General features: G+C 34.6%; 2 protein-coding genes and 1 pseudogene across 2 annotated transcripts; all 3 read left to right on the forward strand.

Annotated features, from left to right (window-relative positions):
• Nucleotides 1–800: 800 nt before the first annotated feature.
• Nucleotides 801–4,246, forward strand: LOC121230671 (transmembrane 9 superfamily member 8). The gene is made up of 7 exons (XM_041115843.1): nucleotides 801–1,145; nucleotides 1,689–1,853; nucleotides 1,947–2,056; nucleotides 2,155–2,263; nucleotides 2,354–2,466; nucleotides 2,577–2,727; nucleotides 2,937–4,246. Exons 1-7 carry the CDS (start codon nucleotides 816–818, stop codon nucleotides 4,092–4,094), a joined length of 2,136 nt encoding a protein of 711 aa, XP_040971777.1. The 5' UTR covers nucleotides 801–815; the 3' UTR covers nucleotides 4,095–4,246.
• Nucleotides 4,247–5,712: 1,466 nt separating this feature from the next.
• On the forward strand, nucleotides 5,713–6,237 carry LOC107900074 (early nodulin-like protein 1; annotated as a pseudogene).
• Nucleotides 6,238–63,565: 57,328 nt separating this feature from the next.
• LOC107942455 (uncharacterized) lies at nucleotides 63,566–63,973 on the forward strand. Its single transcript, XM_016876120.1, has one exon. The coding sequence runs from the start codon at nucleotides 63,566–63,568 to the stop codon at nucleotides 63,971–63,973; it is 408 nt and encodes a 135-aa protein (XP_016731609.1).
• Nucleotides 63,974–72,089: the final 8,116 nt, after the last annotated feature.

Below are 72,089 nucleotides of genomic sequence, written 5' to 3' on the forward strand. Positions count from 1 at the left end.
TATTAATTATACTTTCAAATAAGTTCTTAAGTTTAATTTATTAAATATTAAATATAATAAAAAATTATTAAAAAATTTATAGATACAAATTTTACAAAAAAAAAGTTTGTATTAATTTTTTCCATATTTTACTATTAAATTTCTATAAATTTATAATAATACAAATAAAATATAATTTATTTTGTTAAAGGATATTAATTTCATTTTATACTTATTCATTATAAATTTCTATACACAAATTTATTCAACCAAATAAAATAATACTATTACATATATTTTTATTAAGTGAAGAAACTATGTAATACTTATTATGTCTCTATTCTATCCTCACAACATAGCTATTCGATTCTTACTCTATTCCATTCTTGCGAATGAAATGTTTGTAAAGTTTTAAGACTAATTTAAGATTAAATTGTGTCATAAGTCTCCATACTCATTGTAAATTTGAAATTTAGTCTTTATATTTTTATTTCCAAGAGTTTAGTCTCTTTACTTTCTAGATTTCAAAATTCAAGAGTTTAGTCTCTTTATTTTCTAGATTTCAAAATTCAAGTTCAATTGTTAACAGTATGAAATTCTTTTTTATTAAAATTTTTGGTGTACTATTTTAAAATAAAAAAAATCTCAATTGTTTTAATTAAAAATAACTTTGTAATGAAACTGAATTAATAAACGTAATAAAATAATTTTAATAGTATTAATAATTTAATTTAAAATTTAAAATTTAAAAAGTAAAAAAAATAAATTGGTAAAGTACAACAACTAAATTTAAAATTTACTAATAGTATGACACATTTTAACCCTAATTTAAATCTATGAGGACACATGTCACAAGAAGAATAAATCACCACAAGCGCACTGTATCAGAACAAAGGGGAACAGAAATCAGGTTCCCGCCAGCTTCTCTTGGTTTTTGGTGGTCGTCTTCTTCTCCTTATAACACTCCCCCAAAACGCTCTCTTTCTGTTTCCAAGTTAAAAATAATAATCAAAGATAGTTTCTCCACCATCATAATGGAATCTCAATCGAGATCTATCCACAATAAACGCTCGACGGCAATGATTCCGGCGCTTCTCTTCCTGTCTCTGATCCACGGCGTTCACTGCTTCTACCTTCCCGGCGTCGCCCCCGAGGACTTCCAAAAGGTCTCCTCTCCTCTCGTTTCGCTTTACATTTTTTTTGTTTATGTCTCTTGCTTGATCTGCTTTGTTCCGTTTGATCTAGCTTTGAATTCGTATCCTCACTTTAATTGTTTGGTTCTTATAGAATTATAATAGGAATCGTATCACTATCAGTATGAGGAGGCAATAAATGAAAATTTTAAAAAATTCTGTTTGTAACTGGAAATGAGGCTTTGTTAGTTCTCATTTAAATATATTTGATTCCATTTCTTATTTTATCCAACGCATCTGACTTTCGTAAGCTGGCTGCTCGTGTTTTATAATGCAACCGAGGATGGTTATTGCTTAAAATTAGGAATTGTAGTACCGAAAAAGATTTTAATACATACATTGCTCTGATGCAAACATGCTTGATGTTGACTAGCACCTTACGTAGTGCTTATCTTGTTTACCTAATCGATAATGACTTTTTGTTAAGTCACTTTAGTATCTCTCTAGTGCTGCTATATTTGGGAGTGTTTATTGTGTTTTTGTTTAGTTATTGATTCCTTTTGTTGTGGATTGCAGGGAGATCCTTTGAAAGTGAAAGTGAACAAATTGACGTCTATAAAGACACAACTTCCTTACTCCTATTATTCGCTTCCTTTTTGTACACCAGAAAAGATAGTGGACAGTGCGGAGAATCTTGGGGAAGTGCTTCGTGGTGACCGTATTGAAAACTCTCCTTATGCAGTTAGTTTTAGTATCTCTGATGATAATGATGCAGATTGTTAAAATGTTAGTGTTTGGTTGTTAAAATGTTCTCTTTCACTTGAATTAATGCAGTTTACAATGCAAGAGCCACAATTGTGTACTGTTCTTTGCCGGATTATGATTGATGCCAAAACTGCAAAGCAGTTTAAAGTGAAGATTGACGATGAATATCGAGTCAATATGTATGCTAGTTGTGTTTTCGAACATGGAATTCATCTATTAATCTCATAGTGGTTGTTCTGAAGTTCTTTCTCTGATTAATTAGTGATTCATTTGACAGGATCCTGGATAACCTTCCCCTTGTTGTCCCTATTAAAAGATTAGATCAGGCTTCTAATACTGTTTATCAGCTTGGCTACCATATTGGGCTTAAAGGCCAATATGCCGGGGTAAATATAATAACTTATCAGAATCATAAGTTCCTTTGTTTGCGGATGTATTAGCTACCATGTATGCTTACTTTCTCCGGTTGCATGCAGAACAAGGAGGAAAAATATTTCATTCACAACCATTTGGCATTTACAGTCAAGTATCATAGGGATCTGCGAACTGGCTCCTCTAGAATTGTGGGATTTGAGGTTAAACCATACAGGTTAGCAGCTCCTCTAAGTTTTAGCATCATGTAAAATTGTTGATTCTAGGAGTCCGTGGCTGAGATTATAACATCAAGTTTTGATGGCATTTTATGTAATAAAAATGCAGTATTAAACATGAATACGAGGGGAAATGGAGTGAGAAAACTCGTTTAACAACTTGCGACCCCCATGCGAAACGCACAGTAGTTAATTCTAACACTCCTCTAGAAGTTGAAGTAAACAAGGAAATTATATTCAGCTATGATGTTGAGTACCAGGTTAGCTCTTCAACTATAGATGATTTTTTTTTCCAATGTCAAGTGTGGGCGGAGGCACTTTTAGGGACAGTTACTTGTGTTCAAGTAAATTCTGCTGGAAGTTATTTCTTGGAAAAAGTTCTCTATTGAACCACTTCTATTGAAATAAAGCTATGACCTCAGTCGGCTATAAGGTGCTAAATCTTGTATTGAATTGTGATGATTTTCAGGAGAGTGATGTGAAGTGGGCATCTAGATGGGGTTCGTATCTTTTAATGAGTGATGACCAAATACACTGGTTCTCAATTGTCAACTCTTTGATGATTGTCCTTTTCCTTACGGGCATGGTAGCTATGATTATGCTAAGAACACTTTACCGTGACATTTCTAAGTACAATGAGCTTGAGACCCAGGAAGAAGCCTTAGAAGAGACAGGCTGGAAGCTCGTACATGGTGATGTTTTCAGGCCTCCGTCTAATTCTGATCTACTCTGTGTTTATGTTGGCACTGGTGTTCAATTTTTGGGCATGGTACTTGTTACCATGATCTTTGCCGTTCTTGGATTTCTTTCCCCTTCAAACAGAGGTGGTCTCATGACAGCTATGCTCTTACTTTGGGTTTCCATGGGCATTTTTGCTGGCTATGCCTCTACCAATCTATACAAAATGTTTAAAGGAGCAGAGTGGAAGAAAATAGCTGCCAAGACTGCATTCATGTTCCCAGCCATTGTCTTCGTTATCTTTTTTGTTCTAAATGCTCTCATATGGGGCCAGAAGTCTTCTGGGGCTGTACCATTTGGAACTATGTTTGCTTTGGTCTTCCTATGGTTTGGAATTTCAGTTCCACTTGTTATTGTGGGCGGTTATGTTGGCTTCAAGAAGCCAGCAATGGAGGATCCTGTGAAGACGAATAAAATCCCAAGGCAAATACCTGAGCAGGCTTGGTACATGAACCCAATTTTCTCCATTCTGATTGGAGGAATACTTCCATTTGGAGCTGTTTTCATCGAACTATTCTTCATTCTTACCTCAATCTGGCTGAATCAGTTTTACTACATGTTTGGTTTCCTGTTATTGGTCTTCATTATCCTCCTTATCACTTGCGCTGAAATAACCATCGTGCTTTGCTACTTCCAGTTATGCAGTGAAGATTACAAGTGGTGGTGGAGGTCATATCTCACATCCGGCTCCTCGGCCTTGTACCTATTCCTCTATGCTGCATTCTACTTTTTCACCAAGCTGGAGATCACTAAGCTTGTTTCAGGCATCCTAGACTTTGGATACATGTTAATTGCTTCATATGCATTTTTTGTGCTAACTGGCACCATTGGATTTTATGCGTGCTTTTGCTTCACTAGGCTTATCTACTCATCTCTCAAGATCGATTAATGTGTATAAAACAGGTCATATGCTTTATGCTGTTGTTGCCTCCAACCAACATTGTCTTATAGGTAAGATTCAAAGATTAAGATATCTTCATGCTTTCAGTTTCAGATGTAAAACTTTATTCGCAGTTTTGAAATCTGAGTTCATTTTTAAAACTGATTATAGAATACCTTTTTTTCCCTCCTCATGTATGTTGAGAGGAGCTAGTGATTCTTTTATCAATGACAGTTTCTTGTCATAATGCAATGAGGGCTATATGCAGATTAAGGCACCAGTACCACATTATTCGCTGATTTAGGTAGGGAAACGACTATTCAACAACAATTGTAAAATGTCATTTATTCTTTAACGAATAGCAATGTTATGTTATCTAATGAATCCGTAGGTTTACCAGATTAATTTGGGTAAGATGAATTTGAGTCTTAAAATTTTAAAAAATGTTGAGTTCAGGTTAATTTTGGGTTATAGACAATTTTTGGTTAAGGTTATTTTGGGTTGTTCGGGTTATTCGGGTTTACTAATCAATTTCTTTTTAGGTTTGATCATCTTGAGGTTCAAATCATTTCGAGTTAGTTGGATATTTTTGGTTCTAAGTCATTTCCAGATTCGATTTGGACAAATTTAAATTATTATTATTTTATAATCAAATCCGATTGAGTCAATTTGAAGATAGGTCTATAATATAGGCATGTAGAACAAATGTGCACATTATAGAAACAATTAAAAGGAATAAGGCAATATTTAATCCTCGAATTAGACAAATTTTCTTGACAACTTTTTTTAATTTTAATCTATTTAATAATATGTTGCTTTCGAAATGTGTCAAGTTTTAAGACTGAGTAAAAAAATCGGAGATTAAATAGACTGTTTTGCTTTATCCAACATTAAAAGACCGAAAGGGATTTTTTGGTTTTTAAATATTTGAACAACGTTAAGAAGCAGATAGTTTCCCCAGTTCATGCTATTCAACCGTTACAACGGCCGAGGGACAATGGGTGAGAGATTTAGGCCCAAGGAAGGCACATGGCCAACAGTAACATTTACACACCGTCATGGTAACGGCTAGTTTCCCTCCTTTCTCCACTTTCTCGCATATAAAATGCAATAAGACCCAGTCTCAGTCTCAACTTTACCCCACTTTTCTCTGAAATTCTTTCTCCCCTGGCTGCTGTTTTCTCTTGGGTGGTACTTTTGTTTCTAATTTTAAGCTTTTCAGAAGCTAACCCTTATTTGAATTTGACTAAAAAAAATCGAATATGATTTATTAATTATTGAATTGAACTGGAGTTATTGGTCAAATCAAATTTGAGTATATAATAGTTCATTCAAACGACTCACGAGTTTAATTAAACTTTTCATATAAATTAATATTTGGTATATTGATAGTCATAAACAATCTTAAAAATTATCATATGTTTTTTTAATAATTATTTTTTAATATTCTACTATATTCTTATAAAACATTTATCAACATTATTCCTATTTATATATTATGAAGTTACATTTTTTTACCCTTATAAGATGGAAAATTGATAAACGGCCTTGATAAATAGATGCCTCATATTTTAAGCTTGCCATTATTCAAGTTCAAGTCAACTCTTAACACCCTTGCGTCAAAGTCATGACTGTGATTCGATCACGTAGTTAGGGCTATATAATAATCTGTATATTATAAATTTGATCATATAATTAGAAGACGAAATTAGAGGATTTAAATATAAAATAGTATTATTACGGAAGGACTCAAAATCAAATTAGACCCCTTTTTCCTAAGTCAATTTTTGTTTTTCATATCGCATTATGGAATTATGATGGTGGCAAAGATTCGGTGCTGCAAGTGACTAAGAACCTTATGTAAGCTGCAATACCTCAAAACCCATTGCAGGGTACAAGGATGGAAGCACCAAGGTGATGCTCCAACAATCAGGCCCATTTTACTTCGCTAGTGAAGCTAAGGGTCATTGTGAGCAAGGCCAGAAGTTGGTGGTTGTCGCGTGTTGTCTCCACGGCATAGGTACACCGGAATCTCTCCAGCACCTTCTCCGGCAGATTTGAAGGACCTGCCATTGCTCCGACCAGCATTGCTTCTGGTTTGAAGGCTGGATTGTTAGTGACACTGTTGCCTTTGGTCTTGGTGGTGCTATGAGAAGTGAATGACTAACTTATTTTGGGATTATTTCATTTTTGGGTAAAATGCAAAAATGGTCACTAAAGTATTGCCTCTGTTTTATTTTGGTCACTAAACTTTAATATTTTTTTTTGTCATCGATCATTAACAACCATTTGAAATTTGACAAAAGTGCTGACGTGAGTTTTTTTTATTTGTCTAATAATAAATGCACCCCTATAATGTTTATACATTTTATCAATTTGATCATACATATAAAATATTCAATAAATTTAGCGCTAAATGTTTACAAAATTTGTTATTTTAATTTAAATTCTAAAAAATTCAATAAATTTAACCTTCAATATTTATAAAAGGACAAATTTTCATTCTCTTTTAGCCTTTGAACTAATCCTCATTTGTTGAAACACACCAAAGTAGATAGAAAAGTTATGTTAACTTTGCAACTTTGCTGATGTGGCAATCCACATGCATATCATGTCATCAATTATTTTTAAAAATATAAAAATTATAAAAAAATATAAAAAATTTTAGAAATTATTTAAAAATTCAAAATTTTTTTTACAAGTATTTACAATTCAAATATATACATATAGATATAAATTATCAAAATTTCAAAAAGAAAATATAAAATAAAAATGGTAAAAAAGTAAAAATATTATAAAGCTGGTTTCTACCGGTAAAAAACTCTTTCTAAGTTTTTTTTTTGAAATAAATGCTCTTTTTTCTTCTATCCTTACTAGGGGTGTGCATAATTCGGGTAAAACCGAAAAAATTCGGTTAACCGACCGAATTCGGTTAATCGGTCGGTTAACCGAATTTTTTCGGTCGGGGGTCGGTTAATTTTTTTATGATTTTTCGGTTAACGGTTAATTCGGTTCGAAACCGGTCGGTTAACCGAAAATTTTTGGTTAACCGAAAAAATTAATAAATAAAATTATCCAACCCAACCCAAACTCAATTACCCAACCCAATAAAACTAAAACTAAAGTTTACCCAATTACCCAATCCAATAAAACTAAAACTAAAAGACAACCCAATTTACTAAAGTCTAAAACCCAATTTACTTTAATAATTTATAAATTTTTTAAATTTTAAAAATAAAAAATAAAAAAAATTCGGGTATTTTTTGGTAATTCGGTTAATTCGGTTAATTCGGGTAATTCGGGTAATTCGGGTAATTCGGGTAATTCGGGTAATTTTTAACCAAAAATAAAAAATACATAATTTTCGGTTAATTCGGTTAACCGACCTTATTAACCGAAAAAATTTCGGTTCGGTTAAATTTTTTTTAAAAAAAATCGGTTCGGTTAACGGTTAAAATTTTTGGAAGGTCGGTTAATTCGGTTATAGTAATTTCGGGTCGGTTAACCGGTCGGTTAACCGAATGAACACCCCTAATCCTTACGAGCCACCGATACTAGTGTTGGCACTATTGACTTCTTTCAATAACGTTGTCAATAACGTTTTGAATTTAAAATTTTAAAATACCTACATCGACACCAATGATTTCAATAAAACAACATTGAGACGAGTTTTTCAAATATAAAAAATCCAGAAATACCAATCGGCGATGCTTCGAACCAACATGCCACTATGTCCTTTTATTTCTTCTTCTGTCGGTGCTCAATGGGTTATTATAAAGGGCTTGTTGATCGACAAAAGATTAATGAGTTTTGTTGGAATTATTGATTAGAGGTTTCTTTTTATTTTAGTTGAATCAAGTAGTTTGAAAATTTTGAAGTGCTTGCTCTATTTTCAGTGTTTTGATATAGGGTTGTGAGTTTTTCATATTGACGAGCAAAAACTGAAATTGAGGTTAATTGTGTTCATAAATTTTGGGAATAGATATTTCTGGTTTTTGTTCATTTTTTTCTACTTTTAATTGAGATTAAAACTGAACCAAATTTTTAATTTTTGTTCATAAATTTGTTGACAAAGAATGTTCTTTGTTTGAAATTTCCAATGCGTGGTAAAATCAAGTAGTTTAAATAAAACTTTCAAACAAATTTTTTTGGTTCATTTTTAGTTTCAGTTTCAATTTTCATTCATCAATTTAATGCTTGATTTTTGCTTTATTTTTATTTTTATTGTTCATCAATGAAGATTTTTGAAGGTGATAGGTATGTTAAAGAAAAACAAAGAAAATTGTATTATTAATAGAGAAATAAAAAGCTTCAAAAAAAAAAAAAGAAAAAGAAAAAACAAAGAGAACTTAAATAAAAATAGCATGTTCCAGAAAAATTTAGTGAAATATTGGCTCATTCAAATACTTTATACTTTTTAGTGAAATGTATTTTTTTATATTTTGTATAAATTTTTAGAATCAAAATTGATAGAATGTGTAAATATTAGAAGACTAAATTTTTTATTAGACCAATAAAAAAGTCCACATAATTATTTTCGTTAAATTTCAAATTAGAAGCAAAACCAAAAAAAAAAAAAATTTCAGGGGGCCAAAATTAAATTGTAATTTTTACGATAGTAAAAATGTCATTTCACTATTTAATAATCTATATATTTATCATTTTTAAAGGATTAAATCAAATTTTTATCATTTTTAGGGGGCCAAAGTGTAATTTTACCATTACTAATTTAAAATTTTAAAGGGCCTAAATGGAAAATATTCCATTTTAGGGGGAGTCAGGCCTCTACTAGCCCCCTAGTTACACCCCTGTTTTAAACGACAGTTAATGTTCGGTGACCAAAAAAATTGATTTCGAATAATTTAGTGACCAAAATAGAAATAAAAAGTTCAGTAACTAAAATAGAATGCAACAATCCTTTAGTGACCATTTTTATACTTTACCCTTATTTATTAAATATGTAGTATTGCAATTTCTTCTATCTTTTTCCTCTTACAATGTTGGAACTCGAAAATTCAATTCAACTCCATAGAATTTTGAATCCAATATTTTCGATTTCATCACAAATAAAAAAAAAAAACTAATAGTTAAGGGTGCTCTCTCTTAGTATCCTAAAGAAACAGGTGTGGCTATAGTTGGGGTGGAGTAGGGCGGTGACTTCTATCTAGACCTGATCATGGGCTGGGGGCCCGCCTAAAATTTGGGAGGATTTGGGCAAAAATATAGGCCCGAAAAATGGGCTTGGGCAAAACAATAAGACCTGTTTAAAAAATGGGCAGGGCCTCGAGTAAGGTATTTTTGGCTCGAGCCCGGCCCGGCTCGAATACACAAAGAAAAAAATCTGCTTTTTTTAAATATTATTTTATTGTTGTTTTCTCCCTATTTTGCTACCATTTTACTATTATGTTGCTACTATTTTGTTGTTATTGTTTGGATATTGTATAAAATTTATTTTATTGTTAATTTTGTTATTATTTTAAAAACATTTGTTAATTTTGTTATTATTTTAGAGACATTTGATTGTTAAGTTGCATCTATCTTAGTGTTATTTAAGTATATATATTTTAAAATTTATTTTCAATTTGTTGGAAAATATTTATTTTGATATTTTTAGTAATTTTGATGCATTATATATATTTTAAATTATATAAAAATAATATAAAAATTAATATGGGTGGGCCTGGTCAGGCCCGAATTTTAGTATTTTTACCTGGGTCGGGCTTGGGCAAAATTTTAGGCCCATTTTTTGGGCCGGGCTGGGCCTGGGCCTAGCAAACGGGCCTAAAATTTTAGTTGAACCCGGCCCGGCCCATGCTCGCCTCTACTTCTATCCTATATGGCAAGGGAGGAGATCTCTCTCTTAGCAGATGAATTAATTCAGTTGACGGTCAAGAGTTCTCTGGTTACACCGAAGAGTAGTTTTTTATTATTAAGTTCTGTGTGGACGAGGAAGTCTTACAGTCCTGATAGTTTTCGTGCGCAACTCAGAAGTATATGGAAAACGAAAAGAAAATTTGAAATCCAAGTGGTTGGGCAAAATCTGTTTCAGATCTCATTCGAGGATGAAGATGATTTAGAGACGATCATGGATGGCAAACTTTGGCTATTTAGAAGACAGTTGATAATTTTTGATAGAATGAAAGAGGTGATAGAGAGAAGCAAAATAAAATTGATTTTCTCGCCGTTTTGGCTAAGAATTGGCTCTTGCCCACCAGGATGTGAGAAGAAAGATTTGATGTATGCATTAGGCTCTACTTTTGGAGGAATATTAAGGTCAGAGATAAAGAATGAAGTTTGTAGGCTGAAAGTCCAATTGGATGCTTGGAAACCTCTTAGGAGAGGAATATTTATTATAGTTGGGGATCAAAGAAGAGTCTAGCTCCCTTTTAAATACGAATCCTTACCCAATTTTTGCTTTGGCTGTCGAATAATGAGATATGTAATGAAAGAATGCACGGAGATATCAAAATTGGGGAAAGAATTAGGGGAAGATAACCTTCCTTATTCATTAGTGCTGAAAGCTGAATCCAATCTAGTCGGTAGAGAGAGTTTGCAATTGAGTGTTTCAGGAAGAAAATTTGCGGAACAATGCTTATATACTAGGGAAACGGATGAAAGGGACAAATCAAAATTTAAATTGGCAGAAGATATCATCACCAGTAAAGAACAAATGGCGACACAACAAAGGAAGGACAAATTACAAGAAGTAGTAACTCCGATAGATCTGGGCTATGCGAGGATATCCAAGACTGTGAATAGAGAGGCAAATAAGCAGGAAAGTTTCGAAATATCTTAATCTGGTAGCACAGATATTGGAACTTTATTTGAGGAAATTGAACAACCTTGGGAAATAGGAAAAGCCAGGATGAATACTATTGCAAACGAGCTGGGTTTGTCGGAAAACCCTAAAAAGATGAGGTGGAAACGAAAGGAAAGAACAGGAAAATTTACTGAAGTCTAGATGGAAACTGTTACATGTAAGAGAAAAGGCTTTTCAGCAGGAGAAGAACGTCCCAAAACCTGGTTTGAAAGTGATAATAATCACAAAAAGGTGAGATTGGAAATTAATGTAGTTAATTCCCATGTCCTGGAGAAAATAGAGGATCAATTAACAGTGTCTTCACAATTAGGATTGGCGTCTGCCAATAGGTAAGCCGACCGGCGGTAATGGAAACAATAAGCTAGAATGTTCAAGGATTGGAGAGTCCTCGAGCAATTAGGCAGCTTCGGTTTGCACTGAAGTAGCATAATCCCTAAATTGTCTTCATTATAGAGACGAAAGTGAATGGAATTCGAATGGGAAGGATCAGAAGAAGTTGTGGATTCATGAATGGCTTTGATGTTGACGCAGATGGTTCTCTAGGTGGGCTTTCATTGGCTTGGAAACAAGATATTCAAGTTACAATCATCAGTTGATCCAAAATCCATATAGACGCTCTTATTAAAGAAAATCAAGGTGACAAAGATTGGCGTTTCACGGGATTCTATGGAACTCCTTTCACTAACGAGAGGGGCAATACTTGGCATTTATTAAGACAATTGGGAAGGATTTGGATTCATCCTTAGATTATTTGTGGAGAGTTTAACGAAATTTTATACTCATTTGAGAATAGAGGAGGGATGCCAAGAGACGAAAAGAGAATGGATCCTTTTCGCACAGTTCTAGATGAGTGCCAACTAATGGATGTAGGGTTTTCTGGTTTATGGTTTACATGAGAATGGGAAATTTATCAGAAACAAACATACAGGAAAGGTTAAATAGAGGGGTGGCAAATGTAGAGTGGTTTTAAGCTTTTCCACACGTTCACATTCAGCATTTACCCCACTCACATTCAGATTATTGTCCTCTCCTCATTCTTATGGAGAAGGAAAATAGAAAGATACGCAGGGTGTCCTTTCGGTTCGAAGCATGGTGGCTATTAGAAAGCTTTTTTGAGAAGATGGTGGCTGATTCTTGGGAAAATCTTACAGGGTCACTACAAGAAAAACTTGAGAATTTAAAACAGAGAATACTTTAATGGGAAATACAAATAAAAAAAGAAAGAATGGGAATCAAGCAGAAATTAAGAAAACATTTAGAGAGCTTGCTGGAGGAGGACAGGAATAATGAGAACTTGGCTGAAATCATAGAAACAAAAATACATCTTAATCTAGAAATTGATAAAGATGAATGTTACTAGGAGCAAAGAGCACGTGTCAATTGGCTAAAATCAAGGGATAGAAACACGACATTTTTTCGTAAATGGGCCACTCAACGGAATAGGGCTAATGTTATTAGTAGCTTGTGAAATAAAAATGGGGAAAACTTCGATGATGAGGACGAAATGGCAATGATCACAAAAAATTATTTTCAAGAATTGTTCATGTCGAGAGGAATGAGCAATATTGATCTAGTTTTACAAGGAGTTGAGAGATGCATAACTGAAGATATAAATTTACAACTCACAGTAGAATACACTGCTAAAGAAATTTGGACAGCTTTGTAGGGAATGGGTCCTACAGAGGCTCCTAGAGACAACGGCTTCCCAACAATTTTCTTCCAAAAATGCTGGCACATAATTAGGACTGAGGTAACCTCTTTTTGTTTAGAAATTTTAAATCAAGGACGTGAGGTAGAAAGTCTTAATGTCACGAACATTGTATTGATTCCCAAAACTTCCCAACCCACAGATATGAAAAATTTTATGCTTATTAGCCTATGTAATGTCCTATACAAAATAATAGCTAAGGTAGTAGCTAATAGATTTCAACATGTTTTGGAAGTATGTATTGATAAAGCACAAAGCACCTTTATTCCAGGTTGACTAATTACTGATAATGTACTAGTGGCCTATGAGATTATGCATACTCTTAAGAATAAAAGGGTGCGAAAAAAAAAGGGCATATGACACTCAAACTTGATATGAGTAAAGCTTATAACAAGGTAGAATTGGAATTCCTTAGGGTTATGATGGAGCGAATGGGTTTTGCACAATCTTGAGTGGCTTTTATATTGAAATGTATTTCGAAGGTCTGTTACTCAGTTATCCTAAATGGAAATAAATGAGATAGATTTAGGCCAATGAGAGGACTCCGTCAAGGGGACCCTCTTAGCCTCTATTTGTTCTTAATTTGCAGCGAGGGTCTATCGTCCCTTATGCGTTCAACTTTAAAAAAGGGGAGATTAAATGTTTAAAGGCAAATAGGCGGGCCCATAGATTTCACACCTACTCTTCACGAATGATTGCATTATATTCAGTGAGGCAACGTCTTTAGGAGATTGACAGATTAGAGGAATATTGAAAGAGTATGAATTATGTTCTGGGCAGTGTGTGAATTTTGAAAAGTCTATGATATTCTTTAGCGCTAATACCACAGAAACCGATAGACTAATGGTCATAAGCTTGCTAGGAATGAGAAGGTCGAAAACATTAAAAAATACCTTGGTCTTCCTAACTTAATCGGTAAGAAAAAGAAAACCTCTTTTCAAAATTTAAAGGACAGAATCAAAAAGCAAATTGATGGCTGGAGCTTAAGATTTCTGTCTCAAGGAGGGAAGGAAGTCTTTATCATATCAGTCTTACAAGCGATTCCCACCTATTCTATGATGTGTTTTTTACTACCAAGAACTCTGCGTGAAGAAATGGAATCAATTATAGCTAAGTATTGGTGGCAGAAAGGGCACAAACAAAAAGGAATACATTGGTGTAATTGGAAGAAAATTTGCAAATTAAAACTAAGAGGAGGGTTAGGTTTTAGGAATCTGGCCAAATTTAATGTGGCCCTCATCATAAAGCAAGGTTGGCATCTAATTGATCAACCAGAATCTATGTTACCACATGTTTTAAAAGCAAAATATTATCCGTCAACTAATTTTTTACAAGCCGAGCTAGGTCGTTTACTGTCATACACATTGAAAAGTATTTGGGTAGCAAAAGGTCTCCTTCGAGAAGGACTAGGATAGAGAGTTGGTATAGGCAAAAGTATTCTAATTAATGAGGATGCGTGGCTGCCTAGGGTAGATAACTATAGAGTCCATCATCAAATTTCTACCGCAGGTATTACTACTATTGCATCTTTAATTGATGGTACTAATAGAAAATAGAGGGAAGAGCTTATCCGTAATACCTTCGAGGCAAGAGACAGGCATGCTAATATGGTCATCTGGCGTGGTGAGCCCTCGGGTAAATTCATAGTCCGCAGTGCCTATAAACTGTTACAGACCCAGAATAATACAACAAGATCTACTGCTATACAAGATATAACTACACAATTTTACAAACAATTATGGGAACTCTAAATCGCTAACAAAATAAAAATCATGATTTGGAGGGTGTCGTGGAACTACATTCCCACAATGGTAAATCTGAATAACAGGAGAGTGGCCCATAGCAAGAAATGCCCCAGGTGCAAAGTGAGTTTTGAGAATTTTTGGCACGTCCTCATTGAATGCCCTGTAGCAGCAGAATTATGGAAGAATTTAAACTTCGAATGGATAGGTCAAAATGAATCAATAGATTGTCTTGAATGGTTTACATGGATTTTTAGCAGATGTTTGGAATCCTAGCGTCACTTGTTTGTCCGTGGAATATGGATGCTTTGGCTGGACAAAAACAAAAATTTACATGAAAAGAAATCTCATTCTGGAAAAGAAGCAGCGAATTATGTCAATTGGTGAAATTGACAGTTTGATCAAAAGAAAACCTAACAAAATTAGGGAAAACAAAAAGTGGAAAGCACTTGAGAACCAAACCATCAAAATCAACTTTGATGCCTCTTTCAATGGTATGAGTTACAAATTAGTATCAATGATAGTGGCAAGAAATTGCAATGGTGAAATCAAGATTTCTAAATCTTAATTCCATACAGCGGTAGGCACGACCTTTGATGCAGAAGCCATTGCCTGTTACGATGTTGTCCTCACAGGAATAGATATGGGGTTCATAGATGTTATTGTGGAAAGAGACTCCAAATCCATCATCAATAAATGCATGGTAAAATCGGTGGATAAATCACGAATCAGTGCACATATTAGAAACATCCAAAAGGAAAAAGAAAGATTTTAGTCAATTGCTTTTCATTATGTTCTGAGATCGGCTAATCAGGTAGCCCACATCATTGCTATAACCAGTTTCAAATAGAAGGAAATGATTTACCTTCTTGGAGAGGTCCCCTTCTACGCTAAAAGGCAAGAGGAAATAGAATGAACACAAGAACCAGGCTGAAGTAGAGAGGAGGGAAGAAGAGGAGAAGGGAGTTGAGAGGCCCTTCATCTAATCAAATCAAATCTTTTAGATTTTCAAATCCAAAAAAAATTGGAAAGTTACTATTGCAGCGGGGTAAAGTTGAAGACATGTCATTAAAGGCATACGGGGATTTCGAAGCTATTATTATTTTATTTATTTCTTTTTAATATATTTGGTTCTAGAGTATTCTGTTGATTTCTTGACGTTTTGATTTCAATTTATTTTTAGAACATTTTCCCATTTGGTTATTGTAAGAATCCTCATTTATTTGGTTTATTTTGTTTAATAAAAAATATCCCCAATTTGTTTTCAAAAAAAAAAAGAAGAAAAGAAACTAATAGTTATAATTTACCTACTTTAAAACTCCAAAATTATACTGTTATATCTCTATCCCTTAGAGTCAATTTCTTGAATTTGTGCCTTACAAGGGTCTACTTATTAACTATTACTTTTGGTTTCAACTATCATGTCCCATCTGAAGTGGCAGAAAGCATATTCAATCGCCACCCTACCTAGACCTATGATGACAGATCATTTGGCCATTTGCCATTGACTCACCAATAGGGAAATGACATGTGGTGTCTCGAGATTGTAGCCAATGGTATATAAGCCCTCAACTTCGAGTAGAAAAGGGATCATCTCTTCTCCCTCTCTCTACCAAATTTGTTTGAACACCCCTCATGGTGACTCTCCGCCTTGTATACAATGAGGTGAATTGCCCAACTACATTGTCACCTTCGCCTTACCTGGTTCCAACATCAACAATTGGTGCAGTAAGTATATACTCACTCTCGTCGTGATATTCATTTAATGGCTACCTAGAGACAAATATCCCCACCAATCAAGCTCAAAACCAAACCCAAATTGTTAACCAAACATAAGCAAATCAAAACTTTGGCAACTACTTCTATGAACCTTACAACTATTATGCATAACAATATCTGTATCAACAAATATGTTATGAATCCCTACCTAAACTAACAAAACCAAACAGAACTCAAAACTAGAATGCTAGCTCTCAACAATTTTCAAAACTACAACAATAGTTTAGGAGCCTATAAGAGCAATTCAGGTAGTCTCAAAAATTCCAATAACAATAGTAACAAACATACTAGCAATTGCAACGTAGATGCAGGAGTTGCAAGTTGTGAAAAGGCAAGACATAAGAAGGAAAATAATAAGGAAGAAGAGGCCTTTTCTACTCACCAAGAACAGAGCTGCAACATACACCGTAGAGTACCTCAATAAGATGGTATACCTATAAACCTAGAGACTAATAGGAATGTGCTACAATGAGAGGCTAAGAGTATGTTCCTAAAATATCCTAGACATGGGGGAATGAAGTAGAGTTCTTCCAAATACAAATGACACACCTAGGCTATACTGAGTGGATGCCTATGGCTAAGGATCTTTTAGCCTCCCGTATCACCTTTACATTATATCAAGCAATTTTAAATTTCCTAAGGAGAGGTTCAATGGGAGAAAGAACCCCATTGATCACTTCATCTAGTTCAGAAGTGACATGGAGATCTAAAGTGCCTCGATGAACTAAAATGTAAGGTATTTCCATTAATACTACAGGGAAACACCCAAAATTGGTGCAATTCCCTAGAATCAATGTAACACCCCAAATTCGGCCTAGAAGTCTAGACCGAATCCGGGATGCTACATTGATCACCAAAGTGATCATGAGAAAGTTTTACCAAAATAAACCCCTTTATTACTTAAGAACTTTTATTTCATAGCAAACCAAAAACTAATAATCATTTTAAAATTCTGTCCGAAAAGTTAGCAGTCTAAAATATATGAATATAACATATAACGAAAATTGTACCACAGTCTTATAAAGCTTTATAGTTTAAACTAAAACCAAATGGCAATTAAAATTGTAGTTCATTCCTCCAAGACTGTCTAAGACCTCCGCTTACTGAGTCCAGCATCCAAAAATCTGAAACGTACCTGAAAGGGGAAAACAGAAGAGGGGGTGAGCTACTCGAGCTTAGTGTGAGATCAAAACTATCTAACTACAGAATCAAATATAGAAAACCAGAAGTAGTTCAGAAGCGAAACACAGTTACAGAATCAGACGGTAACCTCGAGATAGAAGTCTCAAACAAGTAATCAAAGTTCACAACAGTCCCCGGTTCTATTCAGTCAGTCAGATACAATCAGAGTATACAAAGTACGTAGAACCAAAAAAATTCTTTTCAGTCAAACAGAACAGTCAGACACAATCTCACGTACCATTCAGACAAAGTAGCAACAATTCTCAATCAGTCACACTGTCACAATAACTATTCAGTCAGATGTTACAATCAGAGTCTACAAAAATCACACAGTCATAAGTGCTTTTAAGCCAATCAATGTAGTCAGAAAAATGCATATTAACGCCGTTCATTTAAAAAAAAATCACCCATCCAGCCAACGCACCTCTTCGTCCGCTATCACTCCTCAATAGAGATATTAAGCTCATCCAACCAATCACTCCATAGAAGATCTCGAAAAGCCCATCCAACCCTACACTCTATATAATGGCATCCCGGGTTGCCCGACAACGATGGCTATTAGCATTGTCCACGAACCTTAGGGCATTGGGACTGCTCACGACCCTTTGGGTATTAGGGCTAATAGTATGCAGATAAACTGCCAGTCATGTATATTACACAGCCAAGCTAGCATATAAGCTGTACTGTACAATGTGGTAAACTACGGTACAGACATGCAGTATTAACTGCTAGATCAGATAGTGGTACGTAACGTAGCTAACGTACAAGCGGTATAGTGTAATGCGGTAATCTGCTATACCGTCATCAGTAAAGTCCACGACCTTCAGGTTATTGGGACTACCCTCATCCCTCTAAGTATTAAGGGCTATCAGTAACCAGCAGATTAGCTGCCAGTTTAGTCAATCTTCCTTCTCTTCAAAATCCCATCCAAAATAGTTTATGCATATGTATGTATGTATGCAGTCAGATGTACACAATCAGAATACCAGCCTCAGATAATTGTTCAGAAGTAGACAATCAGAATACCAGCCTCAGATAATTATTCAGAATACCAGCCACATGATTATATGCTTCAGCTGTGTGGAGCAATCAAGGCCATGTGGGGGTCCAAATGCCCATGTGAAGGGTAGCACATAGTCGTGTGACAGAGGTACATGCCCGTGTGAAGCATAAACACAGCCGTGTGAACAGGCCGTGTAACTCACTGTTCAATTTTGCTAAAATTAGGTACAGGGCAGACATGGCTGTATGAGGGTCTCACACGGCTGTGTGCCACCAGTCACGACCGTGTGTTTTGAAGCACATGTTCGTGCGGGATCCTTAATCCCCAAATCAGCTACGCGGCCGTGTGACTCCCAAGACTCAAAATCCCTAATTCCCAAATCCACACACCTGTGTGCCTAAAGGACACGACCTTGTGAATTCTGACAAAATCCCCAAATAGGCCACACGGTCGTGTGGCATCCAATTTGGCATAGAAACCCTAGTTCCCAAATCCAGACGGTCGTATGTCTCGGTACACGCCTGTGTGGCCATCGGGGTAGTCACAAAACCACCCTAAAACAACCCTAAATCTGCCATTTCAGCCACCAGAACCGTCCCCAACCTAAGCAATATCAAAAGTACAAAAAAAAGGGAGTAATCCCCTCGTTACTAGCATCTAGAACCCAAAATCAATGGGTTAACGCGTCCTTACGAAAGCCGAATTAGTTACATTACAAAAAAATAATAGTAGATTAGACAGGGTTGAATCCTACACCTGATTCAACGGCGAGGAAGACGATAGAGAAGCGAAAATCCCTGACGCTAAAAAGCCAAAACTAATTTTGCAAAAAAAAGAAGAAGAAAAAGAACAAAGAAAAGAAAAGCCAAAAAGAGGGGGAGAAAGAAAGGAACGTATAATCTTAAAATAAAAAAAAATCTAAAAATATCAAATAAAATAAAAATCATCACTAAATAACATAAATAAAAAGTAATAATCATATCTTAACACAGAAATAAAAGTAAAAATCTTTCTAAAATTTTCACACTAGGACTCGATCCCAGAACCCAGAGGTAAACTAACACTCATCAAACCACTGGACCAGCAGGCCTATTCTGTCACTAAAATGAGCAATTAACCCCAATAGTCCCACCGGCTCACTGACCCTACCCACTTAACTCAAACTTCTAAGCCTCAAAATTTGGAGCGTTACAATTCACCACTGCTTAAAGAAATTTCGTCCTCGAAATTTCCAACGATCAGAATAGTTATAAATTATGAACTATACCATTACGCTATCGCTGTGCACTCTAATCCCCAAAACACTATCACACTTTAACCTGTACTTAAGACCTCTCACACACACCGAGAACACCTAATCACTAAAGTAGACAGATAATTGTTACACACACTTGCTAGAATCAAATCAAAACATCAAAGCATACTTGACTCAGAAACATAGAGGACATTCTCGGATCTGGTTGCATCTAAGACACATTCCCAGCTTCCTCCAACAATCGCCTAGATGGTGCCTTTTGCAATGCTCGTAAGACAATACATTCGTACCACTATTAAAACTACCTCGAATGCATCCTAGCACACTTCACAGAATAAGGCTCCAACATCGGAGAATTGCGATCTTTCTTCTTCTCACAATCCTCACACCCACCTTGAACCAATTCTTTATTTTGCTCCAAGCCAGCCTTAAAGGCTTTTTCTAGAACCTCTCTCACTACTCGAGTCAATGCCTTAGTACCAAGCTCCGGGTTATCACTATCCAAAGTCGGTGGACTCACATTAGCTCCTAACTCCTGAACAATCTCACGCTCCAGAGGAGCAGACGACTCCTCGCGATCATGCTCACCTTCGGAAGTCATATCTGGCATATGGCTAACTTAGAGGGCGTACATTATCAAAACATAGATACAGTTGTAATAACAGAATCTACAATTTCTATTTGTACATTTTTGGATTTTACCTAGACCAGCATCGGAGTCTTAGACATTTTGTTTTTTTAAACCATTTTCAAAACACAAACCATTTTGACTTTTTGTGGTACAATTCTTTAAATATTTTTGTGAAAACATTTACTTGTGCAGATGTTTACATAGAGACACAGGCCGAGTTTTTGCAAACTTGGCTTTGATGCCACTAAATGTAACACTCGAAACCCGGCCTAGAAGTCTAGACCGAATCTAGGATACTACATTGATCACCGAAGTGATCGTGAGAAAAGTTTTCAAAAATAAACCCTTTATTACTTAAGAACATTTATTTCATAGCAAACCAAAAACTAATAATCGTTTTAAAATTCTGTTCGAAAAGAGCAGTCTAAAATATACGATTATAACATAGAATGAAAATTATACCACAGTCTTATAAAGCTTTACAGTTGAAACTAAAACCAAATGGCAATTAAACTTATAGTTCATTCCTCCAAAACTGTCCGAGACCTCTGCTCACTGAGTCTGGATTCCAAAAATCTGAAACGTACCTGAAAGGGGAAAACAGAAGAGGGGGTGAGCTACTCGAGCTTTGTGTGGGATCAAAACTATCTAACTACAAAATCAAATATAGAAAACCAAAAGCAGTTAGAAACGGAACACACTTACAGAATCAGATGGTAACCTTGAGACATAAGTCTCAAATAGGTAATCATAGTTCACAACAGTCATCAGTTCTATTCAGTTAGTCAGATACAATCGGAATATACAAAGTACATAGAACCACAAAAATGCTTTTCAATCAAACAGAATAGTCAGACACAATCTCAAGTACCATTCAAAAATAGTAGCAACAAATCTCAATTAGTCAGATAGTTGCAGTCAGAGTCTACAAAATTCACACAGTCATAAGTGCTTTTCAGCCAATCAGTGCAGTTAGAAAAATGCATATGAATGCTGTTCATTTTCAAAAAAACCCACCCATCCAGCCAACACACCTCTTCATCCCCCATCACTCCTCAATAGATCTATTAAGCTCATCCAACAAATCACTCCATAGAGGACCTCGAAAAGCCCATCCAACCCTACACTCCATATGATGGCATTCCGGGTTGCCCGACAACGATGGCCATTAGCATTGTCCACGACCCTTAGGGTATTGGGACTACCCATGACCCTCCGAATATTAGGGCTAACAGTATGCAGATAAATTGCTAGTCATGTATATTATGCAACCAAGCTAGCGTATAAGCTGTATTGTGTAATGCGGTAAACCACGGTATAGACATGCAATATGAACTGCCGATCAGATAGTGGTACATAGCAAGCTAACATAAAACCGGTACAGTAACCAGCATATCGTATTGGGACCGCTCTCGTCCACGACCTTTAGGGTATTGGGACCGCTCTCGTCCCTCTAGGTATTAGGGGCTATCAGTAACCAGCATATCAACTGCCAGTTCAGTCAATCTTCCTTCTCTTCAAAATCCCACCAGAATGGTTTATGCATATATATGTATGTATGCAATCAGATGTACAAAATCAGAATACCAGTCTCAGATAATTAATTAGAGGTAGACACTGACATCCAATCAGTCAGTTTCAGAATCATACATGTGCACACTCATAACTCGAATTCAATATCAAGATTATCACACAACCAATAACAAATAACACACATATCAAGCCCAGATTAGAGTCATAATTACCCTCAGTAAAGCTTAGCCAAGGGTTAAAACACATAGAGTTACGATTACACTTAAATTTGATCTAAAATCAAATTTTGGCGAGATAGGGCCACATGCCCGTGTGCTCTGGCTGTGTGGAGCAATCTAGGCCGTGTGGGGGTCCAAACGCCCGTGCGAAGGGTAGCACACAGCTATGTGATAGAGGCACACGCCTGTGTGAAGCAGAGACACGGTCGTGTGAACAGGCCGTGTGATCCAAAGTACATGCCGTGTGCCACTAGTCATGGCCGTGTGACTCCCAAGACTCAAAATCCCTAATTCCTAAATTCACACGCCTGTATGCCAAAGGGACACGTTCGTGTGAATTCCGACAAAATCGCCAAATCAGCCACACAGCAAAATGGCACCCAATTTGGCCTTGAAACCCTAGTTCCCAAATCCACACGGCCGTGTGCCTTGGTAAACGCCTGTGTGGCTACTGTGGTAGTTATGAAACCACCCTAAAATAGCCCTATATCTGCCATTTTAGCCACCAGAACTGTCTCCAACTGAAGCAATATCAAAAGTACATCCAAAAAGTGGGTAATCCCCTCGTTACCACCGTCTAGAACCCAAAATCAATGGCTTAATGCGTTCTTATGAAAAGCTGAATCAATTACATTGCAATAAAAGTAAAAGTAGATTAGACAGGGTTGAATCCCACACCTGATTCGATGCAAAGGAAGACAACAGAGGTGCAGAAATCCCCAATGCCAAATAGCCAAAACCGATTTTTCAAAAAAAAAAAATAAGCAAAGAAAAGGAAAGCCAAAAAGAGGGGGAGGAAGAAAGGTACGTTTAATCCCAAAATCAATTAAAATCCAAAAATACCAAATAAAATAAAAATCATCACTAAATAACATAAATAAAAAGTAATAATCATATCTTAACATAGAAAAAAAAATGTCTTTCCAAAATGTTCACACTAGGACTCGATCCTAGAACCCAAAGGTAAACTAACACTCATCAAACCACTGGACCAGCAGGCCTATTTTGTCACTAAAATGTGCAATTAACCCCCATAGTCCCATCGGCTCACTGACCCTAACCACTTAACTCAAACTTCTAGGCCCCAAAATTTGGGGCGTTACAATCAGGGTCCATAAACAACTTTGATGAGCTGGCCAAAATCTTTGCGGGTCATAGCCAACAAAACGACCTTGAAATCAAAATAGAGTTTATTAGTATTGAGACAATGGCTAGAAGAATCCCTCGCGATGTTCGTTAAAAGGTTAAACCAATCAACATTGGAGATAAAAGACCTCACGGATGATTGGGCCATTTGAAAATTTATATCTCCTAAAGTATGCTTTCACAATGAATAGGCTAGAAAAGTTGTTCCAGTTGGATGACGTGGTTAAAAAATATGCTGAGTCAGAAGAGCTAGACAGAGTACCTAGCTTATGATATAGCTCCAACCCTTCATTCAGAGAGTATGACCAAGGTTGGAGCAAGAAGCACTACAACACCCCAAACTCAGCTTAGAAATACAGTCAGATCCGAAGCACCATCGTGGTCGCTAGAGCAACCAACTCAATCAATCATTAGAAATTAAAATGTAAATTTTAAAAATTTAAGACACAAATAATAAATCATGTAATAATGCTTAATTAAATAATCAATGAGTTCCAAAATAAAAATAAATAAAACTAAAGTAATTGAATCGACCAATTTAAAAAATCCTAAGTACATGTCAAACTATACAATTTCAAGGGTCTTTATGAATAAGGGTTGCAAAGAATCTTTGGTAATGCTACTCGATTACGAACCCACAAACTACCTATTACCTATGTATTGAATTGAAAACTCGGGAGTTGAGCTTTTTACAATTCAGTGATGATCCAATACATTTAAAACTACCAATGCTTATAGTTAAAATGAAAGCATTCTAGTCAGATACAAACATATATATATTTAACAATTAATTCAATGAGTGAAAGTCAAATTTAATAGAAATTTTCAAAGACACAATATAATCATAAATTAGGCATTAAAGAATTTAAAATAACAATGAAACATTAGCAAGGAATACAATAAATAATGATAGTGTTTAGATTCAATGTTCAAGTTCATTTAATCATTTTGCCCAAGTAACATAAAAAGGAAAATTGCTCAAACACACGAGTGTTCAATCGAACATCAAACAATCAATGAAAAATGGTGCAAGCACCAACAATGACAATACTCTGTTGTATGATAAACGCGATTTAATTAATGACCAACAGAACACCAAATGCATAAAGCACAACACTGACAATACTCTCAGACGCTCAAGCTAAGCCACACAATGAACACTAAGTAATGATAAGGACCTCTACACTCTACAACATACCAATTATATTCGAAGAATTTCCAAATAGTTTTACGGGGCATTTTTATCAATTTATGATAGTAGCAATTTAACAAAGAAAAACATCATTTAATTATTTTAAAAAATAGCATTAAAAGCAAATAAAACATCAAATAATTTCTAGAATGTAAAGAACCACAAAATCACAACCACTACAACATTAAAAATAGCATTAAAAAGCAATTTAACAACAACATTAAAATAATTTTAAAATTCAGCATCTATCCCCTTAATGGGCCTACAGATTGTAGATGATTAGTTATTGGGCTCACTCTAGTAGATACCTTAAGAAATAAAAAAAATTAAAACTTAAGGATCACAAATCAAATTTTCTAAGTGTTCGTTGCTTAATAATAATTAATCTACAATGAGCTTTGCTTTCAATGATTCATCTAAGTCTTTTCACTTCCAATAGAAAAACATATGAATTTATTAAAAATAGTTCTAAATTATCAATTCCATAACAATTAGCCTAATTTTTTTATAAGCTAATTTTTATTACTCTAAGTCGAACCTAATTTAATTTAAAATTTGACCAAGTTATATATAAACATATTTAAAACTTTATTAAACAAATTTTACCTATAGAATAAACTTTATGAAATATTTTTCATCAATCATTTGGTGTTCGATTGGACACTCATGTGTCTGAACATTTTTCCTTGTGTTACTTGGGATAATTCCAAATTATGAATTTTTATAGGTTGATATGTCATAGAAATAGATAAATTGTTAATAATAATGTTATTAAAAATTTCCAAATTTCAATTTATTATTAAAATGTTTTATGTACACCTATGAGTTGAGGAAATCAATCATTTGTTTTTATATTGTTATTGAAATATTTTAAGGATTTTTGGTACCTTATTTGAAATGACTCAACTAATTGTTAATAACATTTTTATGAAAAATGTTTCACGGATTTATTTTTGCTAAGCTTGAATATCTTAAATGAAGTTTTTAAATTGGTTTTAGTTTAATTTGTGTAACACTCTATACCCGACCTGTAACAACTCGATAGTCACGGGTGTCGAAAAAGATATTTTTGGGACTCCGTTTTCGTAAATCAGACTCGTAAATATTTAATAAATATCTACGAAGCTAGTTGTGTGGTTAATTAGATTTTGGTTAGGTGAATTTGCATGAATTAAGGATAATTATATATAAGGACTAAATTGTATATAGGGTAAAAGTTGAATTATAGATTAAAGAAAAATTAAAGGACCAAAGAAGTAACTATGCTAATGTCTTAAAATGAGGCGATATAAGTGTATATTATTATAAAAATTTAAAGTATATATATATATATTATAATATTATATAATATTAAATCTTAATGTTTAAGTATATATATATTATATTATAATATATATTATATTATAATAAAAAAAAGAAAAAGAAAAAGAAATAGAAAAGAAAGAAAGAACAAGCGAAACAGAAGGAAAAAAAAGGAAAGAAAAAGAAAAGAAAAGGAGAAAGACCAAAGGGTTAGTTAATTTAAGTCTATTTTTCTTGTAATTTTTATGTTTTTAGAATTCCGGTATTAAATACTACCAAACCCATGCCAAAAGTTTAGAAATTATTGAGTTTTTAAGTGTTCTTAATGTTGAATAATTTTAGTACTAGGGATTAAATTAATAGATTTTTAAGTTAGAAATGAAAAAGGATTAAATTGTAGAATAAAATATAAATTTTGAGTAATAGGGACTAAATTGTGGAGAATTTGAAATTTAGGAATTTAAGTGAAAATAGGGAGGTAAATTTAGTTTAAAGTGGAATTTGTATGAAAATATAAGATTAATTGTGAAGAAATAAAATTAGTCTTGGTTTCGGGACTAAATTGGAATTTAGGCAAATATTGAGTAAAAATTTAAAATTTTCAATATGAAATTAAATTGTGCTGTATTGATGAATTTTAATTGTTTTAATTCCGTAGCTAATATCATACCGGAATCCTCGACTAAAAAGGGGAAAGATAAAGTCGACATCGAATACCTTAGAATTTCTTGTTTGTATTTCTATAATCCGAAACTAGTTATTAATTGTTGTATTTTTAATTTAATGTATATGGTAAGTGTTGAGGTGAGAATTATTGTGTTTTGCAATTAAAATGGATTGATTTAGTATGTGATGAATTTATTGAATTTATATTGATTGAATTGGTATATATATATTGAATATATTGATTATTTGAAATGAAATGAACATTGGTTGTATTTGAAAAGTGAAATTAAACCCTATTAACTATACAGGCTGAGTTGGATATAGATGGCATGCCATAGGATTGGAAGGGTTCAAGAATTTCTTCAACTTTGAGTCAATGAGACACTAGGTGTCAATTTATTATTTTAGATTAATTCGATGAGGCATTGGGTGCCAATTTATTTTGGTTTAGTCGATGAGATATTGGATGTCAAATTATTACTTCGAATTATTCAATGAGGCATTAGGTGCCAAACTGGTCTGTTTGGTTGGATCTAGTATCCGTCCGAGTTCAAGTCGTGTTAATAGGGGTAAATGAATAATAAAATTTTATAATTGATATTGAAATGGCATGGTATGAGAAATGAAAGTGAAATTGTGAATTGAAAATAGAATGTGAAATATGTTGGCAATACATGGAATATATGAATTATATACTCATGAATTGAGTATGATATAAAATGATTCATGAATTGAGTATTGCATGCCTGATGCCATTGTACGAATAAATATGGTTTGATATGTGAATAACCATTTATATAGAAATTATGTGAATTAGGATATTGTTTAATAAATGAAAAATGATAGTTATGATACTAGACATTAATATGTCCTTATAATTTAATTGTGCCTATTATATTATCTTGTCTTTAAATATTTGGATTATAGAAATACCACTGAGTTTTACTCAGCGTATGATTTTTTTTTTCCGTGTGCATGTTAGGCACAATGATTTTGAAGAGTTGTAATTGAGGTTGTAAGCGTTCGTCTCATCACATCTCCAAGTGCTAAGATGGTACGTTTCAAAATTTTGAATAGAATAGCATGTACTTTGGAAGATCAAGTGTGTTCCAAATAGTAGGGACTAAAATATAAGTTATAAAAATCAACTTTTTTTATGTTCAAATATAATAGTGATTAGCCAAAATCACTTTGACACCAAATGTAATATTCTTATATCAGGTTTCTTAGGCCGAACCGGGTATAGGGGTGTTACACGACCCGATTTACCGGATCCGAATATAGGATATCAAAATACTTATATACTTAACAAAAAAAAAATTTAACTGGTGAAAACCATACTGGATGCACTTCTTATTTATTTATAATCTTTTCTAAGTCAAAAGATTTGAATAAAACACTTGTTAATTATAACAGACTCCTAAAAATAGTAATAAGCATTGCAACTTAAATATTTGATAAGACATACATATTCATGGCATATAATGCTATTCGCCATCTGAAAACATATTACCAAAGGTGTCTCTCTATATGCATAATATCGCACTACGATCAACCACCTTGGCGCATTCTTGGCTTGGTCCCTTCTAGCGAACTGGTTCAACTCAAGAACATGCATTACAAATAAACACCCATAACTTCAATGGAACTTAATGACTCTCAACCAGTTTTACCTTTAAATGATGATGTTAAATTCCTCAACTTAAGAATACTGGACTTCCTTTTAGATTTTGGAGGATATTTTTCTGATTCCTGGTAGATAACTATACGCCAACCTCTAACTCGACCACCCTATACATGTTCCACTCGATTGACGAATTACAAACTTCCCACCTTATAGTGGATCCCATTTCACAATTTCTTGAAGATAGAAATTGGATACATTTCTCAGAATGATATACCTACAGACACTACTCTCGGCGGATTCATATACTGGCTCTGGCAGTTGCCAGAATACTAATCATGCTGTAAATTCAAGTTGATCCAAACAACGAACTTGGTTCGATAAAGGTAATATTTTTTATCACCCAATAGAAATTTAGATAACTTCAATACAAAGTGGAAAAACTTCCAGATTTGGCGGACACATACACCGCCCATAATTATATATATGCCAAGCTCTCTTTTTGACATAGCAAGTTACTATGGCGGATTCATCAGTTGAGTACACTACTGAGGACTCTTTCAGAAAATGTCCTAAAGACATACCCAGATCTCTCTATAAAGGTAGACTAACAATTCGCCACTTAGGCATTATAGAAGTTGCTTGACAGGCTTCTAGACATTTCGCCACATAGCTTTTACAGGTAACCTGCCACATAGACTTTACAGATAAATTGCCACAAAGGCTTCCCAAATAAATCGCGAAAAAGGCTTTACAAGTGACCCACCACAAAGGCTTCCCCAAATAAATCGCCATAAAGGCTTTCCAAACAATTCGCCATAAAAGCTTGGTTTGGTTTGACAACAAAGCTCCACATAAATTATCGTGTTTAACAATATGAATTTGCCTAAAATCAGCAACATTTGAGGTTTGCCCATCATCTCCCTCGGGATGCACAGAAACCTTAGTAGACAAATGCAGCTCATCTGCCATTCCTAGAATATGCCATGGCCATGGTGTTTTCACATGTTTGCTACACTATCCTTTTCTCGTTTTTACTATCCCGACGACCTTATGTTTATGGTCTCAGTGGACTACATTTAGCCATATTGACCTTTGTGTTTAATGTCCCGGCGGACGTCACCAAAGCACCACCATGGGGTTTGTTATCGTATCACATACTTTCCTAACACTTCAGCCGAACCCCCTTATCGCCAACCATACTTGGTCATGCATCACTCAAATAACATAATGGACGTATCTACATCGATTTCATTCATAATCTTAATAGAATCATACTTCTTAACACATAATTTTCCATGCATGCTTACCACACATCGTCATATTTGTGTAGCGCATCATACACTTCAGTACATACATACAAATGCTTCACAAAGAACACACACAACCATACATACATACAATACCTTCTTAAGAAGATATGAACATCTATATGAAAATTGACCGTACAAGGAATAATCATAATATATCGTGTAAAAGTCGAGTCCAGAGACTCACTAGAGACCTAACTTTACCTCGACCTGGAGTTTCTGTTTCGATTTTCCTTCCCAATCCGACAACAAAATTTCTTACAAGATCATGGAATTTCCATTAGAATCCCTATACAGGGCCTTTCACTTATACCCTACTGTTCTTACACCTTTTAACATCCTTACTAATCAAAAATCATAACATTCAAGTCTATAAGACTTACCAGAAGGTTGAATAATCCATTAATTAAATGAGGTCTTAGCTCTATCTTAACGAAAAATAAAATACAATTTAGGTTAGAAAGAAGACTAAATCATAAAGTAGAAAGTAGAGTCATTTGGAATGTCTTACCCCTTACTATATATAAACTCCTTGTCCCCCTACTATGAACTTTGACAAGTGACGATACTTACCTAACCCAAATATCTTGATTTTCCCACTAACATCCGGGAAAGGTAAAGAGAATGCCGCAAAGATCTTTGTTACTATTTGACCAGTCATGAAGAGGGTCTAATCAATACAATTGACTCCCAACGAATCCCATTACAAAAACCAACTAGAATAGTGCTCGTGTGAACCGGGCATACTATACCATAGTGGTGACTCACGTATGGCGTGGTCTTAAAGATAACCAATTCTCCTACAACTTTCTCATGCACTTAATAGGCTCTTGTGCTCAACTAAAACTCTGGGGCGTACTTTATCTTAGGCGTGCTTTTCCTTCACTTGAAGATACCCTGTAACTAAATTTGAATATACTTCTAACGGATGAATACTTTAACGCTAGTATGCGGCACTCCTCTAACTCACCATCAAGTTAATAAAGTGGCAGATTATGCTACCACAGTGCGCCAAATAGTTTACATACATACTTACTTACCTTTTTGAAGCCACTATTTTTGGGGTGTGGCAACTTTAATATTAAGTAAAATTAGAAATTAGAGATCACCACTGAGCTGTGAAAAGCTCAGCATTCAAGTTTTTAAATCTATGTATAGTTTATAAATAGTTTGTAAGTTTGTGATCAAGCAATATTGTTAAAAAGTCTCCGCAAATCCTTACTTTTGTAAAGGCTCTACTTTATGTAGTTCTGACAGTGAATGTCCGGATAATGCTAGAGGGACTGATCTGGGTTTCATGACTTATACATCCCCACCCCCATAGAAGATCAAGGCATGTGAGTTCGTCAACAACTTTTAGTGATTTAGAGGTTGGGATAGAGTTTTCCTCCAAAGACGATTTAGTTGCTGTTGTGAAGCTGTAACACCTCTTGCCCACCCAATCGTCAGGTTTGAGCTAAAGGATGCTACAATTGAAAACTAAATAATTACATATATTTAACAAACAAATCGAGTCAAAAACTAATAACTTCTATTATTTTAATAATTCAGTACAATTTAAAACCTTTTTCGAGCCTTATACGAGCTTACGTGAGCTCTAAAATTGACTCAGGATTAAATAAAGACCAAATTGTAAAGTTTTAAAAATTCAAGGTCGACGTCGTGACATCACTTCCACCATGTCGCGATGTCAGTAAAATAGTATGTCACATCATTACGTCGAACCACTTGTCGTTAGGACATCACAAATTGTTAGCCAACATTGTAACGAGGGGAAATTGATGTCGGGACAAAGAACCTATTTTGGGTCCAAAATAGGTCATTTGACACCATTCACTTAGCCATCTAAACAACTAACCATTTAGTGCAAAAATGCACAAAACATACCAAATACATACCAAGACATATCAGTTAAACCTTTTCGCAATCAACTTAACCAATATGCCTTAATTGGCACCAAATCATTTGAAATCAACTTATACAATTTCAAGCTAATCAACATTCTTTCATGCTTTTAAACTATTCAATTAAAAAATTGTACCAACCATTGAACTATGCTACCAATAAATTCATAAGCCAACTTAAAATGCACACATATTCCATAAGCATTCTTTATTAACAAGCCATAATCTTGTCTTATACCATTAATGTTGTTTATAACAACATTTACATCAAAAGTGCCAATTTAACTAGATAATACCACTACGTAAATCACACACATATATACTTACACAAAGTTCTAAACTAACATTTCAAAACACCTAAGTACATGCCATATAACTAGACATAAATGATAAAAAGAATACCGAATCGAAAGCTAGATAGTGTGAGCTCTAAGGTGATCTCATTAACGTGTTTCGCAAGTTGAAAAAACTATAGAAAAAGGAAAAAACAACAGAATAATATTTCAAAATACTTAGTAAGTTCATAGGCATAAAATAATAGCTTACCTCACTTTACACATAAATATAATAAGTATTTTAACTTGACAAATAGGCCAAAACATGGTAATACAATTCAACATGGTGAGGTCATCGTAAAACGTATCTTATTACAATATAAACATTTAACATTCCAATTCAATATTATTCATATGAAGTCATTAATCCGATACCATTTCCAATAATTATTCTAAGTTCAAAAATTTATTTATATATAAAAGTATCATATCATCTCATTTTCGTTTCTCAATTTTCATATACCAATTAGCCCGAATAAATTTAGTAAATAAATTCAGATACATGAGTACTAAACTATACTAGAAAGCACCGTAGTGTTGTATAGAGAAAGTGAAGCGCAAAAAGAGGCATTGAAGGGCAAACAAAGAGCAAAAAAATGCTAATCACAGAGTACCAAAATGCTGAAGAGAGAGTAAAAAAGTGCTAATCAAAGAGCACATAAGTGCTAATTAGAGAGCACCGATGTGCTGAACAGTTAATAAAGTAGCCAATAATCCAATTTCATTACAAGGTCAATTCTCATTCTATCGATCTCAATATCTTCAATTCATTAATCAAGTTACAATTTCATACAAAGTATAACATGATTCGTTTCAATTCCAAGCCAACTTCATATTTTCACCAAGTTACATTATTTTCAATTTAGTCATTTATCTCAATAATATATATTAGGTTCATGGCAATATGATTCAAACATTATTCTCAACTATTAATTCATTAAATATCTTAAATTGTATTTCATCATATCCAATTTATCATTTCTTTATGATTTAGTCTACATCTCTCCTTTTATACCAAATTGCTAACCGTTCAAATTACTATCTAACTATAACACCCTGAATTTGGGCCTAGAAGTTTTGGGCCTTGAGCATGAGAGCGGTTGAAGGCAGCTTATAATATTTTGTTGTGCATGTAAATTTCGTTAATGAAGGCTTGTTTTAGTAGTTAAGTGTGCTGGGAAGTGTTGGAGAAGTCTTGGGTTCAAACCTGGACTCTAGCAAAAATTTTGGTTTAAGGTGAATCAAACCCTGGGTGTAGTAGATAGGCCTTAAAGGAAGTTGCGAATGAAGTTTGACACAAAGAACGCCCTTGGCACAATGGCAGCAGTGCGCTAAGGAGACCCAGCGGTCGTGAGTTCGAATGCAGGGGACAACGAAACTTGTTTTATTTTTTTAAGTAGTCCGTGACTAAAGTGAATAAGGCTTATAAGTAAATGCAGTGGAATTATAATAGAAGAGAGGTTGTGTTGCAGCGGCAAGCAGTGTAGTTGGGTTTTCTGGAGGTCGCAGGTTCGAGTGGCGGGGAAGGTGAATTTCTCTTTTATTTTTAAGCAGACCAGAGCTTCAGCAGGTAAGGCTTATAATTAATTGTGACCCTATATTAGTAAAGAAATAAGGATGGTGCAGTGGCTAGCAGCATAGGCGAAGGCGCAAGGGCGGACGGAGGTTCGGGGTTTGAGCCTCACCTCGCGCACGGAAGGTTGGGTTTTTGCTGCACGCGTGGGGAAGGAGTTGGGGTCTGATCAGGACACTCTTGGCAGTGTCCTGAAGCAGTGCGAGGAGTGGATAAGGATGCTACTAATCGGTGGGAGGAGTTTGAGTGAAATTCAAACTTTGCTATGGGATAAATTTAAGGGATTTGAATTAGAGAGAGTGGTGTACCGAAAGTAGGACTTTGGAGTTGCATATTCGGCTAGGAGAGTTTGGTGTAGTAAAGTAGCATTTTTAGTTTGTAGGGGGGTGTACCAATTGTTTAGTTTCCGAATAGGTGTAGGTTCTTTAGGGGCTGAATTCTGTTGGTTGCTTTCATTCTTTTATTTTTCCGTTTTACCTAAAGCCGAATTCTTTCTTCTTCTTTTCTCTCTTTCTTTTTCTCGTCTCTTCCTTCCTTGATTTCCCTCAAAGCTAAATCTCTACTGTTATCTCCTCTCTTCTATTTTATTTTCTCTTCCTCTCCTCTTCATCCATATCTCTCACATCTTGTTAGCCGAATTTCTTTGTGGCCAAATCCTCTATTCTTTCCTTAGAAGCCGAAACCTTCATAAGTCATAGTGATTCGGGAATTAATATCTAGTTCTATTCTCTACTCGCATTTCAAGATTGGATTCACTATGGATTTGAGATTGGGGAAGTGTTGGAAACGCTCTTGACAAGTACATCGTTGGTGGTAAGTACTTAGAATCTTATTTCCATTCTTTATTTCGGGATTTGAAGAAAAGCCGAAAACCCCTATATGCAAAGGGTGCTTGTCGACTAAACTAAAAGGTTTAGTGTTGTTATTTGATTTGTTTTACTCTAGTATGGATTAAAGGCTACTGATCAAGGGCTTGGATAATTGGAACGACTAGATTTAGATCTAGTCCATATTCCGGCAAAGGTAAGAACTTTAGTGCCTAAGGTGTTAATGACCGATTATTGGTAAGGGGATTTGTATATAACTTGTTATGGATTCATAGTTTAACGTGTTAGTAACTGATTGTAGGCAACTCATGTGTGGAACTCGTCAATGTTTCATCGAAAAACAGGTGTGTAAACGACACCCGTTAGTAGACTAGATCGGTAAAAGCCAAAAAGGTGAAATACCGAAAAGCTGGTATTTCGAGAACTTGTGAGTGTGTGAGCGCTCATGGGATTGTTTGTATTGATAATTTTGGTAACTTTAACGATAAGATTGTAAAGTACGTAATTTCGTGCACCTCGGTAAATTTGGGCTTCAATGGGCCGAAATTGAGTAATGGGCAACGGGCCCATTTCGGTAAAAACATCCGGTAAGTATTCTGAAGACACGTTAATAACTGTAATGGGCATGAAACCCCAAAAAGATTGATAAAATTACTAAAATATCTCTGTAAGGTAGAATTACCGTGATACCCTTAAAGGGGTAAGTTTACGATTACACCCCTCGAGGGTAAATAACTGTTCTTATGCTATAATCTGACTGTCTTTTTGAAGCATGCCTCGTTAATTATATATATATATTCTGCATACATGTCATACTGCATGGGGTTGGGTTTCTTATGGAGGAAGAACCCGTTCTGGTGGCTGTGCCACATATTCTGATATGAGCAGCTTTGCTGTGGATTATAGTTAGCGCCGCAACTGGTGCTAACACTGTAAGTGTAGGGATGGCGTGGGTGATTTATTCCCCACAAGAAGTGTAGGGATGGACGGAGGCAAGTGTAGGGTTGGATGGGGTTATCATGTATTAATCATATGAGACTGTTTTGTTATAGGCCAACTGTATTGAAATGGGCCCAACTGTGTTAATATGGGCAAGGCCCAATAGGTCTCGACTTGTAATAGGGCTACGGCCCAGATTGATACTGCTATGGGCTAGGCCTAGTATACTTTGATACTGTAAGGGGCTATGGCCCAGATTAATATTGATATGGGCTCAGGCTGAGTTAACTCTGATTTCTGAATAGGGCTTAGGCCCAGTAAAGCTTGAACTGATTTGGGCTCTGGTTGGGATAATTTACACACTGAGTTTTCTAAACTCAACCCGTCTTTTATTTTTTTCCTTTCTCAGGTAATCCCCAGCGTTAGTGGATCGGTGCTGCGAGGGACTCGGAGATGGCCATACGATTACTTGGACTCTAATTCTATTTTAAATTCTGATTTGGGTTTTAAATTTTGTAGTAAGGCCTTTTTGGATTTTGTTTTAGTTTGGGGATCTTTAGTTGTTACGTTTGTTATCTGCTTTAAGTAGAACTCAGTTTACTAAAAACATTAATTGTTTTTTTTATCAACACATTTTCGGAAACTACGAACTTTTATAAAGCTTCCATAACTTGGTTTTTGTTTATAGCAACAATTAAGGTTTTAAAAGTATACAACTTTTCAATAAGCCATATTTCGAAATTAAGAAACACAAATTGAGACTTAAGTTTTAAATAAATAAGAAGGGTTTTCAATGAAAATAAGGTTTTTAAAAAACACTTCAATGTGACACGTCGGATTCGGGCCTAACTTTTAGGCCCGGTTTGGGGGTTACATTTAGTGGTATCAGAGCCTAGGTTGCAACAACTCGGCTGTGGATTGGGTTTTCAAAGGTTGCATTTCAGAAAATTATTTTCAACCACTTGGTCTGTTTGAAGTATTTCTCTTAAAAAGTGTGGCACATCGAGTCTCCGGCCCCGAATCCGTAAGTCTTTTGAATACTTTTGTCTGTTTAGAAATTGAAATGCTGTGGATTCTCTAGATATTGGTCTGAATTTAAATTTGGTATTTATTTTATGTGGATGTGATGTTTGGATATAGAAATTGTATTTATGTGTGATAAATATGTGTCTGCTTCAGTGAATAAGTGTTGTATGTATGAGATGTTTCAAGTTCTAGTTGAAGTGTGATAGTGATAGTAGGATCAGAGTGCCTAGTGGTAGCGTAGTGGGGTAGATGTTACACGACTACCCTGTTAGATGGAAATTTCGGTTACGAAATTTCTTTAAGGGAGGTAGAGTTGTAACACCCTGAATTTGGGTCTCGAAGTTTTGCGCCTTGAGCATGGGAGTGGTTGAAGGCAGCTTATAATATTTTGTTGTGCATGTAAATTTTGTTAATGAAGGCTTGTTTTAGTGGTTAAGTGTCTTGAGAAGTGTTGGAGAAGTCTTGGGTTCAAACCTGGACTCTAGCAAAAATTTTGGACTAAGGTGAATCAAACCCTGGGTGTAGTAGATAGGCCTTAAAGGAAGTTGCGAATGAAGTTTGACAAAAAGAGCGCCCTTGGCGCAGTGGCAATAACGCGCTAAGGAGACCGAGTGGTTGCGAGTTCGAATGCAGGGGATAGTGAAACTTGTTTTATTTTTTTAAGTAGCCCGTGACTGAAGTGAATAAGGATTATAAGTAATCGCAGTCATATTATAACAAAAGAGAGGTTGTGTCGCAGCGGCAAGCAATGTAGCTGGGTTTTTTGGAGGTCGCAGTTTCGAGTGGTAGGGAAGGAAAATTTCTTCTTTATTTTTAAGCGGACCGGAGCTTCAGCAGGTAAGGCTTATAATTAATTGTGACCCTATATTAGTAAAGAAAAAAACGTGGTGTAGTGGCCAGCATCACGGGCGAAGGCGCAAGGGCAGACGGAGGTTAAGGGTTCGAGCCTCACCTCGCGCACAGAAGGTTGGGTTTTTGCTGCACGCGTGGGGAAGGAGTTAGGGTCTAGTTAGGACTCTCTTGGTAGCGTGCTGAAGCGGTGCAAGGAGTGGATAAGGATGCTGCTAATCAGTGGAAGGAGTTTGAGTGAAATTCAAACTTTGTTACGGGCTAAATTCAAGGGATTTGAATTAGAGGGAGTGGTGTACCGAAAGTAGGACTTTGGAGTTGCATATTCGGCTAGGAGAGTTTGGTTTAGTAAATTAGCATTTTTAGTTTGTAGGGGGTGTACTGATTGTTTACTTGCCGAATAGGTGTAGGTTCTTTAGGGGCTGAATTCTGTTGGTTGCTTTCATTCTTTTATTTTGCCGTTTTACCTAAAGCCAAATTCTTTCTTCTTCTTTTCTCTCTTTCTTTTTCTCATCTCTTCCTTCCTTGATTTCCTCCAAAGCCGAATCTCTACAGTTATCTCTTCTCTTCTATTTTCTTCTCTCTTCCTCTCCTCTTCATCCATATCTCTCACATCTTGTTATCCAAATTTCTTTGTGGCCGAATCCTCTATTCTTTCCTTAGAAGCCAAAACCTTCATAAGTCATAGTGATTCGAGAATTAATATGTAGTTTTATTCTCTACTCGCATTTTAATATTGGATTCACTGTGGATCTGAGATTGGGGAATGTTGGAGACACTCTTGACAAGTACATTGTTGGTGGTAAGTACTCGGAAGCTTATTTCTATTCTTTATTTCGGGATTCAAAGAGAAGCCAAAAACCTCTTTATGCAAAGGGTACCGGTCGACTAAACTAAAAGGTTTAGTGGTGTTATTTGATTTGTTTTGCTCTAGTGTGGATTAAAGCCTACTGATCGAGTGCTTGGATAATTGGAACTACTAGATTTAGATCTAGTCCATATTCCGGCAAAGGTAAGAACTTTAGTGCCTAAAGTGTTAATGGCCGATTATTGGTAAGGGGATTTTTATATAACTTGTTATGGATTCATAGTTTAACATGTTAGTAGCTGATTGTAGGCAACTCGTGTGTTGAAATCTTCAACGTTTCGTCAAAAAATAGGTTGTGTAAACGACACCCATTAGTAGACTAGATCGGCAAAAGCCGAAAAGCCGAAATGCCGAAAAGCTGACATTTCGAGAACTTGCGAGTGTGCGAGCGCTCGTGGGATTTTTTGTATTGATAATTTTGGTAACTTTAACGGTAAGATTGCAAAGTGCGCAATTTCGTGCACCTCGGTAAATTTGGGCTTCGATGGGCCGAAATTGAGTAATGGGCAACGGGCCCATTTCGGTAAAAACTTTCGGTAAGTATTCTGAAGACACATTAATAACTGTAATGAGCATGAAACCCTAAAAAGACTGATAAAATTACTGAAATACCTCTGTAAGGTAGAATTACCGTAATACCCTTAAAGGGGTAAGTTTACGATTACACCCCTCGAGGGTAAATAACTGTTCTTATGCTATAATCTGACTGTCTTTTTGAAGCATGCCTCGTTAATTATATATATATTCTGCATACATGTCAAACTGCATGGGGTTGGGTTTTTTATGGAGGAAGAACCCGTTCTGGTGGCTGTGCCACATATTCTGATATAAGCAGCTTTGCTGTGGATTATAGTTAGTTCCGCAACTGGTGCTAACACTGTAAGTGTAGGGATGGCGTGGGTGATTTATTCCCCACAGGAAGTGTAGGGATGGACAGAGGCAAGTGTAGGGTTGGATGGGGTTATCATGTATTAATCATATGAGACTGTTTTGTTATAGGCCAACAGTATTGAAATGGGGCCAACTGTGTTAATATGGGCAAGGCCCAATAGGTCTCGACTTGTAATAGGGCTACGGCCCAGATTGATACTGCTATGGGCTAGGCCTAGTATACTTTGATACTGTAAGGGGCTATGGCCCAGATTAATATTGATATGGGCTCAGGCTGAGTTAACTCTGATTTCTGAATAGGGCTTAGGCCCAGTAAAGCTTGAACTGATTTGGGCTCTGGTTGGGATAATTTACACACTGAGTTTTCCAAACTCAACCCGTCTTTTATTTTTTTTCCTTTCTCAAGTAATCCCCAGCGTTAGTGGATCGGTGCTGTGAGGGACTCGGAGATGGCCATACGATTACTTGGACTCTAATTCTATTTTAAATTCTGATTTGGGTTTTAAATTTTGTAGTAAGGCCTTTTTGGATTTTGTTTTAGTTTGGGGATCTTTAGTTGTTACGTTTGTTATCTGCTTTAAGTAGAACTCAGTTTACTAAAAACATTAATTGTTTTTTTTATCAACACATTTTCGCAAACTACGAACTTTTATAAAGCTTCCGCAACTTACTTGGTTTTCGTTTATAACAACAATTAAGGTTTTAAAAGTATACAACTTTTCAATAAGCCATATTTCGAAATTAAGAAACACAAATTGAGACTTAAGTTTTAAATAAATAAGAAGGGTTTTCAATGAAAATAAGGTTTTCGAAAAACACTTCAATGTGACACGTAGGATTCGAGCCTAACTTCTAGGCTGAGTTTGGGGTGTTACACTAACCTACACGAATTCACAAGTAAATTATATAAAAATTTAAATACAATCATACCATCTGGACTTACCTGACAAAATTAGTAATTAAAAAGTCGTTAGGGACTGATCTACTAATTTGTCTTTTTTACGATTATCTACGGTTTGATCCAAATTCCAATCATGTGATGGCTGAAAGCTTGAAGTAAGAACAAGGCTTCTCAAGTTTTCTTCTTTCTATTTTCGGCGGAGAAGAAAAAATAAAAAGATGATAGGTTTTGTTTATTTTTCATTAACATATAAAAAATGATTCAATTAAGAATTTTAACATTATTTTAAGAAAATCTCTACCACCAACCGCCCACTACACTTAAAATGGTCCTATTGTAAATTTTTAATTTGATTTAATTGCTATATAAGTCCTTTAACAATTAAAAATCTATAATGATTAACTTTTACCACTTTTATGATTTTGTCACTGTACCATAATTAACCACTAAATCGAAAAAATTACCTATCCAAAATTCAATTAATCTATATAATAACTCTGTAAATATTTAATTAAAATATCTACGAGCTCAGTTTATGGAAATGAGGTCCTGATACCTTATTTTTCAATACCACTGTCTTTAGGGTCTGAACATTTCTATCTTAACTAACTATGCATTTAACAAATTCATTAGAACAAATTCAATATAATACTATAACTAACTCGTAAATATTAATCAATAGTATTTACAAACTCAATCATCAGAGGATGGGGTTTCAAAATCACCATTTTTGACACCATCGAAAAATGGACTATTACGGAAGTAGTATAGCATAAAGCATAGGGTAAACTTCCATGTTACAAAATATCGAGCCGAAAAATATGAGGTAAAGTGTGCAATGTGCGGAATAAGTTGTCCATGGAAAATCATGGCATCTGTGAGGAAGAAGTGCGAGTACGATTACACCATGTCGTACCACAAGGCACGGTGGGAAAAAAAGAAGGTGTTGGATAATATGATATTGGGTGGAAGAAATCATATGATGATTTGTGGTAATGGTGTTAGATTCTAGAATGGTACGTACCAGGTTCCAAATCACCGATCTGCAAATAGAGCCTATGTATTATCGTGACCGCTTGGTTCATGGGAAAAGAGTTTTCCATCATTTTTTCTAGACTTTCAAGAAATGCATAGAGTATTCTGGTACTGTAAGCCACAGGTACAAATTGACGACTGACTGCCTATAAACGAGTTATCGTTTATAGTAAAATATAACACCAAAAATATAAGAATTTAGAACGGTGGTTTCTGCAAGTGGACGAGTCAAATTGTAATATAGTTAGTACAATGAAATAATTAGAAGTATTCTGAGGATCGTACCCTAAGGAGGATGGAATAAATTATGAAAATATTTTTACAATAATAAGTGTAAATAGTAGTAATTAATTCCTATATTATGATGAACTATAAAATAAATAATTGAGATAAAAATAAATAAATAAGAAAAATAAACAAACGATAAAAATCAATAAACTAATCAGGAAAACTAACTCACTTCAGGGTTTGTAATTAACTTTGGATTAGGTTTTTTGGGTGTATTAGCTACCGATTAACCAATTATTACCTGCTGACCTCTAATTAACTACTCGATTGGTTGATACTTGCTTATCTCCCGACCTCACTTTTGCAACCAGGATAAATTGTAACGACTCGAAAGTCAGTGGAGTCGAAAATGGTGGTTTCAGAATGTTGTTTTCCGATGATAGGATCAGTGAATATTATTTAGTAATATTTACAAGGATATTATAGTATTATATTGAAGTTTGATCTAATAATTTTGGATATTTGAAAGTTAGACAAGGTACAAGTTTATCAGTCCTAAAGTCGATGGTTTCAAAAATTGAGGTATCAGGGCCTTATTTTCGTAAATCAAACTTGCAAATATTTTAATTAAATATTTACAGATTTATTTTTGGTAGCGAATTGAATTTTGGTTAAGTAACTTTAATGATGTAGTTGTTAATTTAGGTACGAGACTAAATTGCTTACATGGTAGATGTGCAAAAAGATATTAAATTATCATATGTAATTTGTTTAGGGACTTGTATAATAATTAGGCCATTATATTATGTTTTCATAGTGGTCGGCTTTGTAATATATATTATGTATTATATATATGTTAAAACTTAAGAAAAATAAATATAAAATAAAATAAAAAATAACTAAATAATAAATATATAGAAATTGGAATAAAATCAAATTATTTTATCTTATTTTCTTTCATGCAAAAGCCGAAACAAAGGAGAAGAAGAGAAGACATCGGCGTAGGGGTTTTTAAAATCAAATTCAAAACTTGTTACTACAATTTAGTCTTTTTCTCATAATTTTTATGATTTCAGAATCTCGGTATTTCGAACTAGTTGACCCATGTCCTATTTTTCAGTACTGTTTAAGATTTTAGATGTTATCGTTGTTGAGTAGTTAAAGCTTTATGGACTAATTTGATAGATTTTTAGGTTAGAAGTGAAAAAGTACTAAATTTGATTTTGAGTAATATAGGGTCAAATTGTGAAAATTTTGAAATTTAGGGGTTTAATTAAGAAGTAGAAAGTCCTATAGGGACTCTAGGAAATTCGGCATAATGTTTGGATGATTAATGATAAACTTATGTTAGTATCGGTTTTGAGGATTTAATTGAAATTTATGCAAAAGTAGTATAAATTTTTTAATTAAATATGAATTGGTCTGTGAAATGTTAGTTTATTACATCTATTTAATTCATAGCTAACGTTGAATCGAAATCCTCGAGTAAGAAAGGAAAAGACAAGGTTGTCGACGAAGAACTCAAAATTTATGGTTTGTATTGTAACTCCCCTAACTTGTAATCGTCGCCAGAATAGGTTAAGTGTGACAGCCCAAAATTGACCCTAGTCGGGAAGTGGTTTCGGGACCGTTAAACCGAGTCACCGAAATGTTTGAATGTGATATTTATTGTCTAGAATATGTAATTATGAATGTGTGAAAATTTAAAGCTTCGATTTAGTCGATTGCATGTGAATTAAGTCAATAGGACTTATGTGAGAAAATTTTAAAATGTGATAGGTCAATGCGTAAGGACCTATTAGTGCATGTGGAAAAAAGGGGGGACTTGCATGTCAAATTCCCCCTAATAAGTAGTGTCCGGCCATGCTATGGGTGGAAACATGTTGGGAACATGTTGGCCTAGTGAGGTATGTAGGATAAAATATAATAAGAAGTATGGGGAATAAAGAAATGGAAAAAGGAAAGGATGTGTGTAATTGTTTCTTCCCCTCCCCATTGCCGTGAAAGTTAGAAAGAAAACAAAGAAAAAAAGTGTCCATCTTTCTTCATTTCCCCTTGGCCGAATGTTCTAAGGAAGAAAGAAAAACAAGTTGTGTTCTTTGGTTCTTCTTGGCCGAATTGAAAGGAAGAAGAAGGGAGTGAAGCAATCGGTCATCTTAGGTCACTATTAAGCTCAAGAGCAAAGGGGAAATAAATCCGATAAAGGGAAGGAAAAAGTGGTCGAATAGCCATCGGAATCGTTCGACGACATCCGAGGTAAGTTCTTGAGTAAGAGAGCTTAAATTATGATGTGATTAGATCATGTTTTAAGCAAATTAAAATCATGCTCTTTGTGTGGCTATTGAGCCGAATTTGCAAGAATGATAAATGTCTTGTGTTTGAGTTTTGCTAACGAAAATGAAATACGAATGGGCCATGATTTATTGTTAAATGTGCATGGTTATTTGAATGATGTCCGGGCTAAGTCCCGAAGGCTTGTGCTAAGTGACAATATCCGGACTAAGATCCGAAGGCATTTGTGCGAGATACTAATTCCGGGCTAAGCCCAAAGGCATTTGTGCGAGATACTAATTCCGGGCTAAGCCCGAAGGCATTTGTGCGAGATACTAATTCCGGGCTAAGCCCGAAGGCATTTGTGTGAGTTACTAAATCCGGGTTAAGTCCCGAAGGCATTTGTGCGAATTACTATAACCGGGCTATGTCTCGAAGGCATTTGAACGAGGAGCTATATCCGGTTAAATTCCGAAGGTACGTGATTTGGGAATGAATGAACTTGCTGTAAAATTCCAGTTAATACTCTCGAAACATCCCAACATTGAGGTATGTTTCGTATGTGCTTGAATTTAGTTGAGCCCTTACAAATAAGTATTCGCTCAGTTGATAAACGAGCTACCGGCCTTTGGCTGAGTTGATCTTTTGTGTATGTACATAAGGGTTGATAATGTGAAGCAAGTACGATATCGTAAATTTGTGCATATGAAATTATCCGTTTAGCTATATGAATGCTATACTTTTGTTGTGCTGGAATTCATTGCTCAAAACTTACTAAGCATAAATTGCTTACTCCGTTTCATTGCTCCTCTGTTTTATAGATTTGGTTCTCCAGCTATCGGACTCGGGATCTTGAGGTCAAAGTCGCCCACACTATCAAAGCCCCTTTTGGTACAATTTTGGTTGAACTTCGAAATGGCATGTATAGGACTACCCGTTTGTTGTGGGTCGTGGACCCTTTGGACTTGTATAATTTTGGATAGCCATGCGAAAATGGCTTATATGTGTTTGAGTATAATGTTATAATCATTCGGTGTGGATATGCTTGACAAAGGATTAGCCATAGGAATGGTTAATCACTATCATAAATTGTGCTATTTATGCAAAAAGGGCTAGTTGAATCATGGAAACCATGAAATAGGTAAAGTTTACCTTAAAGGCAGATGCTGACAGCAGCAGTGATGTAGATTTGGAAAATCACTAAAAATATTAGGAAAGGAATTAAATAGTGAATAAATTATGTAAACAAACCTTGATGAATCTAATTTCATAGGAAAGTAACGAAACAATCATACGGACAGTATGTTAAGAGATATTCAGGTTCTCGTGAGACAGGGCCAGAACAGTTTCTGGATTCCCTGTTCCGACTTTGGAAATTCACTATAAATTAACCAGAGATAATTAGGAGTCATACCATATATGTATAGATTCCTCTCTGAGTTTAGTTTCTATAGAAACAAACGGAATCAGTATTGAAGCTCTGTGCAGGGAGATATCCAGGTCGTAATGCGCAAAGGTCAGTGTAGTCGATCCCTGTAACATGGGAGACTTTGACTAATAAACTGTACTAATTGGCCCGACCAAAAATTCTAGAAAAAAATATGTAGATGGGCATATGAGTCTAGTTTCAGGGAAAAATCACGAAACTGATTTTTGAGTTGTGAAACTCAAGATATGATTTTTAAAGCGACTAGTACGCAGATTGGCAGTGTCTGGGAAATTTTTTTTTATAAGGGGTTTAAAGTCTGTTAACACCTCGTGTTCGATTCCGGTGTCGGTCTCGGGTTCGGGGTGTTACATTAAGAGACATTACCCGACTTATAACTCAGTTCAAAATGATAGTTTGTCAAATAACATTACATTTCAGTAAACAAAACTCATTCACATTCATTATATACTTAAATCAAGCATACAAAGCTTTAATCATGCATTCAGGACTAAATTGATAACATAGAAAAATTTAAGAAACTTATAAAAGTTTCAACATTTCAAATATCACACGCCCGTGTGAATAGACTGTGTGCCTCACATGGCTAATAGACACACTTGTGTCTTAAACCGTGTGGAAACAGAGCATACATACTGACTTGTGTCACACGGCCGAGGACACGCCCGTGTGCTAGGCCGTGTGAAAATTGGCAAGGATACTAACTTGGGTCACACGGCCAACCACACGCTCGTGTGCCTTTCAAAATGGCCTCACACGCCCGTGTGCTAGGCCATGTGCCAATTAAGGGGTATACTAACTTATGTCACACGATCAGTGACACACCCGTTTGTGAGTCCGTGTGACACACACGGCCAATAGACACACCCATGTGTCTAAGCCGTGTCAAACCTATAGGGTATACTGACTTAATTCTTAGTATACCCCGTGGGACACACAACCGTGTAACATAACCGTGTGTCACACACGGCTGAGACACACGCCCGTACCTTTGCTCGTGTGGACAAAAAAAGGCCATTTCCAAAGCCATTTTTCCACTCTATAAATACAAGCATTTATAAACATAATTGACCACATTTATGCAACTTAGTTGGCAATCAAAATAACCATTTCAATACACATTATAAACCATATCAGAACTTACCATTTACATATCCAAATACCTATTTAACCACATGTATAATCTATTCATCTAACATTTATATATCAATACATGTATAATCCATTCATCTAACATTTATATATCAATACTTCATTTGCATAATTTCATTCCATCTTTCCTTGCTAAAACATACCATAATTGAACACTTCAATTCAATCAAAATATAACATCAAAATAAGCTAAATCACATGGCTTAACATATACACAAAAATATGCCAAAGTCAAGATATCAAGTAGCATAACTATCATCCCTTAAACTAGCCTATACATGCCATATTTACAAATTCACAAGTTCAAAAGTACCAATCGGAATTTGGATAGTGTGATGTACAACCCCGACTTGTCCAGAACGAGTGAGCTAACAAAATTCTATAAAACATAGAAAAAGAAACAGAGTAAGCTTATAGCTTAGTAAGCCCGTATAATTCAGAATTAAACTTACCATTTATACATAATCAAAGCAATACAAAATATGCAACCAATTCAATTAATCAACACCTAATGAAAAGTATTCATCAAATGTTAGTCATTGTAAACATACATGAAATTATCCATTAAGACAATGCTTCTCATCATTCTAGATTCATATATCATGTATAACATTAATAACATTTATAAACCGTAACTCGTTAATATAACATTATTTAGGCCTGTTGAACCTATTAGAACTTCAAAGGATAGTCGAGTGAACAATGACAGTAATCCATCAATTCATCATCATACATGCTCTTTCGAGTCATGGTCGGTAAGCTCCTCCTGAGCTGATGAACAGTAAGCTCTTACGAGCTATGGTGAGTCTTGTAGGAGCTCAACCAATACGATAATCTCAGTAACACATCACTCGTATCCAATGAATTCATATAGTTCAAACAGGACTCGGTAACGAATACAATATATCATTAAGACATTTATATTTCAAGTATTTCAATTATATACATTCAATTCAATAATTACCAGTATAGAAAAGTTCGATTCTAATTATACGAACTTACCTTGAGTTGCTCGGATGAAAACTATCGTCTATTCGTAAACCTTTCCTTTTCCCCGATCTAGTTCCGATATTTGCTTATCTTGACCTATATGATATCAAATTAACTCATTCAAACTTTCATTCAATTTAATTTAGCCTAAAACATTCATTTTGGCTAATTTACAATTTTACCCCTAGACTTTTGACTACTTTGCAATTTAGTCCTTAACACATAAAAATGAAAAATTACACAATTAGACCATAACCCATGATAGCCGAATTTCCTATATGCTACTAGCAGCCCAAATCTTTCATTATTTCACACTTTTGACTACCACATTTTATATTTTCACAATTTAATCCCTATTGACATTTTTTTATCAAAAATCACTTTATAAAACTAGTATATCTATCATTAAACCTTCATAATCTATCATTAAACATTTAAATACTCAAGCATTCAACAATGGTATCATTTAAGATCCATAACAGATTCAAAAATGAAAGTACGGGCTAGCTAGAATAACCTACAACGAGCTCAAAAACATAGAAATCATTAAAAACCGAATCAAAATTACTTACTAATTGCTAGATGAGATTGCCAAAACTTTGAAGCTTTAAAAATGGCTTTTTAAGCCCTAACATTCGGTGGAGATGATAATAGATGATGATGAAAATGTTGTTTTATTTATTTTAACCTTTAATAACCAATTTACTAAATTAACCTTAAAACTAAATCATAATTTCAATAATGCCAAACCATGATATTCTACTATCAACATTTATGGGCTATTTATCATGCAAGTTCTTAAAATTTCTTTCTATAACCATTTGGTGCATTTAACTAATTAAAATTTCTTTCTATAACCATTTGGTGCATTTAACTAATAGATCTCATATTTTATGCGTTACACGATTTAGTCCTTTTGATCGAATTAAGCGTTTAAACAGTAAAATTTCTTAACAAAAATTTCACGTAATTAATCTATCATGCTGTAAATCTTATTAAAATAATAAAATAAATATTTTTACTTTGGATTTGTGGCCTCGAAACCACAGTTCTGATTTGACCTAAAAACAGGCTGTTACATGTATTTCTATAATCCAAACTTTAAAATGATGCTTTTGTACATGGCATTATTTGGTAAGTGTATATATATGTGTATAAGGTGAGTTAGTCTTTTGAAATGATATTATTGAGATGTGAATTTGAATTGGAATGAGATGATCGGATTTTTATTAATGACAAGGTGTCAAATTGCATAGTTGTAAAGATATTGTTTAATGTATGTTATATTAGATTTGAAAATGACAATACTATTATATAAAAAAAGTGATATAATGGAATGAAATATAGAATGGAATGTGATTTGGAAATTTAAGTAGTGAATGGTTATGTAATTAAGGAATAATGATAAGTTAAGTATGAACTGAATCGAACTATAATTGTGATAATGTTGCATAGCATCATTTATTTTAACGTGAGCATATAAATATTTTGTAATTTTTACTTCTATGTTTGGTTTATAGAAATACCATTGAGTTATAGTTAGCGTAAATTTTTTTTCTAGTGCGCAGGTTAGGTATCTAGTAGATTTATCGTCATCTTAGTATCCAGTGACGATCCCAAACTCAAATGTTGGTGAATGGTCTTTTGTTGGTTTTGGCATGTACCTAGGTTATAATATGTTAGTTTAGGTCATTTTTCATCATAATAGTCTTTTTCGGTATGTAAATATGTATCTGTGTGATGAAAATGGTCAATTTGTAGATAATTTGAAAGTGTTTTGCTTTGGGTTAAATGCTTAGTTATGTTGTAAGAATTGGTGGAAGTCAAATTATAATTATGTTTTCCTTATTAGCCTTGGAAGTCTTATTACCTAGCTTGTAATGTTAGAATAGTCATCTAATATGAAATGGTTAAAAAACTTAATGTGCTTAAGACTAATATGTTTGATCAATTTCATTTTGAGTTGCTTTGAATCATTGAAATGTGGTGCCAATGAGGGCATATTGGTTAGGCGCTTAGGTTGAATGATTTAACATGTTTTAAGCTTGGTAGAATAAGTTTTTAAGGTTTGTATATGGTTAATTTTCGTTTGGCTTGGTACTCAAGTAATGTACGTAAATTTGCCTTGTTGTAGAAGCTTTTTTAGGTGCACATGGCTTGGGACACAGGCTATCACACGGTCATGCGTCAATTTGAGTTTAGGTATAGGTTTGACACGGTCTGCGACACAGCCATGTGATCATATTTTGAATATACACATAGTTTGGGACATGACCATGTGACCCACATTTCGATTTGTATACGATTTGGCCACACGACCATGTTTCTAAACTACACGATCTGAGCTCTATCATATGGTTTGACCACACAACCATGTGACCCCCTTGTTTGAAAATTTTCTCAATATTTTTGTTTTTTATTCAAATTGATCCCTGTTTAGTTCTGAATTGTTTTAAAGCTTTCGTATAGACAATAATTACCTGAAATTGATTTAAATAATGTAATTATGCATGCACGTATGTGATTATTTAATAATTATTTGTGATTTGGATTATAAATTGTTTGTAATTATGTGGTATTTGTTAAAAACACTCTATTACTTGATTGGACTAGGTAAGGTGTGTTACATAAATTATGATTTACTTGGTTTGACTTATCTCCCGACCTCATTTAGCCTATGATAACATCCTAAAGTTGTCAATCCTAGTGGTTTAAGAACACATAATTTATTCCAACTAACCCCTCTTGAGAAAACCTTAAATCCTCTATTAATCACATCCCTTCCACTCGTTAATCTCCCCTAAGGGATTTAGCCACTCATGTGATTCATAATCTCTATTCAATTGAACAAACCATGTAAAAAGCACAATTTTTTTGGAAGAGAAAAGTAATTTGAATAATCATGGATTTGATATCAAATGGAGAACGGAGTAGCAAATTGATTGATTGGAAGAAAGAAGTAAATTGAATGAAAGAAAAGATAAACTGAAATACTTCAATGATATAAATAAACTCTCATATAGAAACTAATTCTAAGAGGAAAAACAGCTAGTTTATAAAAAGCTAAAAAAAACAATTGAAATACTTGAATAATATAACTAAACTCTAGGACGACTTAGTTACTTCAAACCCCTAATGTCTTATTTATTGAAGTGTTGGCAGCCTAAATTAGGTCTTCGGCACATCCTAGGTCTTTGTATAAGGTTTATTTCATGGATGAAAATAGCCTTGCCATCTTTGGGCAACACGTCAACCTGTGTTGCGCCACATAATGACATGCAAAATACGCCTTGTGTCATTCGTTTCATGCTTTGACGTCCCAGGAAGCTTGTGCATCACTCGTCCCTTACTTCCATATCAATTGGGCCTATAATTCTTCATCCTACACACTCAATTGAATATATTAGTACTACCTAAGGGTCATGTCGGCCTATTGGGTCACAACACTTATAAAATGTGATAAAAACACTTATTTTACTAATATTTAATCCTAAGGCCTAAATATTGAAAATGTAAAATAAAATCCTAAATTGCAAAATAAGGTCCTTAAGTACGGAAATGACCGAATTAACTACTAAATTTGACGACAGGCCAATGACACATTCATGTACGGGAGACACCAGCATCGTTTTTTATTGGCTGTTGCACAGGATGGTAATCGAAAAATCTTGCCAATAGTTTTTGCAATAACACTCGAAGAATCCAAAGATGATTGGGATTTCTTCTTGACTAAGCCTCTGGGATCGTGCACACCATAGGTATTTTATATGACATATAGGGTCTAACTATATAGGCCGAAACCATAAGGATGCAGAACGACAACATGCCATTAACATGGGTAAATTGTACATAGTATTTTCTTTATCATTATTCAACATATACATTGTTTGCAATGCGTGGATATAATATTTATTGTCATTAACAGGTTATGAGCTTGTCCAACATCGATTCCATGAAATGTTAGAGAAATTGTGGGTTGTAAACCCACTTTATGAAATCATATGATAGAGGACTACGATATGGGCACATGACAACGAACCTAGTGGAATGCATTAATTTTGTATTAAAAAGGACATGTCATTTGTTGGTAACCTCGATGGTGAAAGGACTGTATTTTCACTTTGCAGCCTTGTTTGCAAAGTGGGTTGAGAAATACGAGGGACAGATAAAGGGTGGGCACTTTTGGTGCGAGACAGTGCTAAAAGATAAAGGAGAAAATGCAGAGAGAGTGAACTCTATGTCTTCAGTGTGTCACTCACATTGAAATCAAATATTTTGGGTTACGAAGTTCCATAGAATCAATGATAGTGTTATCGAGGGAGTGTACTGTATAGTCCTGAGACAAAAGACCTACGACTATGGGAGGTTTCAAACACTTCGTTATCCATGCACACATACAGTTTCGGTATGTGCCTTGGCACATGTAGATTGCATGAACTATGTAGACGAAGTTTAAAAACTACACCACAAATATAGTGTTTGGAAATCTACATTCCCACCCGTATTGGATGAAAGGATGTGGCCTCCTACCTCACACGCTCCTTTTAAGTTGGTACCGAATATTACCTTGTGACACAAGCCAAAAGGTTAGCCGAATGCAACTTGGATACGAGACAATATGGATATTTGGGAGCGAACAAACCAACCTAGGTTATGCAGTTACTATAGGAACTCAAGGCATACTATGTTAACATGTCCACAACTGGAGGGAACATCGAGGAGAGCACCTAATTAAAACACTAACTCATTCTCATTGATAACATAAAAAAAGCAAACGTATAAACAAACAAACCATATGATTTTTTTGTTTATTCATTTATTTTTCAGAAAATTGTAAGTTAATATTAAGCACTTAAGTAAGATATATTACAATACAAAAAAAATAATTTTTTTCTCGTACCCTGTAAGTAAATCCTTACTTTTTGAAAAGATTGTAATAAATGGAATGAGAAAAACTTAAATGAAAAAAAAATTGGAACTTACTAAATGATATGGTACAATACAAACCAATTTAATAAATTTGATGGGTAGGTTGAAAATAAGTGTACATTTGGGATGTAAAATAAATAATATAATTTGGTGTCAATGAAACTGGAACAAGTACATTATGGGTGGAAACATTTATTATAACACAAATTAAAATTTAACAAACTAAAAAATGAAGTCTTTAATAAAAATTACAAATAATATAATCATTGAAGTCCCGAATGTGTGCCATAATTAGGTGGGCGTTAGGTACAAATAGGGTTTCGTTGAACATGCTGGGGTGTCGACTCTTCATCTTATTGATCTTCATCTTAACCTCAACCTCAATGTTGATCTTCATCTTTATCTACTTCCTCCGTGTTTGAGTGTGTTTGGGTCTTAGGAGCCCATCATACATCCCCCGTTGTATTAATAGGCAATTGCAAAGATTACCCACCTTGGTAAAACAACAATGCTGGGGGTGTTTGCGACACTATTAGAAAATAACTGTATGGTGTCACATAACCCAATTGCAGATAAAATGTAGGAATTATCGGTGATACTGGATACGTTGGTGTTGCTAGTGGCATTGTATGTAATATGGTGCAATGGGTGGTAGTATTGCGAAAAATAAACTTAGAGTAGGTGTTGATGTAGTGAATGATGGTGCATGTTGTAGTATTTGTGTAAAAAAATTGGGTTAGCACCAAAAAATATGAACCATATTGACCAGGAGGTTTTTCACCCATTGGGTCCTTCGTGAGGAGCTGGAGTAGTTGTTGATCCCCTCGTGGCATGTTCTCCCGACCTAAGCTTGTTGGGCACTCATCTTGGCCTTTTACGGAGATGTAGCCTACAGTTGCATCCGAAAGTAGATACAGCTTACTGTTCTGCCTGAACCAATCCATGTAATTCAGAGATGTTGCCAACTCTAGTGTAAGAAATGGTTCACGTGTTGGTAAGTAATCAGACCTACGTTGCCACATCTTAATATAGTTATTATGGAATATTGGTTGGTCTTCCTCAAGTCTCCCCTACAAGTTGATCTTATGCAGGTGGTCGAGATCCTAAGGTAGCGGCGAAATATGTTGCATACACTTGAGCTGTCGCATCACTCAGTCGAATTTGTGCATCTCGAAAATTGGAAAAATGATCATTGGCATTTTGATATGCCAGATGTTGTAACTGGCCAAAAATTTGGTCAGGATGCATTCTTGAATTCTCAGATCAGCATATGGCATCCATAAAAACTACAGTATGAATTTATTAATTTTAACATGTGTCTAATTGTAGAAAAACATAGCAAAATGTTAAAACAAATAGACATTTTCCATTGAAAAAGAATACTTCCAAGAGATCGAGCTTATTGTATTTATACAACAATTTTTACTAAACTGATTCAAAGACTTTGTTAACAGAAACAACTACTTTAACTGTTAAATGCTTAACAAACTAACAGTTAATTGTTGACTTATTCCTTGACATTCACCCAACTAATGTACCTCTGTCATCTTCTACTTTGCAAGGACTCGAATCTGCTGACAACTTTAAGTTGTGTCCTCAATCTGGTAAAACACCCAGCTGAAAGAGGTTTGGTAAGCACATCAGCCACCTGGTCCTGAGTTGGAACATGACCAACGACTAGCTTTCCTGTGGTCACCTTTTCATGAACAAAAAATAAATCAAGCTCCACATGCTTGAACATAGAATGTAGAATTGGATTAGCAGATACGACTACTGTACTTGAATTGTCACACCATAGAGCTGCCTTTCTAGCAAGCTGAACTCTTAATTCTCTCAACAAAGACTCCAACCAAGTAACTTCTACTGTAGCATGAGCAAGGCTCTTGTATTCTACTTTTTCTAAAGAATGAGATACCACCTGTTGTTTCTTTGAACCCGAAGATACAGGATTCCTACCAAGAAGAATACAAAAAGTCAATGTTGAGCGCCTGTCATCAGGATCATTTCCCCAACTAGCATATGAGTAACCAACAAGAGATAGATGAGACGCAGTCCTGAAATAAACATCATGATCTATCGTTGTCTGTAAATATCTTAAAATATGTTTAACAGCTTTGAAATGATGATCGAGGGGCTTGTGCATGAATTAACATACCCTATTGACAGCAAACATAATATCAGGCCTAGTAATCATGAGGTATTGAAGGGCCCTTATGATGTTCATATATTCTGATTCATTGTCAATAGGACTCCCTGTATGAGCAGAAAGTATACAAGAAGATATCATGAGAGTAGGTGTGCCTTTGGAATATTCCATGCGACTTCTTTGCAGCAAGTCTTGAACGTATTTTTGTTGACTAAAAAAGAGCCCTGAAGTTGTATGTGTGACTTTGATGCCCCAAAAATAACTTAACTATCCCAAATTTTAAGAGAAAATCTCAAATCTAAGGACTTCACAAAAGTGTCAAAACTTGACTGATAATGTCATCAACATAGACCAATACATATAGAAGAATCTCACCAGACTGTTTAAGAAACAAAGAGGAATCATATTTTGATAACACAAAACCAGAGGCAACAAGATGATCTCTCAACCTTTGAAACCAGGCCCGAAGTGCCTGTTTGAGGCCATATAGTGTTTTATTAAGCTTGCACACTAATGGTTGATCTCTATTATGATGTTCAAAACCTGGGGGCTGAAGCACGTATATTTCTTCATTAAGATCCCTATTAGCAAAAACATTATTTATATCTACTTGCTTCAAAGCCCAGCCAAACAAAACCGCAAGGGAATAAACCACTTAGATTGTTGTAAGCTTAACAACCGAACTAAAGGTTTCATGGAAATCAATATTTGCTTCCTGAAGATACCCTTTGACAACAAGTCTGTCTTTATAACAAGCCACAGAGCCATATGCATGTCTCTTGATTTAAAAAACCCATTTACAGCTTACTACTCCCATGTTTTATTATGCATAGTGCATAATCAAACGTGGGACATAAAAACTCTTCGTCAATTGTCAAAGGCTCATGTTTAGCTAACTCAATAGCATAAAGCTTTGGTTTGAAAATACCATGCTTAAACTGTGTTTGCATAGGATGTGTGTTGGAGCTAACAGGTTCAACTGAAAGTGTAAGAGCAACTCCAAACTAATCTATAGGAACACTAGTAGAAACTGAGTCAGAACAAGAAGAAGATGCCCTAAGTGACTTCTTGAGAGAACCACTTGATTGATTAATAGGTGTGAATACTCTAATAGTCAGCCTTTGAATGGAACCAGATAAGGAAGCAGCAGTACCAGTACCAGGTGATGGAACGTCTAAAAGTCCAAGATGATAGATAGGTGTGGGGACTCTAGAATTCAATGCATCACTAGAACCAAATAAAGAGCCAGCAGCTCCAGGATCAGATGATTGAGCAGCTGAAATACCAGAAGTCCATTTACTTAGGATTTTATGAAACAAAGGAATACTTGATTGTTGATGCATCATTGATGAGATGGTCTTTGTAGAATGAGTCTTTGTCTTGGTAAATGGATAGGAAGCTTCATCAAATATCACATGCCTAGACACAAAAATTCTGCCACTATCATCAAGATATTTATAACCTTTATGATTAGGACTATAATTAAGATAGGTGCAAACTCGAGATCGATATTAAAGTTTATACTTATTATAAGGTCTAAGATACAGGTAACAATAGCAGCCAAAAACCTTAAGGAACATATAATCTGGTAAAGTATGATACAACCGTTCATGAAGGGGTTTCCCTTTTGGAACAAACATGGGAAGCCTATTGATAAAGTAAACAGCATGCAAAAATGCATGACCCCAATGATGCATGGGCAAGGAAGCTTGAATAAGCAATATGAGACAGATATGAGTCTGTCGGATATTGATCCCATGAGGATAGTTGTCTTTTGTCTATCAATGTTAGTGCAATAAATAGATAGGAATGAGATAAATTATGAATGTAGTTGTTGAAGCAATAACTTGAAAATAATAAGATGAAATATGATACTGATAAACTGGGATCCCTAAGTGAATGTTCAAAAGAATGCTAAGTGCTCACAAGGTATAGAAAGATAGGTGATTGTATATGCTTTAAATTGCAATGAATATCTTACCAAGCTTAACTTCTATATTTAATCAAAGATTTAAATATGCACATTAGCCACACCTTTAGATGATGGAAATGGAACACTATTAAGAACAAGTGGATTAAATTCCTCTAATCCTCAAGCAATTTCTGTTTTCATGCGTGTTAGCTTGAACTGTCACTGCACCTTTCAGTGTCAGTGACCGCAATAACACTTTTGGGCTAAAAACATTCAAACCCAAAGATTAAACAATAGAAGCAAGATTGAATAAAATAGCTTTTAACCCATAAATCATGTGTACTTCTATACTAACATGAAATAGAAAGTAATCACAAGCCTTTAGAAAAGAAAAATAAATGAAACAAGTGGAGAATACTATTCTTAGACAACTCAACGTGAATCTATCTATTCCTTCTTATGTCGCACTCAGGGCTCATTGTCAAGAGCTAAGCTGCATCCTTTTCACGATGGTTCACCTGTCGGAGCTTAACCCACCATAGCCGATAGCTTCAAGGGATAGGTTGAAGAAAATCCTCCAAAAATCTCTCTCCCTTTCTTTTTATGTGAATATATTTTTTTCAAATAGCCCAGGTGTCCTTTCATCAGAATCATGTTGCCTTTGTACGTACAAGTTAGTTGTACCAGACTGGATAGCTCATGCATTTTTGTTCCTATCTGGATAGCTGTCAGGTTCGGCAACAATTTTGGGCGCAGTCTGAAAGTACTCATGCAGTGACATCAGTACCAAAACATGAAAAAATTAAGGATAAATAAGTTGAGATCCACTGAGTTATAAAATGTAAATTACTGAACTAGAAATGCTAAAATATGTGCTAAGGATATCTAAATGGGAACAATTTAATAAGTAAGGAGAAAACATGTGTTCTTTCTTGTATTATCAGACATGTTTCAACCAAATTTCTGTGTTTCCTCTCGACAATTCCATTATGTTTAGACGTATGGGGGCAAGTCAACCTGTGTTGAGCTCCAAGATGAGAGAGGACATTAACCAGTGGTCTGTACTCACCACCCTAGTCACTTTGAAGCATTTTAATTTTGCACACAAACTGAACTTCCACAAACTTATAAAACAAAGTAAACTTGGCAAGAACTTCAGCCTTTGTCTTTAAGAGATAAATCCAATTATATCTATAACAACCTATTTTTTAGTGAAATCAGAATAGTGGTTTTGGGACCACGAATCCAATCCAGAAAGAAGGTTTAATTTTATTTTCATTATATGGTCCGTATTATAATAGGCATGTCAAGTGAAAATGTTGATAGGAAAATTTTATCGATTTAGTGTTTAATTATGAGAAGGACTAAATCGCATAAAATGCGAAAGTTGAATTCTAGCAGCTATAAGGATCAAATAGCTATGGAATTCAAAACTAGAGGTCCTTATATGGTAATTAGACCATTAAAGAAAAGTATGTAGATTCTTGGTGACTCATCCATGAAAAAATTAGAAAAGGTCAAGGTTTAAATTGAAATTTGAAATAATTAAATTAATTAAAAGATGATAAAAGAAAATATCATCTTATTATTGTCATCTTCAACCTAAAATTTTATGGAAACCTAGGAGAGAGAGATGAAACTTTCAAGGCTTAATTGGGTAAGTTCTCTTGTCCCGTTTTTAGTAATTTTGGTATTTTTGAAACCGGGAAAAACTTAATCTCTTTATTTGAGGGATTAATTTGAAAAGTTATCAAGGTATGAAAATGGGTCACTAGAAATTAGAAATTTTGGTAGAAAATGAAAGATTTTTGAAAGATAAACAACTTTTACAAAGTGATTTTTGATGAAAACATGATTTAGGGACTAAAAAGAAAAGTTGTAAAATTTGATGAAAAATTCTGAAATTTTATGAATACATGTGCTAGAAAATTTTTAATGGGGCTTTGGTTAGGCTTGGAATAGGGAGTAATTTGCACAAGTTTCATTTTCTAGGCCTAGGGACAAAATCTAAATTTATGGAAAAGTTAAGGGCAAAATGGCAATTTTGCCTAGGACGTAAATTGAGTCCATTCAAATATGAAATGTTTGAAATTGATGGTTAAATTCATTTGTATAGATCTGAAAAACACTAATTCAAGGTTAGATCGAGGAAAAGAAAAGATTTCAGATTAGTAGACTTTTACGTGAATAAGTGTCGAGGTAAGTTCATGTAACTTAATCCGGCATGTGAATATGTTTAATTGAATGTTGTGTTGTATGAAATGTGATTTATATTGATGCACATTACTTGAATGTTACAATGAGAAACTTTATACATGCTTGAAATAGTGATAAAGGGGTTAAGTCCCGATTGAATGTTGAATTTCGATGATTGTATGCGCTTTCCCGAAACAAATAGGGTCCTACATTTGTTGCAAACGGGATTTAGCTCAGACGAGTAATCCCAATGACCTTGTTATAGAAAGGACTTAGTCGGGACGGGTAATCTCGATATAATATCTCTCGACTATAAGTTATGATTAAGGTTTAGCTTGGACTGGTAATCCTAATCGAGCTCCTCTGAGCATACGTTATAAAAAGGATTTAGCCTGGACTGGTAATCCCATTATACAATATGTGGCTCAAGAGAGTGCTTCTTGGTTAAGTGCCCTAACGGGTGATCTCCATAATAATTGATGGAATAATGAATCGTACACCTCGAGTGTACAACTTGAGCCTTCATCAGAATTTCAATGATTCAACTGACATAGAACTCTTGACATGGTATGAGAATCTTGAGATGAAATGAAAATGACTTGAAAGAATATTGCTTGATGAGCTCATCTATGTTACCTGATTGATATGAATATTTTGGTGACTAACATGTTTGATTGAATGCATGTGATTAGGCAATTTAGCCAAATTGATGGAAACATAACTTTGTATGCCTAAATTTTAATAAACAAGAGTGGTAAGTTTAGTTTCCATTATACGAACTTACTAAGCATGTAATGCTTACCCCATTTTATTTTCCCCATCATTATGAAGAGTGCCACATCTCTCGATCTCTATCTTCTTTAGCAGACATCGAGGCTTTAAGACCAATTGGCACGTGCCCAAAAAGGGATGTTGCATTGCCTGAATGAATGACATGATTTTGATGATGTTGCTATGATGATGGAAGTTGTGTCATATGTGTATGTATAAAAAAAAAAGTCGAGTCAGAGGTCCTACAACCCCTCCCCCTTACCGAAATGGTACTTATAATGGAATTTCATGAGATTTGTATTGAATAAGTTTCTGGTTGAGAACCCAAAGAGTTCAATGATAGAATAATTATAAGTATGATCAGAGATTAAAAATGAGCTGATAAGTAAAGTCAGAGCCAGTAAAGTATCGGATTGACGTAAAGATTATTGGAGTTATGCACTGTCCCAGTTAGAAAAGGAATTCTCTTTGGTAAATCGAATTACTCAGGTGCAAGGTCGAAAAAAGTGTAAATCGAAAATTATTCAGAACTGGCCTTCTTTAGTGAATGGTTTAATATGAAATTTGTGATGGCAGAACTAGTTGGGGAAATGATATTTGAAATGTGAACTATCTGAGTGTGATAGTTATGACTGGACAGACTATCTGAGTGTGACAGTTATGACTGGACAGATTTAGCAGTCTCTTTTGAGATGTTCTATATGTTTACCCGTTCTTGGAAATATTTCTATGGCTATTGATCTTTTGAAAAAAATTTTGTTATATGGGAATGTCTTCTAATTCTGGTGTTGGATGAAAGCATTGGTAGTCTGACTGGTTTATAATTTATATTGCTCTATTTCATCGGGTATTCTATTTCATTTCGTCTGATAAGAATTGATGAGAAAATACATATGATATTATGATTCTGTTTCTTCTGCTTGATGCTTCATTTGATATATATGTATGTGAAGATATATTGTTCTTGTTATATTTGATTCTAGTGGGATTAAATGATGTTTTCTTTTGGACTTTCTTTCTTGAAGAATTATCGGGGTATTCTGTATTTTCTCTATGAGTTTGGTTTTCGATTCTCTGACATAGTATCGTGTCTTGGGTTTCTTTATCCTGGATCTTTTTATTTTGGATTTCTTTATTCTGAGTTTTTCTATCTTGAATTTCTTTATTCAGTTTTCTTGTTATCTTTATTCCGTAATTTGTCAATTATGACTCATGTTCGGAGTGCATTCTTTAGCTCGTGCTAAACATGTCAAGTATGACTATACTTCTGATTTGATTTGGGTGAAGTGGTGATTTCAGTATTGGGATTTTTCTAATTTCTATGTAAGGATTTGACATCAATAAAGGCATAAGTGATAAAAGGGCGAGTTTCAATCGGTATGGTGAATTATTTATTTGAAAGATTTCATCTGACAATTATGTCAGGATTATTTTTCCCAAGTCTGATAATAGAATTTCATTTTGTATGGATAAAAGAATAAATAGTCTGAACGAGAAGTGTATATTTATTAGAAAGAGTTTGATATTAGTTAAAGTAACTACGAATGATAAGGTTTTCGTTTTGTGAAAGCTGAAAATTTTGTTACATGTTGACAAAGTTCGGATAGATGAGAATATTGGTAACCGAAGCGTCTGAACTAGACTAGTCTACATTGAGTAAAGACTTTCTGACTTTCAGTAATGTACTGTTGTATGAATTGTGATGTGTTTCAAGACAGTGAGGTAATGTGATAGTTTAGAGCATTCGATGTTACATAAAATTTGAGTTGTTAAAGGGGTTAAAGCCCAGCATTGGAATCTATCAAAATTATCCTTGTCAGTGTTGATATTGGGATGGAAATGAGAAGGATTATTCTTGAGGCCATATCAGAATTATTTCTATGGCGAAAAGAGGAAAATGTGATGTATCGTATTGTTAAATGTTTGGCGAGATCTATAAATCATATCGGTATTGAATGAATTCCTACTCATCAGATTCATGGAATTTCAAGTCTCTTTGATTGTTGGATTTCTTAGAATTCCGGTCTCTATTAAATCAAGTTGAGATCCGGGTTTTATATCATGATATCATGGGAAACTGAGAAGGGTTGAAAATTTAAGAACAATTAAGAGATGAGTCCGTAAACTTTCAGAATATATGAGAAATTAAAGAGATATATTGGAGGCATCGTCTGAGTGAAAGTTCTTCAGCATTGAATATGAAATTGAGGAATCTAAGTGAAGACCACTTTTCCAGTAAGATTTTCGGGGACGAAAATCCCTAAAGGGGGGGAGAGTTGTAATATCCTAATTTGGGCCTAGTCGGAATGGTGGTTTTGAGACCACAAATATGAGATAGAAATAATTATTTTATAATTATTTTGAGGTCTATGATATGATTGCATGATTGTGTGAAAATTTTGTGAAGAAATTCTATGCATAAAGTGCTTAATTTGAAGTTAGGGACTAAATTGAATAAATTGCAAAACTTGTGTTCTAGAAGCATTTTGCATAAAATTGAATTAGATTATTAATTAGAGGTCCTTAAATATTAATTTGACCAATTTCTAAAAAAACTGGACAAAAATAGGCTTGGAAGGGTAAAAATTTAAAGAATAGTAAAAAGGGCATTTTGGTCATTTAAGGGTAAAATGAATTAAAAGACAAATTTTAAAACCCAAATGTGTCCATCTTCAACCCCATGGCCGAATATAGCAAGGAGAAACCATGGCTAGGGTTTTTCAAGCTTCCAAGCTCGATTGTAAGTCCGTTCTAGCCTCGTTTTTAATGTTTTTTTTACGTTTTTGGAGTCGCAGTAACTTGATTTAGCTTATGCTAGCAATAATTCAACCTAGGGTTCATAATTGGAAAAATACCCATAGGTGAAATTTTTGTATTTTGGTGTTTTATGATAGAATATGAGGTTTTAAATTATGTTAGACAACTTGTGCTACTCGGTTTTAAGTGAAAACGAGTAAAAGGGCTTAATCGGTAAAAATACCTAATAGTCATAAGTACATGTTAGAGTGAGAATTTGATGTTGCTATAGAAGGGAAAAATGACCAGCATGTCATAAAACATAAGAAAATAGGCTGAAGTTTAATTTACGAGCTTTGGGGAAAAAGTGTAAATATGCAAAAGTTTAGGGGCAAAACTATAATTTTACCAAAATATGATTTTGGGTCAATTTGAATAATGTGAGTCCTAATTAGACTATATTTTAAATGATAGAGCAAGGAAAACTAAAATTCGGGCTAAAATGGGGAAAATACCAAGTTATGGACGAAATGGTAAAAGTAGCCATTTTCGCATACGAGGTAAGTTCATATGTAAATGTTGGTAACATAGTTATTATTTTAAATGTTTTAATGTTATTTAAATGATATGATAATTATTATGAAATATTATACTTGTGATAATTGTTTGATAATATGTCAAATTATGTGATATACTTGGAAAATGTGAAATACTACCGAGTACCGGTATCGGCATTCCGTAGAAGATGGTTGAGACACATGATTAGGAAAAAGGTCCCGTTGAACCTTAGGAATGGATTAGGATACAAGTGACATGTCACTGGGATATTTGGGCATCCGAACTCGTTGAGTTGAGTCCGAGTTCACTTATGGATGCGAATGTCCGAACTCGTTGAGTTGAGTCCGAGTTTGTGAGATGTAACTAGGTATCCGAGCTTGTTGAGTTGAGTCTGAGTTCACTTATGGATGCGAACGCCCGAGCTCGTTGAGTTGAGTCCGAGTTCGCTTATGGGCGGGTTACATGGTAGCTTGGCTACATATGTGGCACTTATGTGCAAACTTTCCATGTATCCGAATTATATTCCGATGTGTTCAACGGGTAAAGTTCTACTCAAATGGAGGAATACTCGAGATGAAAGGGACATTTTGGTAAGTGTTGTGAAATGGATACTTTGAACAGGTATGTACTTAACCCTCGGGTTGAAAACTCAATATAACAACAATATGGTAAGATGATAAATGAAAATATGATATGAATGTCTTGGTGATGATTATGCAAATGATGTTTTATGTTTGCTTATATGGTTATGTTACTTGCTATTTGCATGTGAACTTACTAAGCATTTACACTTACTCCCTCCTTTTCATTCCTTGTAGTTTTGACAAGTCAGCTCGGAAATCGGGAACGGTCGGAGGCTCACTCACACTATCCGTATACCATCTTGGCATAATGGCTTGTATATTTTGGGCATGGCATGTATATCATTATAATCATTTTGTATATATGGTATTATGATATGGTTATTGAGTGGTATGGAAATGCTTGATAATGATTAGCCATTGGAATGGCTAATCATGATCATATTTGGAGTTATGTATGTCAAATTGCTAGCTAATCCATGGAAACTATGAAATAGATAAAATTTACCATAAAATAGATTCAGACATCAGTAGTGATGTGAATTTGAAAAACCACTAAAAATATTAGAAATGGAATTAAATGATGAATAAGTTATGTAATTGAAGCTTGATGAGTCTATTTACATATGAAAGAAACAAGATAGGTATATGAGTTATATTTTGTGAGATATTTAAGTTTTGGTGGAACAGGGTCAGAGTGATCTCTTTATCCCCTGTTCTGACTTTAAAAATTCACTATAAATTGTACAAAAACAATTAGATTTGTATTTTACATGTATGAAATCCTTATTGAGTCTAGTTTTATAAGAAATAAATGGCATAGTCATTGAAACTCTTTACAGGGATATATCTAATTCGTAATACACAGGGGTCAGAGTAGTCGAACCCTGAAATAGGGGAGCCTTTAACTAATAAACTGTACTAACTGGCAAGACCAAAAATTATAGAAAAAAATTAGTAGATAGATATATGAGTCTAGTTTCAGGAAAAATTTACGAAATTTGATTTTGAGTTTCGAAACCCGAGATATGAATTTTTAAGCGACTATAATGCAGATTGCTAGCTTGTCTGGAAGTTTTAAAAATAAATTGTTTGAGCTGTTAAATTGATGAATTAAGTTTAGTAACACCTCAAGCTTGACTCTGGCGACAGTCTCAGGCGTGAGGGCATTACAAATATACCAGCTTAGGGGTGAATGGGAGACAAGGGACCTTAAATTGATTAATTATCTAAAGGTAGTCTTGGAGTTACTTGAGGAGTTTGGTAAAATCACCTTCAATTATCTCCCACGGGACGAAAATCAGATGGCGGACGTTTTGGCAACATTGGCTTCCATGATTAAAGCAAATAAACAAGAGAATGTGAGACCAATTCAGATGAGCATTTTTGAGGTTCCGGCTCATTTCTGTAATATCAAAGAAAAGGAAAAGGATGACCATCCTTGGTATCAAGATATACTACGGTATGTGAGAAATCGTGAATATCCTGAACAGGCAACTGAGAAAGACAAAAGAAATTTGAGAAGGTTAGCTTGTGAATATGTACTAGATGGGGATATCCTTTATAAAAGAAGGAAAGATCAGGTACTTTTGAGATGCGTTGACGCTGTAGAGGCTAAACAAATCCTGGAAGAAGTACATGAAGGAGTTTGTGGTACACATGCTAATGGCTTTACAATGGCAAAACAAATCATGAGTTTTGGATACTATTAGTCTACTATGGAAGGAGATTGTATCATTTATGCCAAGAAATGTCATAAATGCCAGGTATATGGAGAGAAGATCCATGTACCACCTTCACCCTTACATGTTATGACTTCTCCATGGCCCTTTTCCATGTGGGGCATGGATGTCATTGGGTCAATATCGCCAAAAGCTTCGAATGGGCATCGTTTCATTTTTGTGGTCATTGGCTACTTCACAAAATGGGTAGAGGCGGCTTCTTATGCTAGTGTCACCAAGTCAGCAATAGGGCGATTCTTGAAAAAGGAGATCATTTGTCGGTATGGAATGCCTAAGAGGATCATATCAGACAATGCATTGAACTTGAACAACAGCACGATCGCAGAAGTCTACATCCAATTCAAGATTAAACATCATAATTCATCACCATATCGCCCAAAGATGAATGGGGCAGTGGAAGCTGCTAACAAAAACATCAAGAGGATAGTGGGGAAAATGACTGAAACCTACAGAGATTGGCAGGAGAAATTACCATTTGCACTCTTAGCCTACTGAACGTCCATCAGAACCTCTACTGGGGCAACTACTTTCTCGTTGGTTTATGGGATGGAGGCAGGGTTACCTATTGAAGTTGAAATACCTTCTCTTTGAATTTTGTCAGAAATAAAGCTAGATGAAGCAGAATGGATTCAATCGCGATATAACCAATTGAACTTGATTGAAGAAAAGAGGCTAAGGGCTATTCGTCATGGTCAGATGTATCAGAAGCGAATGATGCGAGCTTATGATAAGAAGGTTCGTCTAAGAGAATTTCACGAAGGGGACTTGGTGCTGAAAAAGATCCTTCCCATACAGAAAGACTTTAGAGGAAAATGGATGCCGAATTGGGAAGGGTCGTATGTTGTAAAGAAGGCTTTCTCTGGAGGTGCTCTGATTTTAATAGAAATGGACGGGAAAAGTTTACCCAATCCAGTGAACTTAGACTCAGTCAAGAAGTACTTTGTCTAAAGAGAAGGGAAAACAAGGTGAAAACCCACAAAGGGCGCTTTGAGATTTCTAAAAAATAAAATAAAATAAAATAAAAAATGGAGAGGCCAGGGTGAAAACCCGCAAAGGGCGCCTTGAGACCAAAGGCGTTTTGAGTTGAAAACTCGAAAGGGCTGCTTAAATATTCGAGAAACATGCAGTGACTTTGCTATATCGGGTTTAACAAGAAATGGAGTGTGTTACATACTGGGGCATCAACAAAATACTTTGGATCATCTAAATACATGTTAAACTCAAAATAGTCTTCATGAAATTTGTATACAAGAGCCCAAGCTTTGATATATTGGACATCGAATTTTTGTTCTGTTTACTATCTTTGGATTCTTTTTCTTCTCAAAGATATGTTTTCAGATTAATTTCCTATTGTATTCTAACGATTTATTAAACTATTCTCAAGATTAAATTATTTATCATCCATTACCCATAAAGAGTGTTGCATTGAAATAATAATTGATGAACTAGACATTTTTACAAACGAAGTTTTGAATATTACTCTGGAAATCTTTATCGAATACAAGAAACTAAAACGGAACAATTGTTTGAAGAATTCCCATGAGTAAAGGTCGAAGGTACTCAAGGAAATTTCTTTTTCAGTCAAAAGTATGATTGGACAATTCAAAACGATTCAGTCATAGGAGAGGATAGCCTACAACGGGTCATAACGTTCTGAGAATGGTATAATAGGACCAATTTGATTCAAAACACATGAACGGAGTATGATTGATACTTGGAATGGAACTTTGATAGATGAACGAGTAAACACGTCCGAAATAGGAATCATTTTCATAACATTTTGCATAATTAGGAGCATTTGGTTCATTTCAAGCATGGCATTGTAATCATCAGGCATGAGTACATATGCATTCTACAGGTTATGTCCTTTAAGAGATAATGTAGATCGAAGATCGCAGATTTGGCGTCTCTGTATTGTCAGAGAGCAGATCGAAGATAGTAGATTTGACGTCTCTGTATTGTTAGAGAGCAGATCGAAGATAGCAGATTTGGAGTCTCTGTATTGTCAGAGAGCAGATAGAAGAGAATAGATTTGGCGTCTCTGTATTGTCAGAGAGCAGATTGAAGAGAACAAATTTGGCGTCTCTGTATTGTCAGAGAGTAGATCGAAGATAGTAGATTTGACGTCTCTGTATTGTCAGAGAGCAGATCAAAGATAGCAGATTTAGCGTCTCTGTATTATCAGAGAGCAGATCGAAGATAGCAGATTTGACGTCTCTGTATTGTCAAAGAGTAGATCAAAGATAGCAGATTTGGCGTCTCTGTATTGTCAGAGAGCATATCGAAGAGAACAGATTTGGTGTCTCTGTATTGTCAGAGAGCAGATCGAAGAATAGTAGATTTGGCGTTTCTGTATTGTTAGAGAGCAAATCGAAGATAGCAGATTTGGTGTCTCTGTATTGTCAGAGAGCAGATCAAAGATAGCGAATTTGGCGTCTCTGTATTGTCAGAGAGCAGATCGAAGATAATAAATTTGGTATCTCTGTATTGTCAGAGAGTAGATCAAAGATAGCAGATTCGGCGTCTCTGTATTGTCAGAGAGCAGGTCGGAGATAACAGATTTGGCATTCTTGAGTTGGCAAGAAGCAGGTTGAAGATATCCAATTTGACATTCCTGAAGCTATCAAAATACCTTTGAGGAAGATGAAGATCAAGATTTCTAGATTTGGCCAGGCCGGGCAAATTTGGTCATTTTGTAATCTTTGCTCTATTCCTGTTACATAGTAACAAGCAAAGAGGGGCAGCTGTAATAGCCCAAATTTACCCGGGCCCGTAAAAATAAATAAATATAATAAAAATTAAAAAAACAAAAAATTAAAATAAAGTCCATTTACAGTCCATTAACAAAACCCAAAACCCAATAGCCCAACTGATAACCCAAGACCCAATCAGCCTACACTACCCAGTACCCGGTTACACTTAAGCCCAAGTGCCCAAGTGCTACCCAAAATACATAGGGCCCAAGTGGCCCAATTCGTTAACAGGAGACAGAAAAGCCTAGGGTTTCAGAAACCCTAGGCGCCACAGGCACCCCAACAGACGCGTCCGTTTGTCTCGCAGTGACCCACCATCAGTGCCGTGATTCCAGGCTCCATATCACGCCATGATCGACGCCTGAATCAACGCCGGTGTACCGTCGTCAGTGCCCTTTTATTACTAGCCTCCTCGCTGGTACCTGCAAAAGGAGAAGAAACCATAGCAACCAAAGAAACAAACAGGGAAAGAAATCAAAGGATTCTTTCCTAAAATGTAATAGAGGGTTATAAAAACCCCTTTTTGATCTTTTGTAATACTACGGTTTTTTTTGAATATACACAAAGCTTCAATAAAAAGAACACAGATTTTATAGATATAAACAGATATACACATATACACAAGGGAGATGAACAGTTTCATTGTGGAAAAGGTGATTCAGTTACATTTTTGATTTACTTCCTATTGTTCTACATGTATGAATTGTTTCTTTTTTAAAAAACATCAGTATTTAAAAAAGGGAAGAGGTTACCTGTGTTTCGCCTGGAAAGACGAAGGTTTTTAACCTTCTGACCACCGCATACGGTGGAGCGTGTGGCGCGTGGGTGTGCTGCCCAGCAATTAGAGACTGGAGCCCGGACTGCCCTTTCCTCTCTCATTTCAGAGAGTTTCAAAGTTTTTTTTAAAAAAAAGTTTCTAAAATGAATTTTGGCCCAAAAAACTGACTTAAATAGCATAATAGAAATGGTGTTGTTTTTGCTTAATCTGATAAGTACCAAAACGGCGCCGTTTAAACCCAAGATCCGCGTGTTGACCCGAGACCCGGATGAGATCCGCGTGTTTTTGTTTAAATGGGCTAATTGCCCAATTAGTCCTTTCGCATTTTTAATCTTTACAATTTCATTTTGTTTTTATTTTAAATTGACTACAGTCTTCTACGATTAATTCAATCTAGTCCTAATGGCTATTAAAACCTATTCTGAGAACGATGTCGTTTTATGGGATTAGGGAAAATTGCCCAGTGAGTCCCTTGTAGTTTTGAATGCGTTCCAATTAGGCCTAAATTTTTTTGTTATTTTAAAATTAGCCCTAGAACCCTAGTTTTATTTAATTTTAATCCTTTTAAATATTTTTGCATAATTTATTTATTAAATACCTTATATATTATTTATTTTTATAAATATTAGTTATATAAAATAGTATATATTATTTTTATTTATATATTATTCATTATATTATTTTTATTATTATACATTTTATTTATAAATTTTATTATACATTATATATTTTACTATATATATTATTCCTTGCATTTTTTTATTTTTATTTTATTATAAATTATGTATTATTTTATTATTCATTAATTGTGTAAAATTTTAATTTTTTTAATTACTATTAAATAATAGTATATATATTATCCTTATTTATATGATAGTTATCATATTATTATATTTCATTATATTTCATTTATATTTTTTTATATCATATATTATTATATATTATTCCCTATATTATCTTCCTTTTATTATATATTATTTCATTTTTTATTATTTATTAGTATAAAAAAATTAAATTTGTAACTTATTATAAACTAATACATATATTGTTATTATATATATTTAATGTCTATATTTAAAATTTACTACAAAATTTTGTTCTAATTTAACATCCTTTTTTTATAAATATATCAAGCTACTATATTAAATAATATATATTTTTTAAAATTTTTTATTACTTATATATTGCTTAATATTTTTTTTATTTTATTGTTTTCATTTTGTTTTTTTATCCTTCTTTTATTAGGTATTGTTTTAACACGCTAATTTCATCTTATAAATTATTTTTTATTTATCATGTTATTTATTGTTATGTATTCACGTGCAAATTGATCATTTTATGTTATTATTTTAAGAATATATTCGCATGAAATATTATTATATATGTTTAATATTCATTATTCTTGCTGCTTTGTACTTCTGTATGAAATGATAATGTGTATATTCCTCTTATTTGTGATTATGTATGCATGAAATGTTAAAGTATATTGTGTGATTTATGTCGTATTTACCGTTTTCCACATTATATTTGCATGAAATGTTAAAGTACATAGTTTAATTAATCCAATATTGATCTTTTGTAATAGGTTAAATGTATCATCCTTTTTAAAAAAATTATATTTCATTTAATCCAAAGGAATCTAAAAAATAAAGTGATGTCTTTTGTATTTAGGAATTCGAGAAATAGTGCCCTAACATGCTGGGTTGCGATTTCCCATTTGTCTAAATATTTAAAGTATCCTTTTTAATAGATTTTACAAATTACGAGATGATTTTTAGTTACGAAAGTTTGAGAGTATTGTATCCAATCACGCTGGATGTGATGTTCGCATTCTTTTGGGACGAAAGAATTTCGATTTTCAACTAAAATTATTACGATTTTAAAAGAGATTTTATTGCTAAATTCTTTCAAGCTTTTAACATTAGGACAAAACTATTCAATTTGGTACCAATTTTGGGCGTTGCGAGGGTGCTAACCCTTCCTCATACGTAACTGACTCCCGAGCCCGTTTTCTCATAATTTTGTAGACCAAAATGTTTTATAAAGTGATCCAATCACACTTTAAAAGATTGGCGGCGACTCCCGTTTTCAAAATGCCCTACCCATTTAAAAGGAGGTTTTGACAAAATATATGACAACAAATGATATAAATGTATACAAATGAATGATATGTTATATACGCTCGTCATATGAAATTGTGGTTCTATGTTTCAGACATAATAATTATGAAACATGAAGCATGGCTTTAATGTATGATTGCTTGGTTCGAAAACTTGAACGAATAATGGAATCATAATGGTCGAGTTGGTGTATGCTTTATATGTAATATATGATTAGTAAAATAAAGTTAATCTTGGTTGATTATATGATTCATGTATGGGAATTTGGTTTATGTGATAAGGGAATTATGATGTTCGAGTTTGGAACTATTTATAAAGAAGTTGATATAACTTTATGTATGATTTGTAATAAATGACCATGGTTTGGTTGGCGATGTAATGAATATGTGCGAGCTTGATTTATATGATTGAGCTAACAGTTGTTATTCAAATTTGAAAGCATGGTTATATGTTCATTGATGAATAAGATAAGTGGAGTTACTTAATATGGACATATGAATTTAAGAATATGATGAATATATATGTGGTTGAGATTTGCTAAATTTGACCTAATTAAATTGAATTATAAATATCATTGAGATGATTTATTTGCTTATGGCTTACTAAGCTTTCTAAGCTTACTGTGTTTGTTTTTCATATGTTTATAGAGTTTTGAAGACTTGCTCGGGTTGGAAGTCATAGGAGATCTCATCACACTATCTGGTTATCACTTTGGTAAATAAAAGCTTTGAGTTTTTGGTTATGTGGCATGTATAGGCTAGTTTTGATATGGTTCATTTTGATTTGTATATATGTATCCATGCAAAAATGGCTTGATCATGATGCTAATGTTGTCTGTACTCAGTTATGTATTAAGCTCATTTTGGGAAGTATGTTTCATGAATTAGTTATGGATTTGGTATAATCTTGATATGAGATTGATATGATAATTTTGAGATGTTGATCATGTATAAGTGAATGAATTTGGCATGTGACTTTGGTATGTTTTGGTATAGAGAATGAACATGAAATTTGATGATGATATTATGGATTGATTGATACATGTTTGGAGATGAATTTGGCTGAAAATGTAGTATATATGATGCTTGATTTTGGACTTGTAGGGAGGACCCTATTGGGTGGCAAATTAGCCCTACAAATGGTCTATAATTGCCTAAATGTTGAGCACACGGGCGTGTGTCTCTACCGTGTCCTTAAATCTTTAGTTTCGAATCAAGTCAGTTACAAGCACGGGCTAGACACATAGGCATGTGACTGGCCGTATGACCCAAGTTAGTAGCCTCCCTAATTTTCACATGGTCTGACACACAGGCATGTCTTGTGGCAGTGTGGATAGGTCAGTATGTATGCCCTATTTTGCCATGGCCTAGACACATGGGCGTGTATAATGCTGTGTGAGGCACACGACCTGCTCACACGGGTGTGTGACCTTTGTATATTAGAAAAATTGTTAAGTTTCGAAAATTTTTTGTATGTATTCGGTTTAGTCCCAACCCGTTTCTAATACATGTTAAAGGTCTTGTTGACCTAAGATAGGGATTTTATGATGATGTTTGACTATGATGCCACGTTGTGTGAATGATAATTGTGAATTGACTATAAAATGTTCTGATATGTCCGGTAATGCCTCATAACTCTAGTACGACGACGGATATGGGTTAGGGGTGTTACATTTGGTTGGTATTAGAGCTATGATCTAGTCGGTTCTAGGACTAACATAGCTAATGTGAGTTTAGCTATACATACCATATTTAACCTGTGATAGCGTGATATTTCCTGACTCTGATGAAAATTATTTTCATAAGACAGATAAATTTTCCAACTGAGCTAATTCTGATAGTATGGAATGTGTAGTCAAATGTTTGAATGGAAATGTGTTGATTATAAGTTGAAACTCATAAAGGTATCGATCAAAGAAAATGTATTTAGAGTTATGACTTTAGAGTTATGATTACTATATGAAATGTATTGATCGTGAATTAGTGATTTGAGTTGGCATATGAACTATGTGTTAAGAAAAAAAGTGATTAAAAGAAAATGTTTATTAAATGTTTTGAGAATGTGAAATTAGAAATGAACTGACTATTTGTGATAGTATGTGTTAAGTGCATGTATGAGAGATTTAAGTTTGAGGCTTTACTACCCTCACCCCATTATCAGTAAAATGTTACTATGAAATCTGTAAGATTTTGGGTTGAATAAGCTTATGAGTGTGGAGTTATAGAGATTTGTGTATGAAAGATTACTAATGTATTTAGAAAAGGGAATGAATTAGCAAATTGAAGACTATTCAGATTATGCAAAGTCACTATTACAGAAGAAATTAACTCCGATTAAATGACCTATTCAGGTATCTTATCTAAAGTAAATAGTAGCTAGAAGCTTTTCTGAATTGACTTCTGTTAGTGAAGGGATAATGTGAAAATTTCTGATGA

This window comes from Gossypium hirsutum, chromosome A06 (assembly GCF_007990345.1).
Source record: "Gossypium hirsutum isolate 1008001.06 chromosome A06, Gossypium_hirsutum_v2.1, whole genome shotgun sequence".
Taxonomy (NCBI): Eukaryota; Viridiplantae; Streptophyta; class Magnoliopsida; order Malvales; family Malvaceae; genus Gossypium; species Gossypium hirsutum.

Bases quoted from the DNA above. Each gene is read 5' to 3' on its own strand.
- LOC121230671 (XM_041115843.1), top strand. From the start codon at position 816: ATGAGGACACATGTCACAAGAAGAATAAATCACCACAAGCGCACTGTA. The intron at 1,146-1,688 runs GTCTCCTCTCCT...TGTGGATTGCAG, and splicing joins CCCCCGAGGACTTCCAAAAG to GGAGATCCTTTGAAAGTGAA. The intron at 2,728-2,936 runs GTTAGCTCTTCA...GATGATTTTCAG, and splicing joins GCTATGATGTTGAGTACCAG to GAGAGTGATGTGAAGTGGGC.
- LOC107942455 (XM_016876120.1), top strand. From the start codon at position 63,566: ATGGCGGACGTTTTGGCAACATTGGCTTCCATGATTAAAGCAAATAAA.